At 32.9% G+C, this 54,109-nt stretch overlaps 2 protein-coding genes across 7 annotated transcripts; one reads left to right on the top strand and one right to left on the bottom strand.

Annotated features, from left to right (window-relative positions):
* Window positions 1–3,193: 3,193 nt before the first annotated feature.
* On the top strand, window positions 3,194–22,120 carry LOC132726369 (uncharacterized). 5 transcript variants are annotated; one of them, XM_060711684.1, is made up of 9 exons: window positions 3,194–3,336; window positions 8,172–8,253; window positions 10,061–10,141; window positions 10,647–10,840; window positions 11,183–11,256; window positions 11,973–12,137; window positions 13,957–14,182; window positions 15,906–15,962; window positions 20,603–22,120. In XM_060711684.1, the coding sequence occupies exons 2-9, from the start codon at window positions 8,217–8,219 to the stop codon at window positions 20,780–20,782; spliced, it is 1,014 nt and encodes a 337-aa protein (XP_060567667.1). In that variant the 5' UTR covers window positions 3,194–3,336; window positions 8,172–8,216; the 3' UTR covers window positions 20,783–22,120. The 5 variants fall into 5 exon arrangements, with proteins under 5 accessions (XP_060567667.1, XP_060567669.1, XP_060567672.1 ...); XM_060711686.1 differs by lacking the exon at window positions 15,906–15,962 and adding an exon at window positions 17,717–17,810 and having other exon boundaries at window positions 20,603–20,794; XM_060711689.1 differs by lacking the exon at window positions 15,906–15,962 and adding an exon at window positions 15,127–15,151 and having other exon boundaries at window positions 20,603–20,794.
* A 723-nt stretch (window positions 22,121–22,843) lies between these two features.
* LOC132726370 (tRNA wybutosine-synthesizing protein 5-like) lies at window positions 22,844–35,946 on the bottom strand. Of its 2 annotated transcripts, none has more exons than XM_060711690.1 (7): window positions 31,799–31,949; window positions 30,865–31,019; window positions 29,677–29,746; window positions 28,087–28,269; window positions 27,185–27,272; window positions 26,419–26,535; window positions 22,844–24,343 (listed from the first exon to the last, which is right to left on the bottom strand). In XM_060711690.1, exons 1-7 carry the CDS (start codon window positions 31,880–31,882, stop codon window positions 24,087–24,089), a joined length of 954 nt encoding a protein of 317 aa, XP_060567673.1. In that variant the 5' UTR covers window positions 31,883–31,949; the 3' UTR covers window positions 22,844–24,086. The 2 variants fall into 2 exon arrangements, with proteins under 2 accessions (XP_060567673.1, XP_060567674.1); XM_060711691.1 differs by lacking the exon at window positions 31,799–31,949 and adding an exon at window positions 35,807–35,946 and having other exon boundaries at window positions 22,847–24,343.
* Between the last annotated feature and the right edge of the window lie 18,163 nt (window positions 35,947–54,109).

Genomic DNA, 54,109 nt, shown 5'->3' with positions numbered 1-54,109 from the left:
AAGGATCATCTGAAAACCTTCCTTCCCTATTCATTCTACCTAGAGCTCTTTCTTTTTATGCTCCCCTGCCTATCAGCTGCGTGAGCATATGAGTTGCCATTTTGTCTGTCTGTCTGCGACCTTCTTTGTCCAGGGCATAATTCTAAAAACAACAAGAGGTATCAATAAAATAAACTTGTGAGGTAGATAGATCTCATTTGGGTAGAAAGTGCAGTGTGCAAAAGAACCGTAACTCTGCCTTGCCTAATTTTGGAGTTATTGCCCTTTCTGCATATTAACATTTTTGAACTTTGTCCTGCGACATAACACTGTCTTGCTCCTAAGTTTGGAATTATTGCACTTTAACTCTTGTCCGAGAGATAACTCTGAAAACTGCAATAGGACTTTATACTTTTCTGTGTCCTAGAAAACCTATACGGGCGAGCATCACCGGGTACCAAACCGGCTTCTTGTGTATGATAGTAATTCATGAATCATTGTTCGTTGATAATCATCTTACACCGGCCCTTTCTTTATGATTATTCTGATTGTCTTTATTATGCTGCAATAACTGGTTAACTCACTTTTGAAATTTAAGATTAAGAATCTTAATCATCGTATACAACTGCCACCCTATCGGGTTGTACGATATGTTAACTGAATAATGTATTACTTTCCTCGTTGTCTGAGGTTAAATAAATCTTTCCTTTTCATATTCTTAGTAAAAGTAGGTTTGTAAATGACTCACTCTTGTGTCTCTATTCTGACTTTTAAAATCTGCTGACTCAATTAAATCCAACCTTTATAACTAGATGTTCTATCCTGTAGAATCTCTAAGCCTCATCTATGACATTGAAGTGACAGTAGACAGAAAACATAACTATATGAGCCGCCCCATGACAAAACCACCATAGGTGCGTTGCGACAATGGATCCAGACCAGCCTGCGCATCGCGCAGTCTGATGCAAGAATCCCATGTCTGTTTCAGTAATAGGGTTAGTAAGCGAACAGCATGGATCCTGATCAGACTGCGCGGATGCGCAGGCTGGTCTGGATCCATGCTGGTCGCAAACCCATTATGTTGGTTTTGTCATGGCACGGCTAATATTATTATTATTTCAGTAGTTTTACAAAATTAATATTGAAATGCACTGTCATATATTATCAGTAGAAAAACTACTTAATCTTTCAATTGTATTAACAGTACAGTAAAAATATCTGGAACTTTATAGAGCATTAAAAACAGCAAAAATACATGAAAATTGCAGATTCGCTTTGATTGATTCTGTACAAAGACTTGTGATGTTGAAATTATGTTCATTTAGTCTGTAGTTGCTAAGTACTGTGTTACTTGCAAGTGTAATAAAATAATATAATAATTACAATTTCAATTTTTATTTTCAAAATAAGAATCTTATATTTGTTTACATCTTTAATGATAATTCTTTATTTTCTTTCTATGAGAACATTTAGGTAGAAAGGAAGGACTTTATTATTTAGGCTCATTTTATATGTTTTTGGAACATATCTTTTTCTTATGAGAAGTAGTAAAAAAAAAACTGGAAACAAAGTGATCCCTCGGAAGCATTAATCACAACAAAATTACATATGAATTGCAGACTCGGTTTGATTGAGTCTGTACATGAGGTTATAATGAATAATTTGTCGAAACACCCTCACGCGCCTTAGCACGGCTTGATCTCTAGCCAATTCTCAACACTTAATAGTGCTGCATCCAATGATCCTCGTTATTTGTCAAGCTTGCAACTGTTGTTTGAAATCCCACAAATATATGGTACATCAAAATTTGTTCCTCTAACTCTATAACAGGCTACTGCCTAAATAATGTAAGGTAGGGAGCACTGGAAGTCTTCCTCCACCAGTCAAGTAATGGTGCTGGTACAATACCTCGAGCTTTCTTGGTTTTGCTATCTCGATTATTCTGCAACCTTTCTTACAGTATAATCTTGTCTGTGCAACATGGATTGCACATTACAGTTGTATTAAAACAAATGAAAGGGAAGAAGTATGATTGTGCGAAATGATTTATCCTACACTAAATTTATAACAACTTACATTGTCTTATCATCATTTATTAATAACAAGTTCTTAGCAAAAGCACATGTTAATCAACCTTAGAAACATAGAGCTATAGAATTACAGAATAATATTTCTATGAATCTTGCTTATTCTAGTGGAATGAATGAACATAATAAGTTTTATTAAGAATACTAAATACATGCTACGTACATGTTCTCTTCATGAGCATAATTGAACATACGCTAGTGTGTTTGATCCCATTAGAGCCAGTATCGATAAACTATCTCGCTAATACATCAATGGATAGCATGCACTCAACCTTGAATTTATAAGTGCGTCTAATGGGACTGCCTAGCTTATGAATTATAGAATCATGTTCCATATTAAAGTTCTTAGAAGCGATTTCAAGATCAAAATTATAAACGAAAAATATTGAGCTTAAACAGTAGTAATATAGAGGCTCTGTTAATGTGATGCATAGGTATCTTATTAAGCTGCTGGCACTGGCTCTGTTGTATTTTAAAGAGAAATCTTTTGGAAATCTTTTCGGTCTCCTCCGGCAGGGTATTACATTGACAGCTGTTAAGGGTTTCTTATAAATCAGATATTAAGAGAATTTCCTTTGATATAGGGCAGATTGATCTGAGTGTAGTAATCAATATTAAGCGGCTTTTCCGATTTATCTTAAAACTGCTTGATTATTATTAAGGTTTGTACTTCTGATGTAATGTCTTTAATATGATGTAATTTAATATGATCGTAATCTTCAAATGCATGTGCGTATGTGAATACTGGTAATGTATATAATATGTGTTTAGAATAATAGTTATGTTCAAAAGCGCTAACAATTAAAAAATTGAATGGATGAAAATTATCATTTTGTGTAGATCTTTAAATATGAGTGTTTATTTTTTCAAGAATTTGTCCTAACTTACTAGCTTGTGTAATGAATCAAAGATCCAGATTCATCATTATTAAACATATTTTTTTTATTTATTTTTTTTCAATTTATTTTTTTTGTAGTCTACAGTTATTTCACTTGCATATAATGCATAATACATTGGTGAAAAAAAAATTAAATTCAATGTCCTAAACTTTCACTGTTAAATCAAATTATCTTGTTTATATCAATGTTGTACCAATATGATCCTGGATAACACTTAGAGTTTAAATCAACAATTTATTGTTTATATATTTTTTATATCATGATTTCTTTATTTTGTGTTTATAGAGGAGACAGAGTCACAATCATCACATGGTAGTGTACAGAACAAAGATTCAGGATTTAATGCAATATCTGATATTAAAAGTAGTCAGGTAAGTGACCGTAGAATTTTTTTTATTTAAATTCAATTTTACTTCTATGTATAACAGACTCAAAACAATCAAGCCAAGTCTGGGAATCATGCCTCATACTGCTCAAACCTACAGTGCAGAATTTCTTGTAATTGTTGCAATAACAAGAGCTGTTTGTTAGAAAAAGCACTAAACTATTCTCAGTATTTGACAGTAAGAAAAGGGACATGACTCTGTACAAAGATAATTTTGGAGTTATGGGTCCTGTGCTTATTGTGTTAGATAATCACAGAGAACAAATGTGTGAAGATTTAAACCATTCTGATTTTCAAATAATTCCCCCCCCCCCCCACATTTGTGGCTTATGGTGCCTTTTAAAGGGTAAGAGTATCTAGAATTGCAGTCATTGTTGATCCCTGCATGATTAGTTAAAAGAGGCAATCTATATTATTGAGTTCATAATGTACTGGAGTTCGTAGTTGCATCTCTTACTTACTCAGCAGGTGGTTAATGGTTTTCATCCATTGGTGTTGTGCTTTGTTTGTAAAAAATCATCTGCAAAATCATTTTTTCCTGTTTGGGCGCCATATGACCTAAATTGTGTTGATGCGTTGTAAAACAAAAAACTCAAACTTGGGCATCAATCCCAACAGTATCTTTAAATTCATACTAAAAGAATCTATCAAGATAGCAAGCAGACTAGAGGTCTGTTATTCTACTAACAGTCAGTTATTCTACCCAGGTGTCAATATGCGTCTTGAAATAATATCAAAAGGGCCGTCAAATTCCAAATAGTATTCCTTCATGAGTGACAAATTTAAGACCTAAAAAGAAAACATCTAAAAGTGCTTGTCTCCTCACAACTCATTTGTCATAAAAACACACAACCAAACTTTCTTTTAAAGATCAATATAAGACATTAAAGGATTTAAATTTTAATCTAAAATAATTCTTGAAATGGCAACAAGGGTATTTCCTATATACCAGTGAAAAAGCTGGAATGTTATTTTCATTATGATCACCTTTCATATGAACAGTGTCAGTGTAGGTGAAAAAACTTGACCCAATAAAGAATTTATATATACCTAAAAGTGCGTGCCTCATCGCAAATCACTTATGTCAAAAATAAACAAATTTTTAAAAAGATCAATTTAAGGGATTATAGGAATTACATTTTAAGATTGAAAATTCAATTATGGAAAGTTTATGCCACTTATCCTAATTCCATATTTAGAGTAAAGAATTAAACCCGTGTAAGTTGGTCGTGGATTATCGGCAGATAAAACCTGTTGACTTCGCTAATTGAAATTTGTAACTTTTTAGTTCCATGTGACATATTTTAATCATAGAAGATAAATTGACTGATTTGATAGATTGATTACTTAGAGGAATATTTTGCTTGAATTTAGGAGGATTTGATGTAAGAATTCTTTGCATTTTTTTTAAAATCTTTGATGCAACTTCAACTATTTCTTTTATTATGTTATCTTTAAATTAAAAAGTAGGTTTTAGATAAAAAAAAAATAACTACTACTACTATTTATTTACTATACTCATGTACATATTTATTAATAGACTATTATACTCATGTACATATTTATTAATTAACTATACTCGTGTACACTTTATTAATTGACTACTCATTTACACTTAGTTAATTAACTATAGATTTGTACACTTTATTAATTGATATACATATGTGTATATTTATTAATTGACTATATTCATCTACATATTTATTTATTAATTGACTATACTCATGTACATATTGATTAATTGACTATACTCATGTACATATTTATTAATTAACTATACTCATGTACATATTTATTTATTGACTATACTCATGTACATATTTATTAATTAACTATACTCATGTACATATTTATTTATTGACTATACTCATGTACATATTTATTAATTAACTATACTCATCTACATATTTATTTATTGACTATACTCATGTACATATTGATTAATTGACTTTACTCATGTACATATTTATTAATAGACTATACTCATGTACACTTTATTAATTGACTACTCATTTACACTTAATTAATTAACTATAGATTTGTACACTTTATTAATTGACTATACTCATGTACATATGTACATATTTATTAATTGACTATATTCATCTACATATTTATTTATTGACTATTCTCATGTACATATTCATTAATTGACTATATTCATGTACGTATTTATTAATTAACTATCTCTCATAACCATAACTTGGGTCATGTTTTGCACAAGTTTAAACAGCTGGACTTTTGCCACACAACCTTGACTTTTTACCCTCCAAAATATATATATATATATATAACATTGAATATCATTTTTACACTTTTATCTGAAATTTTATACATGCGTAAAAACAATAACTTTCTATTAAGATAATCCCACAACCTTTGGCCCAGAAAAACATTTAAACAGAAGTTTTAGATTTCCAGATTGTGAATGTATCTGATAATCCTGATAAGGGATTTAAGAATAGTAATTGTCCTTTTGTTTTAGTGAAATTGGAACCACCATGTAACTGGCCATGCCTGGTAATGCTCCCAGGGTTCAATGAATTTAATTTGCTGATATTTTTTTACTATTTCAGTTCTTTTGTTTTTTTTGTCTTTTTAAATTCGAATCTCAATAGTAAATCTTTAGAATAAAAGAAGTTTATTTATTAAGTACATTTAAAAGGCTTTTAAAGAATGTTTGGAAAAAAAGATTGGGTGAAATTTTATTTCAAATGGAAGAAATAGTGAAATGAAAAATTAATAACAATACCAATTTTTCTGTTATAAATCTAAATTTAATTTATATTATATTTGTGAAAAACAACACACTAGAAATGGAGTATACATAAAAAATGTGTAAAATGTATATATTAATTAAAATTTAAAATACACTTGCAAGAGAATTTGAAGTTTTAAATGTTTTGAAAATTAGATTGACCAAAAAATGTGAAAGGAATACTTGTTTATGCTTCATATGGAGTAGTAGAAAGGAATACTTGTTTATGCTTCATATGGAGTAGTAGAAAGGAATACTTGTTTATGCTTCATATGGAGTAGTAGAAAACAATTAAACATATTTTGGAGTAAGAAATATTGGAATAGCTTATAGTAGTTTGTATATAAAACAAAAGAATAATATTTCTTGATTCCCTGTAAAGTCAGGGAAATAAAGTTTAAAGTTATTTTGACCAAAGGATTCAGGCTTGTACTAAATACATCATAGTTTTATTAGAATAATTCATATACCAAAACAATGACTTCGTTTTGTCAGAATCAGTGCTAGGTGAACTTTTTGAAATGGTCAAATAGTATATAAAACTGATACAACTGGAAAATTAAAATACCTCCAACCAAAGTGGTAAAGTTGTAACTGTGCAAGTATCAAAATTTGAGTACAGAATTGACAGAAAAAACACGCGAAAGTTCAAGTTAAGTTGATATTAGTCCATGATCTAAACTACAAGTTGAGATGGAAGTTCAGGAACCAAAGTCAATATCATCGATCAAATCACTCCCGGATCTTGGAGATTCAGGTTTCGGTTCACGACAATCGGCTCGCACTACGAAGACGCAGAAAACATTAAAGACTACAAAATCAAAACAAACTAAATGTAGTCACGCAACAAAGAAATCAAATAATTCAAAAATTACCCATCTGTCTCGTAAAACAAATGATTCAACCAAAAGTATAAATTCTGATTTAAGTCGGGAAAGGGACTTAATTCTGGAAGTGTTGCCAAAAATCAGGGAATATAATCGCGTAAAGCTTGAGAGAGCTTTACGTAGAGATCCAATGTATGACAGTTCACAGCAACTTGTGTTTTATGATGAACAAGGCAATCAGGTACTCTAGTATATGATACTTTAATTAGGTCAAGGTCATTAGTAGGACAAGGTCTCTGTGCATTATAAGCATAATCTTTTAACATTTCCCAGTTTTAGTTGATAAATTGCTGAAATCAGAATGATAGAAACAGGAGTTATTGCCCTTGCTTAGAGACAGAGTTATTGCCCTTGCTTAGAGACAGAGTTATTGCCCTTGCTTTGAAGATTTTTTTCCCCCAATGATGATAAACTCGAGGCATTAAAGGATAGATCTTCATGTGTATTACCTGAATAATGTATCATTTGACTGATCAATGCACATGCTAAAAATGTCTAGTTTTATTATACCTCCATTAAATACAGGAAAGAGGCAATCTTATTGAAATCAGCTTCTAAATTACGCTACGCACTAGGATCTTACATTCACCCGTAGGCAGTCACCTTCTCGTGGTCTTTCTAACAACCAATCATTGGCAAGCTTTCACTATTTTAAAAGCGATGCGGTTTCTAATTTTATTGGCTGTGGCCCATGTAAGGCTCATGGGCTACCTGTTTCCTCAATCTGACTATAGATCAGATCTACTTATTTCTTCCATATGTAGAACTTATGATGCCCATATATGTTTAGCCATCTTTATAATTTGGTTTTCCTGAGAAAGCTATTTTTAGCCATGCAATCAAATCGGTTTTTATAGATAGGCATTAGAAGAAGTCTTATCAAAATACTGTTATCCGTGATAGTTAAACAAATTGTTGATTTTTGTTTAAAAAAATGTTTGAAATAATATTAAACAAATTAACTTGAAATAATAGTCAATTTTTAATGGGCAAGATTGATTTGCCAGTAAACCTGTCGGCTACATGTATATGGACAACGTCATCGTGAAAATTACCTACTCTGTATTAGTTTTCCAAGGGTAATGTTTCCTCAGGCCCCTGTACTGGTAAATCAGCTTTAGGAGCATTTGAGTGATTCATACTTTAACAATTGGGTGAACATTTCCATTATTACAGATCACTGACAGATTGAGTGGGTACAGTTCTGGAATAGCCAAAGATATGTCAGAATTTAGCCATGGACGACCAATTGGCAAAGGTAAATAAATTTTAACTAAAAATAGTATGTAAATCATTGAACATCACAACACTTTTCATGAAATATCATGGATAATCACATCACAATTCATACATGTGATATTTCACCCAGATGAAATAGCAGGATTCGGCTATAAGAAGCAGGGGATTTGGACCACTTGTAAATCAGGTATTATCAGTATAATATGCACAAACCATTATTCTTCATTTGAGCCGCGTCATGACAAAACCAACATAATGGGTTTGCGACCAGCATGGATCCAGACCAGCCTGCGCATAAGCGCAACCTGATCAGGATCCATGCTGTTTGCTTACAAACCCAGTATTACAAGTAGAGAAACTGATAGCGAACAGCATGGATCCTGATCAGACTGCACGGATGCGCAGGCTGGTCTGGATCCATGCTGGTCGCAAACCCATTATGTTGGTTTTGTCATGCTGCGGCTCATTTGTACATTTTATTACCACAATGATTATATGTCAGGGCTCGACATTAACGGTTGTCCGACTGCCCGGGACAACTAAAAGTTTGGTCCGGGCAAGTTATTTTGAAAAGCACTTGTCCGACAGGGCAAGTGAAAATAAAAAGCATCATTGACAAAATGCATGTACAAAATGAATAGAAATAACATCTTTTCATTTATAAACATCTTTAAAACAAAAATACACCATGAATTATTATCAATAATGTAAATATACTACGGTCATGTACATTTGTTGATATAGGAAACGGAAGCAAAAATATGAGCATGCGCCGCGGTAAGGTAATTCTCTGTGTTCTAATAATAGACTATATCTAATTTTGTACAAGGTAATTCCCGGGTTATGCTGTTGTTTAAATTTTTGATGTTTGCATGTAAAGATATCATTGAAAATATGTAGATAATCATATGATCTTTAAATATAATTGTTAAATAAAAGTTTTTTGCATTAAAAATGATTTATTGTTTAATCTAATATAACAACATTATGAACTTAGTAAACGAAGACTCGTTTACGGCTGTTGACTTGATGATTGAACGGGAAATTTCCTTATCCCCGCGGCGCATGCTCATATTTTTCCTTCCGTTTCCTATATCAACAAATGTACATGACCGTAGTATATTCACATTGAATAAACAGATGAACCGATGTTTTAGAAAAACTACTAAATACAAAAAATATTTATGAGCTTGTTTGTTTTTCTGATTTATACATTTTTACCATTTTTAGGTCAGGACAAGTAAGTCTTAGGTCACGGGCAAGTAGTTTTAAAAACTACTTGCCCGACAGGACAACCTGATTCAAAAGTTAATGTCTAGGCCTGTATGTTTTTTTAAATTTCAATGCTTTAAACTATGTAAGCTGAAATATAGAAATCAACTCCAGTTTCATTATAAAAATTTATTGTTTTATTTTTTAATAAAAACACAAGGCTTTAAACTATAATTAATAACAACTGAAAGGGATACTCGATTGATGGTGTAACATCAAAAATCACCATTTGGGTACATGAAATTAGGGGGGTGTGGGGGGGTAGTTTTTTTTTCCCAGCATTATCAGAGTTGTTTGAAGCAAATAATAAATAGATTATTGCAACAATGTATCTTACAATACAAATTTTTGAGGCCATGAAAGTAAATAAGGCCAAATACATGTATAAGCAAATATTTGCATTGGAATTTTAGAATGCGAAAAGAATTCTTACTGGAAATATTTGTAAATGAGTTTCATTTCCAGTTTAACTTTCTGAAAGTTTAATTATACATATAACTTGTTAATAATCATATCTTAATCTATTTTTGATTATGGTTTATTTTATTTTTTAGGCCACCAACATGCCCCACTGTCTCCCGTTAAATCCGAGCCTGGAAGTCCACCCCCTCATCTACAACTTTACAGTCCAAAAGGTACGACTTTTCTATATGTCTATGATCATTTTGTATGTCCAATTATTTGCACTTGTCAAAGAGACATCGAGATAATTTTGGCCGGGCGATGTATTTTCCAATTGTTTGACAGTATGAAGAAAGAAAAAAACAGTCTGTAAAATGGCTCATACCCTTCATGCTAAATTAATTAGGCTAGATCATTTATAGTCCCACTTGGCCCCTTGCTGCCATGGGTTTGAGTCTTACTAAACAATGTTGAAGCAGACATCTGAAATTTTTGGATTTCTTTGGCCTGTAAAAATATAGAGGTTTTTTTTTTTTTGCTGTTTTTGATGTTTTACTGCACACCAACACATGCAGTTTAGGTCATATGGCGGAAACTGGAAAGATGATTTTGGCTAACCTCAGGTGTTGTAAACTTCAGAAATATAATTAACATGTAATGCTAATATCAAAGAAACATAATATTCAGCACTTAAAAAATTCTTTCTTTGTAATTCGTGTGAATTTTGTGTGCATTCAGATTGGCGTAAATTTTTCGACATGATACCGAATGCACAGGAGAGACGACAGATGGAACAGATCCGACGAGAAATGGAGCAAGGTAAACTTCGGCACTCAACTTTACCACCGATATCGTACTTCGCGGAAGATTTGCCGATGTTACCAGGTGAGGCTGGTACCAGGTTACTGAAAACTGTTAGAGTAGGGGAAAAAGTAAGAGCATTTTTATTTTCTTCTATTATTATTCTTTGTTTTCTTTTGGTTTTTTTGTTAATTGAAATATTTTTGATATAATTTCAGTGACGTATTAGCTATATTATAAGGTTAGAGTAAGGGGATATTTAAGCATATTTTTATGGGGATGTTTCAAGGTTTTCTTCATATGCAGCTTACTAAGTCTTCAGCCTTGGAACATATTGTCACCTTAGTGTAGTAACGGGTTAACAACTTATATGTTCACTTTACAACCATTATTTATTTTTTTATTTATTCATAATTTTTTCCTGAGATATAATAAGTTGTATTACAATATTAGTATTTATTTACTTGTTTCAGATGCAAGTACCTGGGGATGGTCGTCATAGAATCGAGTCCGTGCCAGGAAAACTAGCAGTGCATACCCAGAATGAGTAAGTTAACTTTTTGTTATTGAAACTGTTTTATGATTTAACGAAGACTGCGGCCAACTGGTTACGGTCATGGACTTAAATCCACTTGCCCCTTACTTCTGTGGGTTATAATCCTGACAGGGACTTGGGATTTTTGCATGTGAGGAAGCTATCTAGGTAGCTTACGGAATGTTGATGATTCTACTCATGTGATCGTTTGTGCCTAAAATAATGCACGGAAGGACACCTGAGGTCTTCCTTCACTAGTAAATCTGGAAAGTCACAAAATTTTGACCTATACTTTGTTTGGGCAATGTGAAAGCCAACCGGCCATTGCATGCTTGGATTTGAGGAATGAGTGAGTTAACTTCTAGAGTATTATGAAGCAAGTCTATTACGAAGTAATAAATTAAAAAGTAAAAACGAAAATATGTGAATTGTTGCTGCATGGTATTTTTTTCATACATTTGAGAACAGGTTCGGGCCTGCTCCTGTTGGAAATTTTTGTTATCCCTACTGCCTTTCTTGTACATTTATTTAATTTTTTCAGCGACTTGGACTCACATAAATCTTAACAAACTACACCAAAAAAATTGTATTGAAACTCAGTCTACTCCACTTATAATGAGATCGCTTTCAACAAGGCACCACTTATACCGGCCATTGTACTGTGTCCCGGCCTTTTTTCGTTCTATTTTCCTTTCATTTTATACTGTTACTTTTTTTCGTTGTTACAGGGATGCTGGTTTGAGTAATTACGGTATTTTACAAATGCAGTGGACCACAGGTGTACCGACGGTTAAAGATCGTGTACACCCGCCACAACGTATAGCACAACATAGAACTCACAAGATGATACGCCCAGATAGTAGTGACCTTGACCCTCATGGTCTACCTCATAGGTATTGTTCTGTTCATTCACTACATTAACTCTGCTTGTAACATTTAGTGTAGCTTGAAGATCTTGTATGTTGTAATTACGGTTGTTACCACACTTAAGTGAAATTTTATATATGTATATAATTATGCTTCTAAGACAATTTTCAAACATCGAAAAATATTAAAAGTACTGCAAATATTTGTCCACATAATATGTAGTCATTTAAATATATGCATTCATTTCTTATTGAAAAATTTGACTTAGACTTTATTGAAAATAAGTTTCTAATTACCTCCCTTGATTCACATGAAATGTAAATTCGGTAATATCTTAACAAATAATGCTTTTTAGACCCCTACCGGTTTAACCGGAGGGGACTTTAGGTTTACCCTCCGTCCGTCCGTCCGTCTGTCTGTCTGTCCGTCAGTCCGTCCGTCCGTCCACAAAACTGGATCCCGCGACAACGCAAAAAGTACTGAAAATATTTTTATGAAACTTGATATATGGATAGATGGCAGTATGGACATTATGCACAGCTTTTTTCTTTTCTTCCTATGTTGAAAATTCTGGTTGCTATGGCAACAAATAGTCTGAAAATATGGCAAATTTAACACATAAACTGGATCCAGTGATAACTCAACAAGTACTGAAAATATTTTTATGAAACTTAAAATATGGGTAGATGGCAGTCTGGAGATTATGCACATCTTTTTCTTTTCTTCCTATGTTGAAAATTCTGGTTGCTATGGCACCAAATTGCCTGAATTTCAAGATTTCTGATTTAAATTTTTCAGCTTTTTCACTATAAGTTCTTTATTTCTTAAGGTGTTTACTTCAAACTTTAAATATAAATTTCTGGCCATCAACCACATCATAAGTGACAAGGTTTACAACTCTAGCACAAAAATTATCAGTATTACCTCCCTTGAACTTAGAATTTTTATGAAAAAAAATGTTGTCTTTTTTAAATAACTTCTTTATTTCCTAATGTATCTACTTCAAACTTCATATATATGTTTCTTATTATCATTCAACATTTTTGAGAAGGTTAAATACTCTAGCAAGACTATTTCCAGAATTATCTCCCCCTTGAACTTAGATTTTTTTCGAGAAATTGGTATTTTTCACTCCAATTTCTTCATTCCGTATAGGATTTACTTTAAAATCCCACATCATAATAGTATGACAAGGTTGTTTAAACATAATTTCCTTACTAGGCAGGGAAACTTAAGACATTACTGTGATATAGACAAACTTAGAACTCAAAAGATTTAAGTTCATTCATGTCATTCATCCACTGGTAAAATTGAATGGCCAATGGCCCATCAGAATGTTGCTGGGGTTCTAACCGGTAGGGGACTTATGGATTGCTTGCAATACTATGATAATTGCTTGTTGGAACTTATAATATTGATAAATCTTTGTTTGAACATTATATTTATGATATAAAACCATAAGAAATTGAGTTACAGCATCTTTAAAATTCTACAAGGAGATGTTGAATTCCCCGTACATATATAGGATTTTAGTCACCTTTGACCAATTCACTTTAATTTTATATTTTGGACAATATTGCAAGTTGAAATCTTGTTTATAAAAGAAAAGCAATCTCTAAGAAATTAGCTCTAAAGCTCAAAAATAGAAAAAGAGTAGTAACATATCATTATAGGGGACATTAGTTTTAAAATCGTTTTATATAAGACTTTTTTAATTTTAATGAATTTAAGTTAGAGAAACAGGGGAGCTAACTCTCGTCTCCGTGATTGTCGTTGACAGTCGCCCGTGCTCGTCTAAAGATCTAAAGATATGGCATGATCTTTACATTACCATTTCAATTTCAGAATGAGGCGGGGAATTTCGGAGGAGGAGTTACACCTGCCATATTTAGACTCAGTATCACCGCATGTGGCCAATCTGGATTCGCGGGATCATTACGAGTGGGAATTCCCCCTGCCGCCACCACCTGCTAAAGAGTCACGTACCGAGATTCCGCAGATAAGAAAAGAACATGACACATACTGTAAATACTATCACCTGGTGAAGAAGAAACTACATTTATATACATCTGTAAGTATTTATTTTGATAAATTACCTAATTAATGAAAAGACGTTGGGGTTTTTTTTTTACAGATAATCCATCAAGCGAGTCAGATTGAAAATAAAAAAGGGAAGAAGAGAATAAAATATTAAGCACCAGATGGTTTCTGAAATATTTTCGAGTAACTATAATAGGTAGCTGGTTCACTCCTTGGATGCCAGGCAAAATTTCTCTGTGGTAATTGATAAGGGACAGTCAGAGTCTCAGTGGACATTTGTCTATCACCGCTAATTCAGAAATCATGTGTCTGTGTCTTAAATAGTCTTTCGCTAGCTGAGAAATTAGTAATTGCTGGTTAGTTATACAGGCTAGGTGGACAGTGATCATGAAGAAAAGACAAAAAAAATGTTAAAATCTGCAGGTTAACCAGTCTGCAAGACAGACTAACAGACCCGGTTTCCGGATAATTGATTAATTCTAAGGTTATATTCAGTCCATCAAAACAAAAGCTATATACATGTATATATATACATTAATAAATATTAGTTAATAATACAATTTGGTTTGGTTTTGAAAGGGAAATGTAATGCTACAAATAAAGAACATGTAAAGGTTACAGTAAGGTACAAAAAGTTGAGTTATTTCAAGTTTGAATAATGTTCATTTAGATTGCAAGGGCCCCAGTGACTTGGTATTGCAGGTATTTGCCTCCTTTACCAAGGGAGACCTTGGTTGTTAGCAAATTTGTGAGTTTTTCATGATTATTTATAAGATTGGTTGAAAAAAAGATATTTTAAGCCATTGGAAACAAGTCCTTTTACTAGGCCCATCAACAGAGGAAAAAACAACAAAAATAGCTAAACAAAGAACATTTCCATATTAAATAACAAAAATGTTACTGTCAGTCATTTTCAAGAATTTACAGACTTATAATAATATTCATTGTAATCATTTATATTTTGTTTGTTTCAAGCCTATGTGGAAAGCAGAGAAATTAGGTATTTAAGAGTGGCAATAGGTTTTTTTGTAGACTTGCATCTATTATTTAATACTCCCATGTAATCTAGTACATACATATAAATATATATGTTAAGATAGTAGTGTTATGTTACAGAAGTTTGTGCATACAAAATTTTTTTATAGTGATAGTATACAATGTATGCATGGTAAAAAATACATATATTTGTTTTACCTTTAATTGTGAAAGTAAATGGGAGAAAAAAATTATATATTTGTGTTTTGTTTAGTCATGAAAGCAAGTGAGAAGAAAAAATACAAAAACAAATTAAAATTCAGTTTGAGTTTATAAAATTTTGAAATACTGATTATCTTCAAAATTGATTTTCTTTCAGGATATTTTATGATTCTTACATATTCAATGCTTTACTTTTTGAGATTTAAAGGTTATAATTTAATGCCAAATCTTTTGAGAATTTGAAGACAGGCCGCGATGAAATAAATTGTCTGTACAATAATAGCTGGTTAACTTCAAATTTTCACTTCATTATAATCCCTTAAATTAATAATGGGGCAGTTTCAATATTGTAGCTTGGTATATGTCCATTACAGAGATTCAGAAGGTTAAAAGTTTAATATGCTTTATTCCTGATGCATCTGCTGAGTATTTTGTTATTAATTTACAATGGACCGTGACTGTTTATTATTCTATAAGGGATAGACTAACTTACTGTAAACTGTAATAATGAGATGTTATAAAACAGTTTCTATGATTACTTATTTTTAACCAATCAGAAGTTAGGATTTATTCCTGCACTGATAGCTGCAGAATCAGCCAGACCAAAACCTAAGGTATTGCATGATGATGGGTGGTAAAAAAAATAACAGCATGTACTCTATGTTGATATATTAATGCTGACCGTTGATGCCTAATTGATATCTTTAATTAATTGCCTATATATTTATATGTTTAGAAAAGAAATAGAAAATGCACTATTCCACTTTAAGGAAAGAACTATACTGAGTATGTCTTTAGCATTTTATTTTTCCATTTTGGGAATTTTAATATATTAAGATCAAGGAAAAAAAGGCCAAAAACATAATGCATGAAAGATGATGGAAACATAACAAATAGTATTTGATGAATGATTGATGTGTAGTTGTTTTTTTTTCTGTGTTTTAGAATTTAAGACTAGATTTGTTGCATGTTATGATCCTGATAGTGGTTCATAGATATAACAGCATGATTTAACATATCATTATTTTTATGCCGCCCTTGGAAAAAGAGGAGGTATATTGTTTTGCTAATGTTGTTCGGTCTGTCAGTCTGTCTGTCGGTAGACCACATGGTTTCCGCTGATTATCTTGATAACTATTTATCACATAGTCTTCGTATTTCACATAGTGATTGCTCATAACCAGCAGATTACCCATAATGCTTTTGGGGTCATTAGTTCAAAGGTCACAGGGGTTTTAAATGTCAGAATGGTTTCTGCTTATTATCTTGAAAAAAATTCATCACTAAGTCTCCATATTTCACATAGTGATTGGTTATAACTAGTAGATGACCCTTATTGATTTTGGGGTCACTATGTCAAAGGTCAAGGTCACAGGGGCGTTAAATGTCAGAATGGTTTCCGCTGATTATCTTGAAAAGTATTGATCACAAAGTTTTCATATTTTACATAGTGATTGGTCATAATTAGTAGATGCTCCCCATTGATTTTGGGGTCAAAGGTCAAGGTCACAGGGGCCTTAAATGTTAGAATGGTGTCAGCTCATTATCTTGGTTACAATTCATCACAAAGTCTTCTTATTTCACATATTGATTGGTCATAAAAGGTAGATGATCCCTATTGATTTTGGGGTCACTAGGTCAAAGGTCAAGGTCACAGGGTCCTTGAATGGTAGTAAGATTTCAGCTCATTATCTTGAAAGATAATTATCACATAGTCTTCTTATTTCACATAGTGATTGATCATAACCAGCAGATGACCCATATTGCATTTGGGGTCATTAGTTCAAAGGTCACAGTCACAGTGACCTTAAATGTCAGAATGGTTTCTGTTTATTATTATCTTGAAAACTATCTATCATAAAGTCTTCATATTTTACATACTTATTGGTCATCATTAGTAAGTGACCTCTATTGATTTTGGGGTCACTTACTCAAAGGTCAAGGTCACAGGGTTCTTGAATGTTAGTATGGTTTCCTCTCATTATCTAGAAGGCTATTTATCACAATGTCTTCATAATTATTTCTAATATTGATTGGTCATATCTATTAGATGATCCCTATTGATTTTGGGTTACTAGTTCAAAGGTCAAGGTTACAGGGGCCTTAAATGTCAGAATGGTTTCCGCCCATTATCTTAAAAACTATGCATCACAAAGTCTTCATTATGTTTCTTTTTTCCATAATTGAACACTTCCATGTACCCATTTATGGCAAGTTTCTGTAACAAAATTACCAATAATGTGAGTCAAGGGCTAGAAAGGGGGGCATATATGTCGTTCTTCATTTATTTTGTCTTGTCGGATACTGCATCATGATCATTTTGAAGTGAAAATACTCCTTAACTCATTCTCTGTGTCTGTTTTTCAAGGTTACAAAATACATGAAAAATCTAGAAATGGCCGACAAATTATATCGGGACACTATGTCTGATAAAATATATCAGAGATTATTAAAGGAGAAAGGTATCTGGGATGTTGTTATCACGACAATATATAAACATTATCCTCACACCGATAAGATATATTGTTATCTCGGTACTTGGTAAATGTCAGTTTTTCCCCACCTTATCCAGGGGTGCAAAGAAACTTAACTGTTATAGCTTTTCGGTGCACTACTGTTGACAATAGAGTGATCAAGGCATTGTACTTATTATCGATATGTTTACCAAGTTGTAATGGACCTTTCCTGAGTTTACAGTTTTATGTAAATTGGCTAACTTGTTATCCATTTGCTACACTGAGATAATACATAGTCACTGGTTGACCTGGTTTGCACAAAATACCATATGGTTATGCTTGTGATACTGTTTGTGAGCAGTTGACCTAGCTATGAATGGAAAAGGTGTGGCTAAATGTTAAAAACCAGAAAGGTCCATTGCAAAAGTTTGTAAGTAACCCTTGGATTTCATGGGGAAAGCCCACAATTATCGTGTTCCGGATGATCTCTATTATCTCTATTTCAGAGTTATTAGCATTCACATTATATATATATGTTATAATTAAGTTTGAACACCGTCAATGTTGTACTATGTTTAGAGTGACCTCTCCCTGGAGGGTTTGATCTTGCAAGATACCCGGGATACTTTTATCTGAGAAAGGTGTTAAAGTAAGCTTACTTTAGGTCAGTGCATCTACATGCCTTCGTGTGCTTGCCTGTGAATTAAATAATGCACCTAGGGGCACCTCATGAGGTCTTTTTTCACTAGTAAAGCAGTAAAGGTCATGTAAAGTAAAGAAATCGAAATAAATCTGTCAAAATACTAAATTCAGGATTTATTTTTCAATTTTCACTTTTATCTATGCTAATTAAACTAAAACAGTTTTCAAGTTCACATCTAAATAAAAGCTGTAGAAAAGCCCATACAAAAACAAATTTTTGATTTTTTCTACCTAGGACTAGTGTAAAAAAAAAAGTGCCCACATATCGGAAATTTTATGAGTTATAAAATGGTTTGTCGTACATATAATTCTTGAAATTTGAGTCTCGGCTGTGGAGTGTCCATTTTTCTGGTGTTCTGTATATATTATAAATTGTACATTGTATATTAGTGTATAAATTTTTTAAAATTTACACATTTAAACATGTAGCATCCTTGCTGGATTGGTGTGTGCATGCGTATACAATTATATTAATCATACCTTTCTTTGTACTTTTTTTTTTTGGCATGAAATTTAGCATTCATTATGTGACATAAAATTACATAAGATATAATTACAATTTTCATCATAATTTTTCAGATTCTTTAATTTTTACATCATGAATATATAATCATTTTGTGAAAACTGCTGTATATGTCTGGATAGAATATCAAAATTAAGCAATGAAAACCTTTTATTATTTGTATTCTGGTTTTACTAATTGTAAAAAAATAAAAATGTTCCGAACCTTTAAATCTGACGTAATTTACAAAGTGGCTTTCTACTAGGTTCAGGATAGTACTTATTACACCAGTTACTTTACTTCTTTCACTGCCGTCATTATAAAATGTGTGATCATGTCTTTTTTTTTTTATTTTTAGCTCGACTATTCGCAGAATAATCGAGCTAATGCAGTCACCCATTTGTCGGCGTCGGCGTCCCTGTGGTTAAGTTTTTGTATGTAAGCTGGTATCTCCATAACTACTGAAGGGAATGGATTGAAACTTCACACACTTGTTCTCTGTGATTATCTAAGATGATTGGCACAAGTCCCATAACTCTGATTTGCTTTTTTTCATAATTATGCCCCTTTTTCGACTTAGAAATTCTTGGTTAAGTTTTTGTATGTAAGCTGGTATCTCCATAACTACTGAAGGGAATGGATTGAAACTTCACACACTTGTTCTCTGTGATTATCTAAGATGATTGGCACAAGTCCCATAACTCTGATTTGCTTTTTTTCATAATTATGCCCCTTTTTCGACTTAGAAATTCTTGGTTAAGTTTTTGTATGTAAGCTGGTATCTCCATAACTACTGAAGGGAATGGATTGAAACTTCACACACTTGTTCTCTGTGATTATCTAAGATGATTGGCACAAGTCCCATAACTCTGGTTTGCGTTTTTTACATAATTATGCCCCTTTTTCGACTTAGAAATTCTTGGTTAAGTTTTTGCGTGTAAGCTGGTATCTCCATAACTACTGAAGGGAATGGATTGAAACTTCACACACTTGGTCTCTGTGATTATCTAAGATGATTGGTACAAGTCCCATAACTCTGATTTCCTTCTTTGCATAATTATGCCCCTTTTTCGACTCATGAATTCTTGGTTAAGTTTTTGCATGTAAGCTTGTATCTCCATAACTACTGAAGGGAATGTATTGAAACTTGAAGAGTTTGTACCTTTTCGGACAATTTTATGTATTCATATAGGTAAGCATTATTATACTCAATGAAACACCCTTGTGACAAATTTTCGAATAGTCGAGCGTTACTGTCCTCCGACAGTTCTTGTTTTTTTTTTTATAATCAGATTTTGAAATCAGCTGTATGTTCAAAGGTTATAAAGAAATTCTCAAAGTTCAAACTCAGATCTCAGGTATTTGATTGGTCAGAAACTGTCACACATTATGAACACTGACCAATGAAAAATCCCGAGAGTTGAGACAGAACTCGGAATAAAAAGGTTTATAACCCCAAGGCCTGCTTATATTTAGACAGGATTAGAATAACTATTCTCTATATTCAAACATCGTCTACACATATCTAAACCAACATGAGATTATATTTTCATTTTCTGTACTAAATGTTTTTTGTCAATTTTCTTATTTCCAGCAACAAAAAGAGCGAATGCAACACCTACCCGAGCTGTTTGTGAAACGCATTCGTGACGAGGAAGAACAGCCGACGTCTGGAAAGAATGTCAAGAAAAACAGCTCACTTACTAATACAGACTTTATGTCATCTGTGATCTTTCCGCCATTAAAACTACGGCAATTAGTTAACATTTACTGACAGGGTTTCTTCTTTTAGCAAAAAATATGATGCATTTTTAATGTTATTTTGATATATAATGTTCTTTTTGGGGTAATTAGTACAAGTCAAGACCTAGTGGAATAAAACTTTTAAAGGTTTTTTCTTCTTAGAATTTGTGATATATTTTAACTTTTTTACATTGATATTTATTTCTATAATATATATGTATACTCCTTTTTTAATTTTTCTCTGTTGTCAAAAGTTTTGTTATAACTATTTTTCTTATTTAAAACTTTGCCAAAGTGAAAGATATGTGTTAACAAGAAGATTAAGTGATAAAATACAGTGATAGTTCCGGACTCTTACAAGATTTACCTCCCTTGCCAAAAGTGGCAGCCATTTTTGGGGGGGGGGGGGGGGAGAAGGTGGGTCAATATGCTATATCAAAGAAGTATGAAGAAAAGGAATAAAAACAGCCAGCTTAAGGTGATTAGTCATATTCTGATATACATTTAAAAAGGAAAATACTATTAAACCACTTGTTTAAAAGATTTTTATAAGGTTGCATGGATATGGTAGGATCATAGTTTATATTAAGCATATAATATATTAGGAATGACCCTCAAAATGGCAGTCAGGGGAGGTTATAATTGCTATATGAAAAGCTTCCATAGGAGGTGATCATGAGTTAAATTCCATTTTATTTACAAAAGTTCCAAATTCGATGTTAAGTAAACCCATGACTAAAATTGGACAAGGTTTACCACTGACCTGTTGAAAACAAAACAGAATTGATTAACTTTTGTTGTTTCCTGTTCAAGGATACAAAGGCTTGACAATGACGAGGTTTAAACCCATAAAGCCAGAAATGCTTAGGTTACTTGGGCAGCTATGTTAGCCACTAGCCCATACTGCAACTTGATAAACTTTAGTACGTCCATTACTGTGGGTAAAGAAAAGTTGTTATACCATAGTTAACTCCCCTTATAATGATATTCAAGGCACCGCTATATTTATATCTTAATAAATTATCCTGATATCTGAGGGTAGTTCAATTTGAGTCGGTACTGCAGTTACAGCATCATTTTAAGCTGTATCATTAGTGGAGTTTTTATTTCTCTGTCAAAAGACTATTAAGAAGTTATTAAGAATTTTTTTGTGAAAAATCTGAAGTTTCTGGGTTTTTTAAAAAATAAGGAAATCTGTTTTCTAGATATTTACACACTGTATTGTGAACATAAACTAATTGCAAGGACAATCTATTTCTTTTCTTCTTTAAAAACAGTTTTATTTTGAAGGTCAGTTTTAAATTATGAATATTAACAAATTATGCTAACATGTTTTGATAGATTCACATTAAAGTTAACATTATACTTTTGTTTAAAGTTAACATTATACTTTTGTTTACCTGATTGTTATGTATTGAAAATAAAAAATGTTTTTGTCAAAACAAGTGTTGGTGTTCTTTCTTTGAACCAAAAGAATCTGAGAAAATAATTGAAATCAAGGCGAGACGTCAGGATAACATAGTAACAGGTGCTCTAGTGATTTAAAGATCCTGTATGTTATAATTGAGATTGTATACCACACTTAAGTGAAATTTTATACATGTATATAATTATGCTTCTAAAACAATTTTCAAACATCAAAGAATATGTAAAATATGTACTGCAAATATTTGTCCACATTATATGTAATCATTTAAATATATGCATTCATTTCTTATTGAAATATTTGCCTTTTATTTGGTTTTTATAGTAAATAAAATTCTAATTACCTCCCTTTATTTATTTTTATGAAATGTTAAATTCTTTAATATCTTTATAAATAATGCTTTTTGGAACTTACAATATTGATAAATCTTAATTTGAGCATCATGTTTATGATATAAAACCATAAAAAATGGTGTTACATGATCTTTAAACCTTAAAAACTGACTACACACTGCACTGGGACATGTGCAGACCAAAATTAGCTGGTACATCCTTGTGATCTGATTATGGCCTGTACTGTTTGCTGTTCAGTCTGTTCCAATGTTGAATTTATCCCCTAAAGTGATTAATGGTTTTGTCCAGATTGAAAAATGGACAAGTCTATTTTAAGATATCTAACATGGTAAGGACTGTGTTATAGTTCTCCACATATTGCAAGTTATCATAAATAAAGGTTACTGACACCCAGGGATATTTTTTGTATTTTGATTGGGTTTTACGTCACACCGACACAGTATAGGTCATATGGCGACATTCCAGCTTTACTGGTGGAGGAAGACCTTCAGTACATCATTTCAGACACAAACAGGCACCTGAGAAGAACCACCAACGTTCCGCAAGCCAAAATGAGATCTTAATGACATAAGGAGGCACTGTAAGTATAAGTAGTAAAAAATTCTCTGTCCAAATAAAAGAGCTATTCATACTATAATTCTGTTTATTCAATAATTTATCACAGGAATAGAGCAAAATTTAGTCAATTATTCCTATACTCATAATTACATACCCATGCTGCTTTTGCGACTCCATAAAAATGGTATTGCATGGCCATGCATAAATTTAATGTAACATCATTTGCACTACACAAACGTGCAAAAATGCTGAGCCTTATTAAATAATAGCCTTACACTACAGGTGCTTCAATGAAAAAAATGATCCTTTTTCACTTTAAACAGTTTTTATTTTGGGAACTGGTATGTGACAACTAGAATATTAAATTAGTGTACATTCATTACTGAAATCATTCAACTTGTTGAATGAAATAATATTAAGCTCACAAGATGCTCACATAATATAATTTTATACACACCGTCCAATAAATTCAGTTTTGAACCTACACTCATTTAATATCCTTTACATAATCTATAAGCAAACTGAACACAAATCTACATCCTTCTCATTTCTCTCTACTATTTGCATAATTATTTTCTTATTTAAAAATAGGTTATCAGAAAATGGATGTCATCCTTTTAAAAAAAACAAATGAAACACAACTGTTTAACATTACATGACTGTAGTGCCTGATCACTCAATAAAAAAAAAAAATTAACAATTTTTAGAAAATAACTGAAGTACAATAATATATTGCTAGCTGTGCTTTCTTTGAAGTCCCTTAAAAAATGTGTTTAAGAAAGACCCAAAACTTTGCCTCGGACCCTAATGAAGAAAACACTTTTCTCCCACCTAAGACATTGAAGAATGTTGTGTCCATATTTCATATATATAATAAGGTTAACTAACAAGCCCCTTATCATATTCTTTACGTCAGGAAGATCAGTCCTGGGCGTTTTTTTTAATTGAGCCTCACCATAGTTTGTTTTATAATCTCTAAGCAAAAACTTTTAAACAAATCAGGTTGGAAAATTGTTCACTGCTTTTTTCTCTATTCTGTCTATAAGTCGCCGAGCGTAAAATTCTCGATAAGGTTCTGGTAACTCTTCAAGCGTTTTCACAGCCCTGTCCACAATCTGGAATGCTCGGCTAGCTGGCAGAGGGTCTTTGTTTCCATATGTATCTTTATTATCGTATACACCGTCATCTAAATGTTTCCAGAAGACATTAACTGCCACTCCAAATTCTAGTGATATCACATTGTGGAACCATAAAGCTGAAATATACAAAATTATAGGGTAACAGTTGAATTACTCCTTAATATCTCCTTAAAAATATTAAACCAAATATATGTTCATATTGTGCAGTAACAAATTAAATCCTTATAGAATAGATGTTATCCCTAACTCGGCAAATGTGGGTTTTTAAGCTAATCCCAAGGTACAAAGAAACTTTTACAATTAAAGCTTCATAGTGCTCTACTCGTAAAAATAAATTAGTCAACCTGTTGCACTTATTTTGAAACTGCAACTGTTTGTTTGTACCTTAAGATTTAGCTGGGAAAAGCCCCAAAATGTTCTATATTCTGGAGTAAGTCTATTTGATAGGAGTTAACCTGTTACTGCACTAAGGTGACAAATTATTTGCTATGTACATTTGTATCTAAGGACTATTATATGACTACCTTCATCATCATTTAACAAAGACAAACAATGGATACAGTGTTGAATCAACAATTCTGGCAGTCATTTTGCATGTTAACCTTGGCCAACATATTCAGGTAGTGTAATATAGTATATATTAGATCACCATGTGACAGCCAAACATCCAATGAGAAAAAAGCATATTGTAGTCAGCGTAATATAATCTATTCTTAACCACAACATTTGAATCTTTTTCAACCTAAACCCTATCAAAAGATTGTGGTGCAAGGAATCTAAGGGATCTGGGTGAAACCATATTAAGTACCGTATAAGTACTTTTTTCTGCGGGAACTTTATTTCTGCTATTTCTGCGGTTCGTTACGACACCGCAGATTTAAAAACCGCAGAAAATTAAGCCTTTCTCGGCTTTGTTTATGTATACATGTGTCGGAATTTCAGCAACCGGTAATGTCTAACTACATTACCTAACCATTATCATGTATCGTTATCGGCTTTTAACGGTATAAGTAGATTTTTCTCTCTGTCATGAATAAAAGATTATAAAAAAAAACGTTAATTTGCTTGTTATTTTTGTTAAAATAAATATCATGTTGGTATGATTTTCGCTCACTCTAAGCTTGAATTATTTGATATAATAAAATGACTAAAGTATATGGAGGTTGAAGGTGCTAAACGAGTCGAAATCTCAGGCTTTGGAGACAAACGACAATTCACTACCGTATTTGCTGGTACACTGCAAGGTAAATCTAAATAAATATTAAAATTGTGTGAGAAAAAATGTGTTCATGTGCAGTGTATATCGTTGTTAATACCGCTGTTTTTCAGTTTAAAATATATTTAACAACACCATTATCAAAAACGTGATAAAATGACCATTGTTTAATATTATCATTAAAACCTGCAATAAACATGCTTTTATGTACAACTATGTTATGTGCGAATTTGCCATTGTGTATTTTTCACACTTACCTGTAAATGTCCACTTAAGTGAAATGATTGAAATTCTTTTATTCAAATTGTGTTGATTTTTTTTCTTACAGGCGAATTTCTTCCGCCGCAAATAATCTTCACTTGTAAAACAACACGTTGTTTACCAAGCTATAAGTTCAAGTATTCATGTTGAAAGAGACTAACATTTGCAAGTTTTTCCATAGATTCTTTTCAATGTATATACAGTCATGCATGATTTATTTGTTGTGAAAGGAATATAATGAATATATATATAATGAATATAAGGACTATAATGAACCTATGAGATAGTTAAATACATGAATGCTTCAAATTTATACACATAAAGTATTAAAATTGTTGTCATTGCATTTTGTTGTTCTTATTTTCTTAATCATTACGTAATACCGGTATATTGATGATTACAACGAAACACATTATCAGTTGTCTGCATTTTTACCGAAAGTAATGACATATCAACAAATCTTGAAATGCCGTTTATTGGTTAATTGTATACAAATATCATGATTTAAACGCAGAAATAAAACACTTGAATGGGAGAATGATGGCACCGCAGAAATAAGAAACGCAGAAATTTAAGACCCCTAATTTTAATGAAAATCGCAGAATTTTAAGACCGCAGAAATAAGTACTTATACGGTAAATGTGACAAAATGTCTCGCAAACTGCCAACTATATCCGCTAAAAAAAAAGAAACAAAGATAATAAAAATCCATACCTGGTATAAAAAGAACATCCCCAGGTTCAAGGTGAACTTCAAACCTTTCTGCCTTGTTAAACAATGGATATTTTACTTCATCTACATTGTCTATGTCCAACACCTCAGACTTGTCACCTATAGAAATCATAATTAATTTAATTAACCTAACATTTTTTCACATACATTGTATTTCAGAATTATTTCGAAGTTGCTTAATCACACGTTGTATGAAGCATACTACCTGTGAATTGTTCTTTCCCTTAGAAACTGCATCATATATATTTGAGCCGCTCCATGACAAAACCAACATAATGCGTTGGCGACCAGCATGGATCCAGACCAGCCTGCCCATCCGCGCAGTCTGATCAGGATCAATGTTGTTCGCTTACAAACCCTATTACAAGTAGAGAAACTGATAGCGAATAGCATGGATCCTGATCAGACTGCGGGGATGCGCAAGCTGGTCTGGATCCATGCTGGCCGCAAACGCATTACATTGATTTTGTCATGGCGCGGCTCATTTGTACTTTTCAAGAAGTGGTGGTAAAAACATAATCAACATTAAAACTGCTGAAATTGCGTTGTTGTTTTCTTAGTTCTGACTTAAGTAAAACCGCCTCTGTAAAGGACATAATTATGGTGACTTTCAGCATTTTTTGTGCAGGAAGACCTCCTGTGCACATCTACCTATACCAAAGTGACAATATGGGAGCAAGTCATCAAAATGTAGTCCCAATGTTAATAGTGTATGAATTCAAACACACAAAAAAAAGTAGTTCCTCACCATTCATGTACAGGAAGTTGACTGACCTAGGACTGAAGAGGACCACACGTTTTCTACCTTGAATTTGTATCAGAAAATTGTCCATTACCTGCAATATATAAAATCATATCTCAACTTGGTTTTCTTAACTTGTTAATTACAGATATAAAGATTATAGAAAATGACAGAAATTCTTTTTCTGTGACAATTATTTTTGTAAACAGTCACTTATTAAAATCATGAAGGGTAATTAATGAAATATTATTTATTGCATTTCATTTCTTTTTTCTTATAATCATGAATCAATCTCCCCAAAATCGTTTAACATGAATAAATATGTAAGTTCTGAATAGGAATATTTTACTTTATTCAACAACACTTTCATTTTCAATATGATGATGATGATGATGAAAATTCATGAATGTGCAAATAAGGACAAAATACACTTTTATATTTCAGGAAACTGGTGACCTTTTACCACACTATCAAAGGCATAAACTTCAAAAGTAAACATGAAAATTAATGGATGCTGGTAATTTCACAGGGATAACTTCCACCATGCCTATTTAGCTACAATTTAAAAAAAAAAGTCATAGGGACAAATTCAAACACATAGCCACAGGGGCAACTCCAACCACACAACTAAGCTATAGCTTCAACTACACAAACTAAGCTACAGCTTCAAACACAAACTAAGCTACAGCTTCAACAACAAAAACTAAGCTACAGTTTCAACGACACAAACTAAGCTACAGCTTCAACCACACAAACTAAGCTACAGCTTCAACCACACAAACTAAGCTACAGCTTCAAACAAACAAATTAAGCTACAGCTTCAACCACACAAACTAAGCTACAGCTTCAACCACACAACATCAAGGAAGTAATAAACTGCATTTTAATCAAGGAATGGAAAAACTTACGTCATAGTGTGTCCACAATTGTAAACCAGGGGAGGCTATTCTGAATACACTGGAGAAAAATTTCTCCTTTGGATAGAATTCCGGAAACTTTATATCTTCTGCAAGAGTTGGAAATTGAACTCTCACATCGGCAATATCTTTTCTTGGGTCGTCTCCAAGTGCACGTAAGTAATATTTTTCCGTCTGCAAGGAAACGAAAACACAAATAATACTGTATCAAAATATATATTTTTTTTCTAAAGGCATCATTCTATACTTATAAAATAAATCATTCGCTTGCATGTTTTAAAGTACTGTAGAGGTAAGGGAAGCATGTTTAACACATTACCCTTGACCCCAGGTCTGTAAACAATAATGAAATTTCCTTAATACTTTGAACTTGATCTTGAAAATCAAGGTAATAAATGGGTTATGGTCGAAATGGAACACACTTCAAATGGTTTTAACAATTATGAAGGATCTAGCTTACAGACAGGTGTCTGCAATGAAATATACATGTGTTGACAGACATACAGTAAACTCTGGTTATAGTAAGCTCACTGGGACATTCAAAATTCGATCCTTATATCCCGAGATACTTGTAAGCATATAGCTAATTATTTCCTTCCTGTACAAACAAACATTATCAGGGATCAAGGTCAAACAGAAGCACATGTCCAGAGGTTTGTTTCTACCAAAGGCCAAAATACGAGGGCTGTTAGAAAAGTATATTTACAAAAATATCTAGATAAAATATTCAACACTGTTTCTTTTGAGAATTATCCTTATGATCCTGTTAAAAAAAAAAAGTCACCATTTGCATTAATACAAATTCTACAGTATCTATGGTAACGAAGGGTTTAATTGAGCAGGACAACTTACTTCTGGATGGGATACAGCGTGAGGAAAAATCAGTCCCACGCATCTTAAAAATCACACCTTGACAAAAACAATATAATTCAATTCTGTTGACCCAATAACCAGCTACATGTACCTTACAAGAGGAGCTAAGGGACGTATGTGGCAGTGTGGTCAAGGTCTTTGACTTCATACCACTTGCCCCTCACTGCTGGGGGTTTGAATCCCAACAGGGACTATAAATTCTCTCAAGTGTGTAAGCTATCCAGCTAGCTTACAGAATGTCATTGGTTCTACTCAGGTGCCAGCTCGTGACAGAAATAATGCACGAATGGTCACTTGAGATCTTCCTCCAGCACTAAAGCTGGAAAATTGCAATATGACCTACACTGTGTCTGCTTTAAGCCTTCTGTGTCTAAAAGTAATGTAGGAAAGACACACAAGATTTCCTTCTTCACCAGAAAGGTTAGAAAGTCAGCATACCATGTCAACAGCACTGGCATGACTTAAAACCCAACCAATCAAATTTTATAATCACACTGATCCAATAGTATTAACTATTATTCCCCAAATCCAAAACATTTTCATGGCTATAGATTCTATTGTATACAATGTCCTAACTATATCCTGTGATAATTTTGTGCATTTTTAAAAAAATCGATGTTTTTTTTTTTTCCAACTTATTCTGTGAAAAACTAGCTTTAATGTGTAATATTTATGTATCTTTAAAATTTCATAAATCACTTTTTTTACCTCCTCTATGAAGAACTCTTCTTGTTTTGCCTTTGAAGCCCTTTTAACGAGCTCACTGAAAGGTAATGACCTGCAAGAACAATTTCATAAAAACTGATTGTGTTAATCATGCACAAGTGACATCAAAGAATATCATGAAAGTTTCTGAAAAATTATTTTTGTCACATGACATTGCTTGTTTTCAAGGTAACATAATCAAGACCTATTTTACTTATATAACAAATGTTCAAAGCGAAACAACATGTCAATAATCTTAATGCTATTAAAATATCTGATGTATTTTTAGAAATGGTTAGGTACACTATTTTAACTATTTTTTGGCTTTATCTTATCTGGAAATAAAAACGAGTCTTATAATTGCATTGTAATTCCATATAAAGCCTAAACTCCGCCTGATAATGTAATATAAAGTAAGCCCATATCTTTCTGATGTATCATTAGAAATGTTGTGATTCACATATTTTAACTTTTTTATCTTTATCTTCTCTTGAAATAAAAATGAGTTTTCTTACATAAAAACTAACATGAAACTTAACCTGGTAATGTTATATACAATTATATGCAATAAGCCTATAGCTTTCAATGTTTTGTTTGATTTATGTTCATGTCTGATGAAATGTCAAATGTTTCTTTCAGTCACAATAACTGCAATTTGCAGGACATATGGCGACATTCTAGGTTTACCTCTGTCGGGAAACCTCAGGTGCCCCTACATTCATTATTTCAGACAACCTCGGGCATCTAAGTGGAAACCACTGACCTTCCATGAACTAGCTGAAAAGATTCCTCACATGAATGTGATGGGATTCTCACCCACAGCAGCAAGTGGTTTTAAGTCAGAGACGTTAAACATTTGAGCCGCGTCACGACAAAACCAACATAATGGGTTTGCGACCAGCATGGATCCAGACCAGCCTGCGCATCTGTGCAGTCTGATCAGGATCCATGCTGTTCGCTTACCAGCCCTATTACAAGTAGAGAAACTGATAGAGAACAGCATGGATCCTGATCAGACTGCGCGGATGTGCAGGCTAGTCTGGATCTATGCTGGTCTCAAACGCACTATGTTGGTTTTGTCATGACGCGGCTCATATCTATGATCCATTTAAGATTCATCAGCCTGTGATGGTAAAATTTCATGTTTTGTTTATATACTAGTAAATGTATAAAATCATTACATATTCTGACCTATACATGAAGTTTTTGTTGATAAAATCCATCTGGGCAGTCTTGGACACGTGTATTTTTACTTCTCTATCTCCGCCTTTCTCTGCCAGATATTCCGGAGTCCATTTCTCCCCACATGGTCCTATATCAAGTCCTCTTAACACAGCAGGTTCTCTCTATTATGAAAATATATATGTGAAATATTAGATAAATAGGGGGATATTGTATGAATGGGGTATTCTGATGTGTTGTATGGCTGGAGCTGATTGTGAAAAGTTGTATTTCAACTTTGGCCGGCAATGCATGATTAAATTACATTAATAATGTAAAGAATAATGAATGAGTAAAGTTTCAATAGAAAATTTATTGACCAGTTGAATAACATGAATTTGTAACAGTAAAGTCTGCCGCCTAAGCAAAGTTTTTAACATGAGGCACAAAATTGTGCTATTTCAAAAGATTGAGGTACAGATCAGGACTTTCAGTGCAAAAGACCATGCTAAGCTTTGACCCAAGTGTGACCTTGACCTTAAAGTAGGGACCCCGTGTGCTGCGCATGACACATCATCCCATTATTGTGAACATTTGTGCAAAGTAATTTCAAAATCCCTTGAACAAGTAATTTCAAAATCCCTTGAATGATAAAAATGTTATAGACCAGACAGACCATGTTAAGCTTTGACCTTCAAGTGTGACCTTGACCATGAAGGTAGGGGTCTGGGTGTTGCTCATGACACATCTTTCCATTAATGAGAACATTACTGCAAAGAAATTTCAAAATCCTACTATGTTAAGCTTTGACCTTACTCCAAGTGTGACCTTGACCTTGTAGTTAGGGGTAGGGTGTTGGGTATAATAAGAGAGACAAGTCATCCCATTATTTTGAACATTTGTGCCAAGTAATTTCAAAATCCTCTGAACAATGAAAAAGTTATGGACCGAACAAAAAATATACCCTTTTGCAGACCATGTTAAGCTTTTGACATCCAAGTGTAACCTTGACCTTGGAGGTAGGCATCTGGCTGTTGCGCCACGACATGTCTTCTCAATATTCTGAATTTTCAAAATACTTGATGGATGAGGAAGATATGAGAAAGTGCAAGAACATTATAAACATTGCTCATGTTATGATACTTGTGTACCTATCACAAATTAAAGAAAGGATATAAGAAGGTTATCTTGAACAAACAATCATACTGCACATTTCACTGATTTATCAATTCATCAGAATTCTTATCAAACCTACAAATATTTTTATTTATGTTGTACACTTAAAAACTGGAAACAAAGTCTGAAATAAAAGACATAGAAAGAAAGGGGGAAAATTTACAAATCTGTGAAAGTACTTACTATTAAATAAGAAAAAGTCTTAACTGTTTTGGAAAATTAAGTACATTGTTTTTGGTGATATATGACAAAAACAAATGAAGAAAAACTAAGGTAAGCAATAATTGATTCAAAATCAAGGTGAAAAATAATACAATAATTCAAACTTAAGTTTATTGTATAATGAGGCCACCAGCTTATACACATACAGTGTAGTACTAATTATAAAAACAATTCATTTCTTTACATGTAAAATATTTTTAAAATATGCAACAATCATGGCATTTAGTCTGTTACTGATAAGATAACTTTCTAATGATTTCAAATTAGTAAACTATGTTATAAATAAAAGATGTCTGCATGAATTGTATCACTTCCTGATCCTCTCCCCTCCCCCACCCAGGCAATACCGTCTCACCCCAGCAACACTGTCCTACCCTGGTAACATTTTCCCTCCCCGGAAACTCTGTCCCTCCCAGCAACACCATCCCTCCCTAGCAACACTGTCCCTCCTGGCAACACTGTCCCTTCCCAGCAACTCTGTCCCTCCCTGGCAACACCATCCCTCCCCGGCAACACTGTCCCTCCCCAGCAACACCGTCCCTTCCAGTCAAATCTGTCCCTTCCCAGCAACACTGTACCTCCCTGGCAACACTGTCCCTCCCTGGCAACACTGTCCCTCCCGGCAACACTATCTCTCCCCAGCAACACCTTCCCTCCCCGGCAACACTGTCCCACCCTAGCACCAGTGTCCCACCCTAGCATTTTACACTGTCCCACCCCGGCAACACAGACACTCCCCAGATACTTTGCTTGTGGGGGTATAATAATTATATGAAAATCTTTTTTTTTTTAAATTCAGATATACATGTACCAATGTCCATCAGATGAAATTCAACAATTATGGGTGCAAATATACAACCAACTGTTAACTTTGAACAAACAACTGGAAACACAAACAGCCAACCTCAGACAGAAATACCTGGGACCTCAAAGTGTCAACCAAAGAAAGAAATACCAGGGACCTCAAAGATCCAAGCTAAGAAAGAAATACCTGGGACGTCAAAGAGCCAACCTCAGACAGAAATACCAGGTCCCTCAAAGATCCAAGCTAAGAATGAAATACCTGGGACGTCAAAGTGCCAACCTCAGACAGAAATACCAGGTCCCTCAAAGATCCAAGCTGAAAGAGAAATACAAGAAAATCATGAACTGCAGAAGTCACTTGTTGTGGCAGCCATAGATTTTGGGACGGTCCATTCAGGATTTGCATACTCTTTTAGGGGTTACGAGGAAAACATAAAGTCAGCACAACATGGAGGAATGCTACAGCAAGACAGAGTGCCCACTGTATTGCTTTTATACCCAGACAAATCATTCCATTCATTTGGATACGAAGCACAGACTAAATTCTCTGAGCTTTCTGAACGTGACAGATCCCAATTTTACTACTTTGAGAATTTTAAAATGAAAATTTATGAGGCACGTAGAATTAAAAGAAAAATGGAAATAAAAGATATCTGTGGAAAACCATTTAAGGCAATGAAAGTTTTTGCCATCGCAATAGCACATTTAAAAGAGGAAGCATTAAAAATCATTTATGAATCAAAGTTCGGATTGCAGGACACGGATATTCAATGGATGATCACTATTCCTGCGTTATCATCTGATTCTGCGCGTCAATTTATGCGAGAGGCTTCAACTGAAGCAGGAATTGTTCAATCACGTCTCCGACTTGTTCTTGAACCAGAGGCTGCGGCTGTATACAGTACACCCCGAATAATGCCTGAGGAAATACCGTATGGGTTTCAATATATACTTGCAGATCTTGGTGGAGGTACATCAGACATATGTGTTCAGGAAACAATAGCGGGTGGGAAAATTCAAGAAATCTACCGTACAACTGGAGAGTTTGTCGGTGGTATTGATGTAGATAAATGTTTTATTAACATGATGAAAGATTTAATGGGAGAAGAAATATGGACAGAATTTTCTTCAAACTATTCGTCAGCCTATGTAAGCCTTCTAAATGAATTCAGAACAAAAAAGAAAGAGTTTAAACCAGACACAGATTCATTGAAGCTGAAAATGGAAAATGCACTGGTGCATGTCTTAAGAGATAAAATGAATAAAGGCTTAGAGGATATAATAAAAGAGTCAAAATATACTGGAAAACTGGAATATCATTCCATTGAAGCTAGACTTAAAATCAACAAACAGATGCTGGAGGAACTATTTATAACATCAGTTGACAGAATCATTGTCAAGTTGATTGAAATACTGGAGCATTGTGGGGATAGTGAAATTGAAACAATAATCTTAGTTGGTGGCTACAGTGAATCACAATATCTAAGGGAGAAAATTCAGTCAGTGTTCAGTCACATGAGAGTTATCCTTTTAGATGATGCTAGACTGGCTGTATTAAATGGGGCAGTGATGATGGGCTGGAAACCTAAAAACATCATACAACATAGGTCAAGATTCACCTATGGATTTGCCATGAAGCAGCCATTCATAGAGAATGGAGATCCAGAATATCTTAAGGTTATTATTGATGGAGACATTTTTTGTGACAAGGTATTCAACAAGGTGATACAAAAAGGCGAGATGCTAGAGTATGGACAAACATTCACATACACAGTGAGCTGCGCAGCCTTCGAACAAGAAATGAAAGATGATGTTATATATATTGGACTATGGAGATCTACTCTAGAAGATCCTCAATATTGTATAGAAGAGGAAGGGTGCTGCCTGGTTGGAGAGATAGCAGTAATACCTCCACCAGAAGGATGGCCAGATTACTGGGAAGCGGTTTTACATCTTATCGTAGGGGAGACCGAGTTCACTGTGAAATATTTTGACCTTGAAACAGGAAATGAGCTAGAAGCCAAAATGGACTTTCTGTAATATAACCATAAAAGAAAAGGAAAAAGATGGAAAAATTTTTACTCACTAGTTTTAATGTGTTGATATATTTTTCTGGTCCTTTGGACTCACTGATTTAAGTACATTAATGTGTTGAAGAGAAAATAATTCTTAAGTCTGAGTTCTAGGGCATGAGAGATAATCATGTATGTTACACTAAAGCTAAAAAGACTTCAGCAAACAGGTTTTATAGTACTGCTAGCCCTGTTGATCCATTACTTTACTGTCGCACAACGTCAAAATAAAAGCAACATATAAAGTTATGGAAGCCAGAACTAGCCATAGCCATATAAAGACTTTATATTAGTATATAGCTTAATGAGCCTTATCGCTGTGGTTCATTCATATAAGTTGACATTTTACCATTCAGATTATGTTCTATTTGTGCCATCTTCACTCTACCTTGCATATATGACTTTGAGTAGATGTTGTCTTGGGCATTGAATAGTTGTTATCTTACTGCCCCTTGTCAAACCTCTAGCATAAATGAACCATTACCTTCACACAGTTTTTTTCTTATGGCAAATGTATGCGAAAGCAATTATAAAAAATGTATCTCAAAAGTATGCTGAGCTAATCTGGGCCGAGTTGGTATGAGGCCGAGTTGACCATCCGAATATGGCTTTAGACGAATTCTAGTAAAGATTTGCGTTATTTCAAAAACCCTATTATCGACATTTAAATTAAAAATCATTTTTACTGATCAACATACCTTAGTATATAATTCATTAAATGTTTCTTGACTGACATTTTGATGTATGTCAACAGTTCTTGGGCTTGTTTTCATTTTTGTCAATTACCGTCCGACAGGTGCGATAGGAACGGATAGTTCCTATCGATTTATAACAAAGGAAAATAAAATTGAATGTCCTTTTAAAAAATAAGGTCAATGAAAAATAAAACAAACATTTTGGAAAATTCATACGCTAAGACCTTCTAAAATATTTAGATAAATGTATAAATCTAGGCTTTCTGTAAAAGCCTTGACTTTGGCGAATCTATTCTTTACTATCTATTCATTATTCGGATTTCCTCTGTGTTTTTCCGCAGAATGCAAAAGAGGAAATTAGACAAAATTATATCGTGTTTACTGAAAGTATTCTTGAAAATTAATTAATGTAAGTAAACATAGTGTGATATTTAAATAAAATATTTTGACTACTGTATATTTTCTCTTGAACATCCGAATGGTTTCTGTATTTTTCTCGCCTTGCTAGAACTTATTTTCATTATCTGATAAATTTATACAGTTATTATTATTATCTGTTATCTTTTTAACACAGCAGCATAGAGCTATATTTATCATGGCTTTTTTTCACAGGTTGGGAAAGCAGACCTGCCCTTAATTTTGGGGAAAAATTAAACGGTATAAGGGGGAAGAAAAAACTTGATATAAATTCAATTTTTGGGGAAAACTGCATGATTTTAAAGAATTTATCTTTAGAAAAGTAGCCCTATAACGGCCCCTGCTACAGAAGGAAAAAAGCCCTGTTTATTCTGTTTAAGTATCTCTTTTTAGGCATAGTTTTGCTTCTTGATAAAATATGCAATGTGTTTAGTTCTGGCTTCCAAACTTTATTAGCCGCTTTTTTACATTTTCGTTTTTCATCTGATGCGGCATTATAGTTTTGGATTAGGCTTGTAATGAAAGTTACCTTACCTGTTACAAGAATAACATACGTGATTTAACCTTATTTTTTATTTGCAAATACCTTTGTCCCAATTAATTCTTGTGCATTTCTCGATAAAACAATTATTTTAATGTTGTTCCATACCATTTTAAGCAACAAAATATTAATATCATCATTAAAATTGCCTATTTAACTGTGAAACATCAATAAAGCCAACAACAGTTGGTTTGTTGGTTTTTACATAGACTTTAATTTCACTATTGGTTGATGGGTTTTACCTTATTGTCATGATTGTAGGTTTAACTTATACTGTAGCTTTGTTGGTTTTAATAAACTTCACAATATAAACCCATCTCTTGATGTGTCACCATCTGTATCAAATCAAACAGTTCTTCTTCGATTCAGAAATGGACACACAAAAATTACCCTCTTTTATCTCCTCACGAATGACAATGCCCCTTCCTTTGTACCTTGTAATGAAAATTTTACTGTCAAGCATTTTCTTCTTGAATGTCATGATTTTTCACAGGCCCATAATAGATTTTATTGTGTAAATTCACTCAAAGAACTCTTTAATACAATTCCATCAAAAAACATCATTGATTATTTGAAAGAGATAAACTTGTATTCTAGGATCTAATTGGCTCATTTTTATTGTCATTTACAAAGTTTTACATAACATTTTAAGCCTATTATAGCATTCGGCACGATATGGCCAGTTATGTGTTGATGTGCCGTAAAAATCCAAACAAACAAACAAATTGTTGGTTTTAATTATTCCCCTACCGGTTTTTACCGGAGGGGACTTTAGGTTTACTGTCCGTTTGTCAGTCCGTCTGTCCACAAAAATGTATCCCGGAATAACTTAAAAAGTACTGAAAATATTTTTATGAAACTTGATATATGGGTAGATGGAAGTCTGGAGATTATGCACATTTTTTTTCTTTACTTCCTATGTTGATCATTCTGGTTGCTATGGCAACAAATACACTGAATTTCAAGATTACTAATTCTGATTTTTATGCTTTTTCACTATAACTTCTTTATTTCTTAAGGTATTTACTTTAAATATTAGTTTCTGGTCATCAACCACATCATATGTGACAAGGTTTACAACTCTAGCACAAAAATTATCAGAATTACTCCCTTGAATTTAATTTAAAAAAATTGTTTTTTTTTTTAATAACTTCTTTATTTCTTAATGTATCTGCTTCAAACTTCATATGTATGTTTCTTATTATCACTCAACATATGTGAGAGGGTTCAATACTTTAGCAAGACTATTTTCAGAGTTATGCCCCCTTGAACTTTTTCGAGAAATTGGTTATTTTTTACTCCCAACTTCTTCATTCCTTTTAGGATTTACTTCAAACTCCCACATCACAATAATATGACAAGATTTCTCTAACAAATTTACCTAAAATAGAGAAAAGTTGAAACATTTGTTATACTTATTCATCTTGAGAAAATTGGACCTTCTGATTATCTGTTGTATAAACATAATTTCCTTACTTGGCAGGGAAACTAACACATTACTGTGATGAAGACAAACTTAGAACTCAAAAGATTTAAGTTCATTGATGTCATTCATTCATTCAATGGCATAATTGAATGGCCAATGGCCCATCAGAATGTTACTGGGTTCTAACCGGTAGGGGACTTATGGATTGCTTGCAATACTATGATAATTGCTTGTTTACTGAAGGAAGATGGGTTTCACTTGACTGTTAGTCGATAGGTTTAAACTTAATGTACGTCTGTGGGTTTTAACTTACTGTATGTTTGTGGATTTTTACTTACTGTAGGTCTGTGGGTTAAGACTTACTGTACGTCTGTGGATTTTAACTAACTGTAGGTCTGTGGGTTTTAACTTACTGTAGGTCTGTAGGTTTAAACTTACCATAGGTCTGTGGATTTTAACTTACTGCAGGTCTGTGACTTTTAAATTACATAAGGTATGTGGGTTTTAACTTACTGCAGGTCTGTGAGTTTTAAATTACTGTAGGTCTGTGGGTTTTACCTACTGTGGGTTTTAACTTACTGTACATAGGTCTGTGGGTTTTAACTTACTGTAGGTCTGTTGGTATTAACTTACTGTAGGTCTGTGGGTTTAAACTTACTGTAGGTCTGTTGGTATTAACTTACTGTAGGTCTGTGGATTTTAACTTACTGTAGGTCTGTGGGTTTTAACTTACAACATGTAGGTCTGTTGGTTTAAACTTACTGTAGGTCTGTGGGTTTTAACTTACAACATGTAGGTCTGTGGGTTTTACTTACTTTAGGTCTGTGGGTTTTAACTTTCTGTAGGCCTGTGGCTTTTAACTTACTGTAGGTCTGTGTGTTTTTAAATACTGTAGGTCTGTGGGTTTTAACTTACTGTACATTGATTCTCCACTAAACATTCAAATTTGACTTTTGCAAATATATATCAAGACACCTTTTTAGCTGGTACAACTCATGTATAACATTGAACACATACTGGTTCTTCTAACATTTCACCAAAAAACTTGTAATTTTTCTTGAAATTAAGTTACCAAGAATTCGAGATTTATGCAAAAACAGATATGTTACAATTTTTCCAATTTCTTTCAGAGACTTGATAGAAATAATTAGCATGAATATACACAATTTAGAAATTTATTACAGTCAGAGGACTCAATACATCGGAATCTATTATACTGACAAATTCAAATAACGACAGTGAATTGATGGGAACCAAATTTTTGCAACGTTATTATAATCTTTTATTACGGAAAATTCGTATTCCGACTCCGACACAATAAAATTGGAAACCAAACTTGTTATTTTCTTTACAATCAGTACCCATTAAACTGACACTTGGTCAGTCAAGCGCGCGTATCATTGAGCTTTGAATTAAAGCGGCAAGGTGTTAAAACAGGTATTGTAGCTTGGTCAGTTTATTGTTACACCTTACTACAATACCAACCTGTTGTTGTCAGCTGAATGTTGTTACACTTGCCAGCTTGTGACTTTTTTATAAACAATACAAAATCAAACAAGGTCATTATTTTTCCTATATACTTTTTCTCTATATACTGGTACAATCTCGATCCTTGATTTTGACATACTCGATGATATGAGTAAGCCTACATGTACATGATGTATATGCTTATCTACATTTAACAAAATGATTATACCAGAAACAATGGTACCGCTTAAAGAAAACCAACTTAGTAATAATCAATCCATATATATGATTGTGCACCTCCAAGATTTTGTGCTAAGTCCTATTAGTCCATCCCTACCATAGACAGAACATCTTGGTTTGACCCTGACTGAAATTTAGAAACTATAAACGGGAATTCATTTAAAAGTACTTTAATATGTGCTGTTATGTATTGCCTAACCATATGTTATTTATTTAAACCAAAGTTTTGTTGAAACTAAAATATATCAGATATACACATATGTTTGCCAAATATATTAAAATATTCAGTATCACTGTGGTATACCGTACCCCAGATATTGCTTGATATTATGAGGACATTCATCCCATTTCGCGACTTCGGACGGGGACAAAGGTAAGTTCAGTAACGATATTTAGTCATTTTGAATTGGTTTGATATACATTTTATAGAAAAACAAATACTTCAATAATTTCTCTAGTTACTGAAAACCCAAAAATGTTGAGAAATAGATTTGAAATGTAGTTAGGAGGTAAAATTCGCCTTTTTACTCATAAATGAGCTCGGATCAGCCATCCGCATTAACACGCTGAAACTTTATTTCATCCATACTGTGATTTTTAATCAAGTGGGAAATTAAATCTCTGTATTTGTCTGTAGAAAAAGAACAGTAATAACACTGAAAATGCATTGTTGAATCTGAATTATCATAAACAGTACATTACCAGCAAAATAAAATGGCATCGATAAACAGACGTAAAAAAATAGACACAAATTTCTATTCTAATTTGCTCATTATCCCCCGCCGAAAATTTTCGGCAGAGGATATTGAAATAGTCTCCGTCTGTCCGTCCCTCCGTCCGACCTTCCGTCCGTCCGTCCTTCCGTCCGACATTTTTGTCCGGAGCATATCTCTAAAAGTATTTGAGTTATCAACTTGAAACTACATAGGTGGATAGACCTCATTGAGGAGGAGTGCAGTGCACAAGAATGATAACTCTACCTTGCATGATTTTTGAGTTATTGCCCTTTGTAATTTTTCAAAATTGATTTTTGTCCAGAGCATAACTCCAAAAGCCTATGAGATATTAACATGAAACTTCATAGGTGCATAGATCTCACTCAGGAGGTGTGCAGTGCACAAGAATGATAACTCTAACTTTCATAATTTTTGAGTTATTGCCCTTTGTTATTTTTCATACCTAATTTTTCACCTGAGTGGAGCATAACTCAAAAAGTGTTTGAGATATCAACATGAAATGTCATAGGTGGATAGATCTTATTGAGGAGGAATGTTGTTTGCAAGAATGATAACTCTTTCCTTTACAATTTTTGAGTTATTGCCCTTTGTTTTTTTCATGCTATTTTGTCCAGAGCTTATCTCAAAAAGTTAGTATTTGAGGTATCAACTTGAAACTTCAAAGGTGGATGGATCTCATTGAGGAGGAGTGCAGTGCTTAAGAATGATAACTCTACCCTGCATTATTTTTGAGTTATTGCCCTTTTGTTATTTTTCAAAATTAATTTTTGTCCAGAGCATAACTCAAAAAGCCTTTGAGATATCAAAATGAAACTTATAGGTGCATAGATCTCACTCAGGAGGTGTGCACTGCACAAGAAATGATAACTCTAACCTTTTATAATTTTTTTGAGTTATTTGCCCTTTGTTATTTTTTCATACTTAATTTTTCAATTCAATTTTTTCCTCAAGAAGTATTTGAGGTATCAACTTGAAACTTCATAGGTGGATAGATTTTACTGAGGAGGGGTGCAGCACACAAGAATGATAACCTACCCTGCATTATTTTTCAGTTATTGCCCTTTGTTATTTTCAGCCATCAGTATTCACATAGGTTTCAAATCTGTAATCACTATAGCCATCAGTTTTCATTACCAAAAGACCTCTTAAAATGGAATTATTCTGCTCTACTACATATACATTCTTCCAATGAGCAAACACATTCGGCGGGGGATGGCCATGTTGACATGGCTCTTGTTCTGTTTTTGCAATACACTGTACACTAAAGTTTGGACTATTTTGCAATACTCTGTACACTTAAAATCAATACTCGGTACACTTTCTTGTATCTTTTTTGGCCTGTATCTTTTTGAACTTTCACAATTTTTACCTGAAATTTAGACTAAGCATACTTGGATTATGAATAAAAAAAATGCTAGATTCAAATTATTTTTTTATCTTGGAAATATAATAATTTCTAAAGATTCTACAGTATTGCAGTCAGTATTTTCTAGTGAGCAGCCGATCATTTAGGGGTAGTTTAATCAATTTTATGAATACCTGTAATACTTTGATGTCTTTTAGAGCTACAAACATACCTCTAGATATATAAAACCCATTGAGATAAATGAAATAGCCATTTGTTTGAAAAATATCATTGCTGAACTTACCTTCGTCCCCCGTTTAAAGTCGCGAAATAGGATGAAAGTCCTCACAATATCAATCAATACCCGGGGTACGGTATACCGCAGTGAGTATTGTAAAGCATAAATTTGAATAATGTATAAATCCGATCCTACTTTTAAGTGTTGGTGATAGTAAATGTTTCTCAGTGGGGTATCATGGTAACATATCTGTTTCAGTTTAAAGTATAATCCAAATTTCCTCATTATTGCAAAGTCATTGTAGTTCTAGCATGGTCAAAATTTTTTTTGAATAATGAAATATGATAAAACTTGAGTTAAATAGTTAAAACTATTAATATGTTACAAGTTCATATTACTCTTACTCAGGTTTACCTGAAGTGTGGAAACGTATCTGTTCAATATATGAGGGACATGATTTCAGCTTGTAACATTTTTCCAAATTCACTGTAGAAAACAATAAAAATTGCTCACTTAGACATTTAAACTAAAACTTAGTACTTAAGAGGTTTTTCTTCAACACATGTTTCAGGTGAAATGATGTAAAACCAACAGTAATATGGGCACCAAGCCTTGGGACATTACATAATTGGTTATACAGCACCTTGGCATGATAATATTTTTGTATAAATCCAACAGACTATATAATTGATTTGAATGCTTTACATACATGACTATGTAATGAAGCAATAAAATGCCCAAAAAGTATTTTTTCAACTGCAGTGCAACAAAATATCCTTGAGGGACAGAATATTTTTTAATATGCATGTTTAGCGGAGAATCAATGTAAAGGTCTGTGGGTTTTTACTTACTGTAGGTCTGTGGGTTTTAACTAACTGTAGCTCTGTGGGTTTTAACTTCTATAGCTCTGTTGGTTTTAACTTACTGTAGGTCTGCATGTTTTAACTTACTTTAGGTATGTGGGTTTAAACTTCTATAGCTATGTGGGTTTTAACTTAGTCTGTAGGTCTGTGCTGTAGATCTGTGGGGACTTAAACTTGCTGTAGATGTGTGGGTTTTATTATGATGAAAGCAACTGAAGTCTAACTTCCTCCACAAATAAAGCTTAAAAGATGCCATATGATCTTTGCACTGCTGGATGGTATTCAAAGCAACATATAGAAATTTCTTAGCTGAATGCAATCAATAGTGAGAAAATGAGGTCACCTTTTAAAATAGCATACAGTGGTGATAGGCCCTGAATAGAGTTAATGTAACTTGAGATCCAAATAGAAACACCTGAATGGTATCTTTATCTATTTTAAAGGTCCATATAATGCCTCATTAATGCTATCATTTTTATTTCTCCAAAACTTTATATTTTTAGCTCGACTATACGAAGTATATGGAGAGCTGTCCTACTCGCCCCGGCGTCGGCGTCGGCGTCCGCGTCCGCGTCCGCGTCCAGATTTTAGATTAAAGTTTTGGTGCAGTAAAATATTTTTCACTATAACTTTGTCATTTCTTAAGGTATCAACTTCAAACTTCAAATATATGTTCCTTATCATCAACCACATCTTATGTGACAAGGTTCATAACTCTAGCACCAATATTTTCAGATTTATCTCCCCTTGAACTTAGAATTTTCCTTAAAAAATACTATTTTTTACTGATACTTCTTCTTTATTTCTTAAGGGATCAAACTCATACTTCAAATATATGTACCTTATCATCATCCCCATCTTATGTGACAAGGTTCATAACTCTAGCACCAATATTTTCAGATTTATCTCCCCTTGAACTTAGAATTTTCTTCAAAAAATACTATTTCTTACTGTTTTTTTTTATTTTCTTAAGGGATCAACCTCATACTTCAAATATATTTACGTTATCATCATCCCATCTTATGTGACAAGGTTCATAACTCTAGCACCAATATTTTCAGATTTATCTCCCTTTGAACTTAAAATTTTCCATAAAAAATATTATTTTTTACTGTAACTTATTTATTTCTAAAGGGATCAACTTCATACTTCAAATATATTTACGTTATCATCATCCACATCTTATGTGACAAGGTTCATAACTCTAGCACCAGAATTGCAAGAATTATCTCCCCATAAACTTAGATTTATTTACTAGAAAAATGTTATTTTTTATTTCAACTTTTTTATTTTTAAAGGTATCTACCTCAAACTTCAAATACTTATTCCTTATCATCAATTACATTTTATGTGACAATGTTCATTACTCTTGAAGCAATATTTACAGATTTATCTCTCTTTGAACTTAGGATTTTCTTTAAGAAATATAATAACTTCTTTATTTTTTAAGGTATCTACTTCAAACTTCAAATATATATTTCTTATCATTACACAAATGTTGTGTGGCAAGGTCCATAACTCTAGCATGACTATTTCTAGAATTATTCCCCTTGATCTTGGAATTTATGTTAACAAATGTTATTTTTTTACTATAACTTAATACATAATTATACATAATTGATTTTTCTTTCATAGTTTTGTCTTCCTTACTGCGTCCAGTATTTTATTAGTCGAGCTTCGCTGTCTCCTGTGACAGCTCTTGTTGATATTTATTAGTGAGTCAGTTTCCAAAAAAATATATTCATTTGCCATATACACAATCACATAAATTATCTTTTGCTTCTGTTGATCTGTTAGCAATTGGTATAATTATAGTGAATAAATATTATGCATGGAAGTTGAAATACTACTTTGTTAGCATTTGCTACCTTTATGACATATTACTTCACATTAAACGTGACTTTATTCAGTTGTTAAACATTCAACATGCTCTGAAAGGTCCATTATACCTCAGAAATGTTACCATTTTAAATTTTCATAAGCTTTTCATTTTTGGTGACCTGTTATTGTTTTCCAAAAAGTTACTCATTGGCCAGATAGCTGAGACAGCTTTTACTTCTTTTGTGTTTAAGAAGGGAGTACAGTTATAGTGATTTGTAATTTTGTATGGAAGTCAAAATACTACTTTGTTTACATTTTGCTAACTATATGACCAATTATTTCACAATTAGTACTATTTTCTTTAAGTGATAAACTTGTATCTCACATTTTTAGCTCGACTATTCGAAGAATATGAGAGCTATTGTAGTCGCCCCGGCGTCGGCGTCAGCGTCCGCGTCGGCGTCTGCGTTGGTTAAAGTTTTTTGTAAAGTCAAATATCTCAATTATTACTTGAGATATTCAATTGAAACTTACAATACTTATTTATAGTAACAAGGTACATCAGATTGACAAGTTGGATAACTCTGCCTACAATATTGACAGAATTATTCCCCTTTTTAACTTAGAAATTTTGGTTAAAGTTTTTTGTAAAGTCAAATATCTCGATTATTGCTTGAGATATTCAATTGAAACTTACAATACTTATTTATAGTAACAAGGTACATTAGATTGACAAGTTGGATAACTCTGCCTACCATATTGACAGAATTATGCCCCTTTGGAACTTAGAAATTTTGGTTAAAGTTTTTTGTAAAGTCAAATATCTCAATTATTGCTTGAGATATTCAATTGAAACTTACAATACTTATTTATAGTAACAATGTACATCAGATTGACAAGTTGGATAACTCTGCCTACAATATTGACAGAATTATGCCCCTTTTTAACTTAGAAATTTTGGTTAAAGTTTTTTGTAAAGTCAAATATCTCAATTATTGCTTGAGATATTCAATTAAAACTTATAATACTTATTTATAGTAACAATGTACATCAGATTGACAAGTTGGATAACTCTGCCTACCATATTGACAGAATTATGCCCCTTTGGAACTTAGAAATTTTGGTTAAAGTTTTTTTGTAAAGTCAAATATCTCAATTATTGCTTGAGATATTCAATTGAAATTTAAAATACTTATTTATAGTAACAATGTGCATCAGTTTGCAAAATTGCATAACTCTGTCTGCAATATTTGCAGAATTATTTGCCCCTTTGAAACTTAGAAATTTTGGTTAAAGGTTAAAGGTCTTCAAAGATATTTACTTGATACTTTACACATGCACTTAGGGTCATAATTGGAGGGTCATAATTGTATGTCACTGACCAAGTTCCATAACTCTATCTTGCATTAAGGCTGATTCATATCCCCTTTTCTACTTAGTCTCTTGGTTAATGTTTACATGCAAGTTTTACATATCTCAATAACTATTAAAGATATTTATTTAAAACTTCACATATGCACTAACTACTGAAGGGTTTGTGCCTTTTTTGGGACAATTTTATGCATTCATAATAATAAAGTAGTGATTTACTTGATAAAACATCTTAATAACAAGCTTTTTTACCTTTTCTGTCAAATTTATGTATTCATAGGTAATTAGTATTATTATACTCAATAAAAAACCCTTGTGACATTACCTTCCGAATAGTCAAGCCAATTCTGTATAATTAGACTCTCTCTAAGGCCTATAACATGAATTTATAAAAAAAAATTAGCCCTTTTGTGAACTTAAAAAATTTAACATTATCAAGGCTCTTTTACTATCAAGCACTTAGAATAGTCGAGTGTGCTGTCCTACAGACAGCTCTTGTTTTAATCTACTATTTCAACATTTTCAAACACATGTTTTATCTTTACTACAGGAGGAAAAATGTATTTATTTCTGAGGCATAATGTGCCTTTAAAGAATTTTTTAAAATAAACAAAAATAATTCTGAAGCATTATGTGCCTTTTATAGTTCTGTTATAAATTTGCAAGATTTTGATGCAATGGTTGATAAGAAAGAAGAATTTAAATGACAGAAAGAAATCAATAAAATGTTTATTCATATAATAAATAATTTATTATAAAATGACAGATAAAGAAAGATAAAAGTTGGACCTGTCAAGCTTTCAAACCAATTAAGTTTTCAAAATTGTCCAAGTCAAGCCCTACAGCATTATGTACATGTATGTACTGTCTAGTCTACAGATTTTAGGCCAAGTCTCTGTAACTGCGTTACAGTCCAAAAAAATTTAGACTTGGATTGTTTTTTTTTACTCAGACTCTTGTGGAAATTGTTTAGGAACAAGTCAGGTACCCTATTTGTATCAAAATGTCAAAAGTTTTTCATTGACTGTTAACAGGGGCATTTTAAGCCAGGGGATAGGGTCAGACCCCCCAAGTGTCTGCTCCTTAAGGTAAATCTAATCTAATATCGACCTGAATATCTTAGCAAATTGGTTATTTTTTCAAAATCTTAGGCATTAGGTTATTCACAATCACTCATCCTTTATCACTATGTACTTAATTCAGGTTATAAATGGTTAAAAATTATCGTATACTGAAGATCGTGAAAAATAACATTCAAGAAATAAACCATTTATTACAATATTGATTGGCCGGTGTTAGAAAATTTTATTTTTTTTGGCGGGAAAGCATTGCAGAAAGACTCTTAAAAGAAAAGAATGATGAACAAAGTTGAATTGGTGCAGAGTGGCAGATATATCTCATATAGTAATAATAATTCACTTCTAAAATATCGTTACAGGCTTTTTCAACTCCTCAATTTTACTACTTTGTTTACATTTTGCTAACTATATAACAAGATATTTCACATTCATTGCTATTTTCTTTAAGTGATAGACATTTCACATTTTCTAACTAGTTTAATTCAGAGACTGTCCCTAACTTTTTCAAGTCCACATTTTTTTTTTTTCGATAATGGTTTCTGTAAGTTTTTGCTTTCTGCCAAAATCTATAATTATTGTTATGTTGTAACTTACGCATGTACAAATATTCTAAAATAAAATATGTTAAACCTTTACCCTGCTCAGAAAGGCGAAAGTAATCAGTCTTTGCCACCAGTATAGAGCCAGGCCAGCCTGCACATCCATGCAACCTGACCAGGCTTTATACTGTTGGCTGGCCAACTTCAAATTCTCACCTTGATATCCCTTAGAATTGATAATGGACTGTTCCAAAATGGAAATTGGAAAAGTCCATTTAAGGAATTCAACAGATTAAGGGTCAAACCAAGTCCACTTTTATAAAGTTAATATTGAATACAAATCAATGACGATAAACAATGGAGCTTTTATATATTGATCATCATCTTGTTTCTTGGTAATCATTTGTAATTTTGTCATTTATCTGCTGGCAAGCTGCTTTAAGACGTGACTTTACCATACCTGTAACATTAACCAGGTAAAATAAAATCACATACAATAAAATATTTAATAGGTGAAACACAGTGGGTAAGGTTTCTATAATTTTATTAAAGACCTAAGTTTCGTTTCGGCTATTCAATGGCCTTCATAAGGGTCATAAATAAAATATTTAGATAAACATACTGTAAAGTTCCTTATTAAACGCCCCCGGGGGCTAAACATTTTCCAAAAGGGGGGCTATTATTACAACACATTTTTCCTAAATACAAAAATCATTGAAAATACATTTAGTGTAACAAGGGTTGGTAATAACATTAAAATGTGTTAAGATTTAAAAGTTCATGTGTTACATTTTTGTGTTTACTATGAAATAAAATGGATTCTGAAGGATTTGAATAAAATTACGGATTTATTAAAGAGTTCACTACTCATGAGCAGATTTTTTTTCCATATCAAAAAGCCTTTGGGGCTTTTATTAGGGGAGGGGCGTTTATTAGGAATTTTACGGTATCTGTTTTATCATTGAACCCATTCTATCCTTGTGGTTCTAAAGTGCTTAAATACTGTACACAGGGTGGATTTATGGTATTGTTTTATTGTATTGGGAGTTCAAGTTTAAGTAAGTGAATTTTCCTTTATTATTTATATAGATCTTAGTGTTTGAAATTATTTTTTGTCCAATAAGATTGCAGTATTTCAAATGAATTGTAACGCATTTGCTAAAATGGTGAATTGGCAAACTGTTAATCAATCTAGTAAATCTACTGTTTGTAAAAATAATTTAAAGCACTAAGTTGGTTAAAATTTATTAGTATGGTTTTACAAAATTAAATTCAGGGTGTGCGGTTGCAAATACATACTAATAAACTTTAACCTTTACTAGTAAGTGATTTTTCCTTTATTATTTATATATAGATTATTATAACTGGTAGAGATGTATTGTCATGGCTGAAAGAGGGTTTAAGCCACACGATGCCAAATTTTTGTTAATTTAATAAAATGTTTAGCTGGGGGAGGGTTGGGGGGGAGGTGAAAATGAGTAGAAAAGGCTAAAAAAAAGTTGTTAAGTGTACAAAATAAGTGTTTTTATTAAGCCAACTAAAACCACTTTTAATTTATATCCACATGAATTTTCTATTATTTGCTATAATTTATCAAAATATACAGTAATTTAATATAATCTTTTCAAGTTATTTTGGGGAAGAATTTTAAGTGATGAAAATAAAGATTTTGCTATATTATGCATTTACATGTATAATAATTATGTTTAAAGTTTTACAGCAGTTATGAATTAAAAAATATTTATACTTTTCTTTTACTCAAAATTTTATTTTTCTTCAGAACGATTATTTTAAAATACCAGTACTTATTATCTCATCTGGAGGCATGCCACTTTGACAATTATATAAACTTGTCTTATCACATAAACCTGGCCCAGGAGTGTAATAAAGCCATTTAATCGCTAGTGTAATAACACTTTGATATGACATCATTGCGTTACATACAAAGCGTTTAAGCACACTTAAGTAAGCATTGCATGATAGGAGCGGCGCATCTATGAAAAATGACTCTTTTTTTTTAACTGTTAACATTTCTTATTTTGGACATGAGATAAATAGAATTTCAGTAAATTTAGGGAAAGAAAACAACAATTTTTTGTGTCTATCATTTCATATTGATTCTGTTTTTAATTTTGTTTTTTATCTTGATAACAGTGTTTGTTTTGTTGATAATGCCTGAAGCAGTTAAAACATTTTGTGTTGATTTTTTTTGAATCGATTTAACTGTTACATTTGCAAAATTTGTAGATTTGACTTGCCCAGCTTTGAAAGTTGGTGTAAACATATTTGAGCCGTGTCACGACAAAACATACATAATGCGTTGGCAACCAGCATGGATCTAGACCAGCCTGCGCATCTGCACAGTCTGATTAGGATCCATGCTGTTCGCTATCATTTTCTCTACTTGTAATAGAGTTGGTAAGCGAACAGCATGGATCCTGATCAGACTGCGCGGATACACAGGCTGGTCTGGATCCATGGCAAACGTACTATGTTGGTTTTGTCATGACACCGCTTACTTATTTAAGCTCGATTGCGACACAAGTTCTTGCATTTTATATTAAACACTTTCAATCCGCTTCCTGGAACCATCCAGTACTGATGTCATGTGAAGAAACATGATTGTGACCAGATTAGGGCTCGTACCCATGATTCCTGGGTTGAGAAGCAGACGCCTTAACCTCTAGGCCACCGTTTCCCTTTGAAAGTTGATAATCAGTTTGAATTAAGTTTTGGACCAGCCCAAATTATTAACAAGGGGATACACAGTAAATAAGAAAGAAAGAGACTAATTTTGGAATTAGGAATATTTTGGATTTTTCCCAGGTAATCCATAGATACGAGCTCGTACAAACAAACTTTTACAGTTACAGATTTGAAAATAAATACAACAGATTAATCAAACTTATTATGACCGGTTGGACACCATTAAGCTGCAACAGTAAAAGTTTGTTTTAAAAACTTACAATGGCCGAGTCCCTAAAAACATTCTATTGAGCAGGTGACAGTATGAATTCTGGTAAGACTGTACATAAATGATGTATATATATATAAAAAAAAGTCATTTACACATTGAGACCTCACCAAATAGCACCTTTGAATAACAACAGTATTGTTACTTCCCAAAGTAAGACGTAAAAAAAATATTTTTACCTCCGAAAGAGGACCACCTTTCAGCAAAATCCAAAATCTTGGTGTATCCCAAAGGGTGTTACAGTGCAGAAGTTTTACTGTATGCTAATGTAGCAATTTATCCATTCAAAGAGTTAGTTAAACCTGTAGTTTTATTATATCATGTCAATACTTTTTCCAGACTTTTATTGTGTTGATTTTTTGTCATATCATCTAATTCAGGTCCTCCACATCAAATAACAGTTTTAACTTATTATACTAAATCTAGTGCCCTGAAAGTTAAGATCAATTTTTTAAGGGCCAGCAATTTATAGCAATTTATGATCTTTCTGAATTTCAAAACAATTTTTTATTACTTTGATATTGTTCATTGAAGATTTAACTATATTTTAACATTGAATACGGTATATAATTTATATTGAATATAATATCTACTGTTATCATCGGTACCCACGGTATACATTCCATATATACAACATTTAATACTGGTAAATGAAAGGTAAATAGCCTGGGTTACGGAGGATGATCTGCTGGCAGAAACAGAATAGACCCAATCAGTGCAGATTAAGATCAGATTATTTCCTTGGGTGTTATGTTTAACCAAGATGCGATTGTGCGTGTTTAATATTTTTTGAAAATTAATGAACATTTTTTGCTTGCTTACATGTAGGACAAGGTATTAATAATAAAAGGACATAATGTTAAACATGATCCTCTTTATAAAAAGAGCAGAATTTAAGTTTACAATTTTTATCTATTTTCAGATGCTGCTGATGACCGTAGGTAATAAACAGGTTAGCTGACACGGTTACGATGACGTCGTGGAGGTGGTTACGTTACTTTCATCTTCACAGTCGTCAAGGATGTATCTTGCTCGGCGTGGCGACGCTTCTGTGGCTCGTCACAATTTTCAACATCAATTCAACGGCAGTCGTCAATAGAGGGAGTGAGGAAATTAAAGTAATTATATACCTTGAAATTGTGTTAATCACAGGCATGAGTTAGTTAATTAAAATGATAATTAGTTAATTAATATGGTAATTATTAATAAGTTAATTAATATGGTAATTAGTTAATTAATATGGTAATTATTAATAAGTTAATTAATATGGTAATTAGTTAATTAATATAGTAATCCCCCTATAAATAACAGATTCCACTAGTTGCTTTATAATGGTCGTTACAGGCTTATATATATAGCTGTTTAGGCTGTGGCTATAAAAAAGAAAAATATGGGACCTGCAAATTCTTTATAATCCCACAAACAAGTTTTTTATTATCCCCCGCCGAGGATATAGAAATAGTCTCCGTCCGTCCGTCCTTCCGTCCCACATTTTTGTCCGGAGCATATCTCTAAAAGTATTTGAGTTATCAACTTGAAACTTCATAGGTGAATAGACCTCATTGAGGAGGAGTGCAGTGCACAAGAATGATAACTCTACCTTGCATGATTTTTGAGTTATTGCCCTTTGTTATTTTTCAAAATTGATTTTGTCCAGAGCATAACTCCAAAAGCCTATGAGATATTAACATGAAACTTCATAGGTGCATAGATCTCACTCAGGAGGTGTGCAGTGCACAAGAATGATAACTCTACCTTTCATAATTTTTGAGTTATTGCCCTTTGTTATTTTTCATACCTAATTTTTCACCTGAGTGGAGCATAACTCAAAAAGTGTTTGAGATATCAACATGAAATGTCATAGGTGGATAGATCTTATTGAGGAGGAATGTTGTGCGCAAGAATGATAACTCTTCCCTATACAATTTTTGAGTTATTGCCCTTTGTTTTTTTTTCATGCTATTTTGTCCAGAGCTTATCTCAAAAAGTATTTGAGGTATCAACTTGAAACTTCAAAGGTGGGTGGATCTCATTGAGGAGGAGTGCAGTGCTTAAGAATGATAACTCTACCGAGCATTATTTTTGAGTTATTGCCCTTTGTTATTTTTCAAAATTAATTTTTATCCAGAGCATAACTCAAAAAGCCTTTGAGATATCAACAAGAAACTTCATAGGTGCATAGAACTCAATCAGGAGGTGTGCAGTGCACAAGAATGATAACTCTACCTTTTATTATGCCCCCGCCATATAATGGCAGGGGCATATAGTGTTACCCTGTTCCGTCATTCCGTCCTTTCGTCATCATCAGTTTCCGTTCATTATCTTAATAACCCTTGCACATATTGAACTCAAATTTGACATATGGATATGTCATGAGAAAATACAGGTCAAGTTCGAAATTGGTCATGGTTCGATGATTTTTGGCAGAGTTATGCCCCTTTTACATTGAAAATAATATGAAATTTTCAGTTTCCGTTCATTATCTCCCAAACGGTTCAAAACATTCAATTCAAAATTGACATATGGATATGTCATGAGAAAATACAGGTCAAGTTCGAAATTGGTCATGGTTCGTTGATTTTTGGCAGAGTTATGCCCCTTTTACTTTGAAAATAATATGAAATTTTCAGTTTCTGTTTATTATCTCCCCAACAGTATTAAATATTCAACTCAAATTTGACATATTGATACGTCAAAGGAATGCACAGGTCAATTTCAAATTTGGTCATGGTTCGATGATTTTTGGCAGAGTTATGCCCCTTTCACTTTAAAAATAATATGAAATTTTCAGTTTCCGTTCATTATCTCCCCAATCGTACAACACATTTAGCTCAAACTTGACATATCGATACGTCTAAGGAATGCGCAGGTCAAGTTCGAAATTTGGTCATGGTTCGATGATTTTTGGCAGAGTTATGCCCCTTTTACTTTGAAAATAATATGAAATTTTCAGTTTCTGTTTATTATCTCCCCAACAGTATTAAACATTCAACTCAAATTTGACATATTGATACGTCAAAGGAATGCACAGGTCAATTTCAAATTTGGTCATGGTTCGATGATTTTTGGCAGAGTTATGCCCCTTTCACTTTAAAAATAATATGAAATTTTCAGTTTCCGTTTATTATCTCCCAACAATATTACACATTCAACTCAAATTTGACATATGGATATGTTTTTGGAATGCGCAGACCAAGTTCGAATCTGGTCATGGTTCAATGATTTTTGGCAGAGTAATGCCCGCTTTT

Source organism: Ruditapes philippinarum, unplaced genomic scaffold (assembly GCF_026571515.1).
Source record: "Ruditapes philippinarum isolate M1 unplaced genomic scaffold, ASM2657151v2 ctg382_1_1_1_1, whole genome shotgun sequence".
In the NCBI taxonomy this organism is placed as follows: domain Eukaryota; kingdom Metazoa; phylum Mollusca; class Bivalvia; order Venerida; family Veneridae; genus Ruditapes; species Ruditapes philippinarum.
The sequence above is the reverse complement of the archived record's forward strand: the minus strand, read 5'-3'. Positions and strand labels throughout refer to the sequence as shown.

Excerpts from the sequence above, each read along its gene's own strand:
- LOC132726370 (XM_060711690.1), bottom strand. The coding sequence starts at position 31,882 with ATGTCGTGGCGCAACAGCCAGATGCCTACCTCCAAGGTCAAGGTTACA. Across the intron at positions 31,020-31,798 it reads TTAACATGGTCTGCAAAAGG|AGAGAACCTGCTGTGTTAAG; the intron begins GTATATTTTTTG and ends TTTTCATAATAG. Across the intron at positions 27,273-28,086 it reads AATTGTGGACACACTATGAC|GTAATGGACAATTTTCTGAT; the intron begins GTAAGTTTTTCC and ends TATATATTGCAG.
- LOC132726369 (XM_060711684.1), top strand. The coding sequence starts at position 8,217 with ATGTCAGAATTTAGCCATGGACGACCAATTGGCAAAG. Across the intron at positions 14,183-15,905 it reads AACTACATTTATATACATCT|AAGTTAGGATTTATTCCTGC; the intron begins GTAAGTATTTAT and ends TTAACCAATCAG. Across the intron at positions 15,963-20,602 it reads CAGCCAGACCAAAACCTAAG|CAACAAAAAGAGCGAATGCA; the intron begins GTATTGCATGAT and ends TCTTATTTCCAG.